The 72,089-nt window shown below is 34.4% G+C and overlaps 3 protein-coding genes across 3 annotated transcripts; 1 reads left to right on the forward strand and 2 right to left on the reverse strand.

Annotated features, from left to right (window-relative positions):
• The first annotated feature begins 23,405 nt into the window (after nt 1-23,405).
• Nucleotides 23,406-24,017, forward strand: LOC139885949 (protein translation factor SUI1 homolog 2-like). Its single transcript, XM_071869695.1, has 2 exons — nt 23,406-23,540; nt 23,647-24,017. Exon 2 carries the CDS (start codon nt 23,673-23,675, stop codon nt 24,015-24,017), a length of 345 nt encoding a protein of 114 aa, XP_071725796.1. The 5' UTR covers nt 23,406-23,540; nt 23,647-23,672.
• A 2,047-nt stretch (nt 24,018-26,064) lies between these two features.
• Nucleotides 26,065-30,054, reverse strand: LOC139891658 (calcium-dependent protein kinase 9-like). The gene is made up of 8 exons (XM_071874661.1): nt 29,178-30,054; nt 28,344-28,487; nt 28,099-28,251; nt 27,900-28,015; nt 26,901-27,068; nt 26,685-26,812; nt 26,505-26,604; nt 26,065-26,394 (listed from the first exon to the last, which is right to left on the reverse strand). Exons 1-8 carry the CDS (start codon nt 29,845-29,847, stop codon nt 26,323-26,325), a joined length of 1,551 nt encoding a protein of 516 aa, XP_071730762.1. The 5' UTR covers nt 29,848-30,054; the 3' UTR covers nt 26,065-26,322.
• Nucleotides 30,055-32,436: 2,382 nt separating this feature from the next.
• LOC139851355 (uncharacterized) lies at nt 32,437-33,153 on the reverse strand. The gene is made up of 2 exons (XM_071840382.1): nt 32,827-33,153; nt 32,437-32,739 (listed from the first exon to the last, which is right to left on the reverse strand). Exons 1-2 carry the CDS (start codon nt 33,151-33,153, stop codon nt 32,437-32,439), a joined length of 630 nt encoding a protein of 209 aa, XP_071696483.1.
• Nucleotides 33,154-72,089: the final 38,936 nt, after the last annotated feature.

A 72,089-nucleotide genomic window follows, 5' to 3' on the forward strand; every position in this document is an offset into this window, starting at 1 on the left:
ACCAACAACTTCATTGATCTTTGACCTTCCGAAAAATCCTTATACTCATTGAAACCGTATCATGTACTCATCCACATCTTGTAACGGCAATTACCATACCAACTATTAGGAATTAGCAATCAGTATTTTAAAATCTTGTAGCACGTCTACGCCAACAGTTATATGTGTACATATAACGTCTACCTCTTGGACTTACATACTTCGAATGTGAAGTTTCCGAAAAATACCCCAAACTACTAAACTAGTTCTCCGAATTTTGGAAAAATGTTGATGAAGCAGCAAAAACTGTAAACGACCTTAACAGTCAAAAGTTTGATGATAAAGAATAGTATGGTGGTAAAGCTGAGAAAAAGAGAAAGTTTGGAACTGGAAAACGGATTGAGCAAAGTATGAAAGAGGCCGTGGATAAATCACAAGGACGAAACCTGTCTTCAAAGAATCCAAATGATTCAGTATCGGTTGAAGCCATTAACGAATACCTTGCTTCCGAATCTAAACCCTTGCGGACAATATTCTTCATCATCCTCTGATATTAGAAATTCTAAGATATCATCGTATCTTTCATTATAAATATCCTCCATATTTTTGGAGATAATTTCATAATCATTCTTATCGAAAATCAATTTTCTCTTTACGATATATGTGTTACACCATAAAAGAAACTATTTTAGTTTCTAAATTCTGAAACTTTCAAGTTTAAAATATAAATGTTTTGAAGTAATGTTGGGAATTGAAGTATGAGTTAATATAATATAATGACACTTGATCAACGTGATTATATTACAGTAAGTCATGTTGAGTTGCTAATGGAACGTGATAAAGGTTCACATATCATACCCTCATCATGAACCATGTTATATAACTCTTTCATTCTATATAATCTCTAAAAATATCAAGAAAATATTTTCTTAATGATTCGGTCTTTTTTGAGGTATTCTGGTAATTTGATAAGTCAGATTGTGCTATTACCATTTCTTTCTTAGAACATTAGTTATGTTCATCTGAAACTTCATACCTACGAATTCTGGACCATTATCCACTTGACTTAAGGTCGGGAAGAGAAAACGAAAGCATGAAGCTCCGAAATATAATGGAGAATATAAAGCCCAATAACAACCCCGAAATTACAAACCGTGTATATCAATGCGTATAGCAATATAAAGACACGAGAGAATGAAAAACACTATAACCCCAAGGTAATAGTAGAAGAAAATAACTTCCTTTGGTGGTAGATGAAAAAGAAGAATGACAGATATGAAAGTTAAAAGTATATCAAGAATCAGAACTGGATGAAGCATTTCACAATCTTTTGAAGTATGAAATGAGGAAGAAGATGTAGGAGTGGTGAAAATAATGAAACGGAAGTAGTTAATTTATAGCGAAATATCAGACATAACAATCGAGGCAGATTACGCATTTAATCAAAGGAAATCATAATTTCCTTAAATTTCGAAGAATCAAATCTTATTATGAAGATTTTCTATTCCTTAAATTTCGGAAACCAATCGTTACTACGTCAAAAGATAAGACGAATCTCTATTTCACTCTATTATGATAACTTCTCTCATACGCTTCGAGTAATTGGATTGTTTTATCCATATTATTCAAACAGTGATAAAACTCTATTTATCGACTCATATACGGCATGAAAACATTTTTATTGTTAGTCATGACGACCTCACTCAAATTTCGGGACGAAATTTCTTTAACGGGTAGGTACTGTGATGACCCGGAAATTTCTGACCAAATTTAAACTTAATCTTTGTATGATTAACATCTCTGACACGATAAGCAAAGTCTGTAAACTGAATCTCAAAATTTTTGAACTACTTTCATATATTCAAATACCTTTCGGTTGTTCTTGACAATTCGCGAACAATTATATGTATATAGATACATATATATATATATATATATATATATATATATATATATATATATATATATATATATATATATATATATATACTATAACTCGAAAACGTAACAATGTATTAATTGTTTAATACCGTACATTAAACTTATTGGTTTAAATATTTATTTGAATATATATGATAAGTTGGAATATTAATTGTATGAATAACTTGCGACGTATATTTTAAAACGTGTTTAAAAATATTGAGAATAGATATTAACTTGGTTATGAAACGTTTGATAAATACTATTATATTAATAAATAACGAGACAATGATTTATAGAAGTAAATGACCAAAACACTCGAAAGATTAAGATATACTTTGAGTGATATAGTTTATGGATAATTTAAGGCTATATTTTGACAAAGGTACGTGTCACGAAACGTAAAATGCAAGTTTTCTAAGTGTACGAAAATGCATTTGAGAAACCGAAACTGGGACATAAGTTGAGTAACAACGTACGAGTCATCGGAACGAAAATTACAGGTCAACTATGCACATGAATTTAATATAATATATAATTAATTATATAAATTAAATATATTATATATATTTAAATAATATGTCGACAAACAAGAAAATAAAAGTTTGTGAGCTGGATCAGAGGGTCATGCGATCGCATGGCCTTGAAGCACAAATCCCATGCGATCGCATGGGGTGCTTTTTCAGAAAAAGTTCTATAAATTGCACGATTCTGGTTCAGTTTTCTCACAATTTATATTACTCCGTATTACTTATGTTATTTATTTAATTTATTATTTATAATTATTATAATTATAATAATTATTATTATTATTATTATTATTATTATTATTATTAATATTAAGATTATTATTATTAATCTTATTATTAATAGTATTAGTATTATTATTTTTACGATACAAAAATAATAATATATATATAATATCACGACGGAGGGATGTCCAAATGATTTTGAAACGGGTTTTCGAGCAAGCTAGAGCTAAGGAAATTATGGGTTATTCTCAAAGAGGTTATGGGTAATATTCAGGGGTATATTTGTGAATCAAACCTAGTGTTTATCATCTCTGTTGCGTCTACGTAATTTCCTACAATATTAAATCTCAATATTGGTACGTAAGCACTCATATTTTATCTTTTATATATTAATTGTGTATCCATATCTAGTGCTCGAGTATATATATTTATACATGCTTGTATGCTAAATTTCATCGCTAAACAGTTTATAATGATTCATGAATTAAATACATATATTACTGGTAAAAGGTATATGATATACATGTTTTTGGAAAGCTGACGAAAAATCAATAACTTTTCATTTAGATATCGAATAGTTTCGATGAACGGATTAAAAGATACGATCAACTGAATTATGATTGACGTCAATTGGAATTGCTTTTAAATCTGCAATTAATATTTAAAACAACTTGTTTGCAAGATTGATAAATTGTATTTTTGAATATTACCAACCGAGTAAATGAATCCTTATATAAGGTATGTCTCGTTTTGTTGAACTATTGTCAAAATTGACTTTTTGAAACGACTTTGGATAACTTTTGTATGTCGATCTCGAGCATTAGGATTGTGATACACTATGACCTGACCTAGCTTGATAGACATTTATTGATCAACATATGTTCTTTAGGTTGAGATCTACGATTATTTGGTAATCCGAGTTTCGGTCACATTATGATGAACAACTTTATGTGCTGCTAAGGTGAGTTTCATTTGCTCCCTTTTTAAATGCTTTTGCAATATATATTTTTGGGCTGAGAATACATGCACTTTATTTTAAACACAATGGATACAAGTACATACTAAATTCTACACTGAGTTTGAACCGAAAATCCCTTAGCTTTGGTAACTAGTAACTGCCGGTTATAAGAACTGGTGGGCGCGAGTAGTGGTATATGGATCCATAGGGCTTGACATCCCCGTCTGTTCCAGGTTTAGAAACCCTAGCCTGAACTATTAAACAGACGTATGCTATTTGAGTTTAGTACACGTTGGTTTGCGTGTATTGTACATGTTGGTTGCATGTATGTTAAAACAGGGGTACTTATTATATATACGTTAAAGTTTAGTTACCAGGGTGCTCAATCTTGTAGAATATTTTGATAAACGTTTCTGGATGGAACAACTGAAATCTTGTGATCCACTTTTATATACAGATTATGCGAAACACTAAAACTATGAACTCACCAACCTTTGTGTTGACACTTGTTAGCATGTTTATTCTCAGGTTCCTAGAAGTCTTCCGCTGTTTTCTTATATGTTATACAAGCTATGTGCATGGAGTCTTACATGGCATATTTTTTGAGGAAACGTTGCATTCACCAAATCATCACCATGTATCTTATTTTGACCGCATTGTCAACGGAAGTACTATTGTAAACTATTATTACGGTGATTGTCTATATGTAGAAATCATCAGATGTCGAAAACATTTGATTTAAATATACATTTATGGTGTGCCTTTTCAAAAGAATGCAATGTTTACAAAACGTATCATATAGAGGTCAAATACCTCGCAATGAAATCGATGAATGACGTATTCGTCCATATGGATTTGGAGTGATCGTCACAGGTTAAAACCCCAAATCTGGCTCAAATATGAAAAGACTAAAATGTCCTTGCTTCTCATGTAATATTACAAAAATCCGGCACCAGTTTGCCCAGAATGCCGCGCCGCGGCCTAATTCATCACGCCGCGACCTATAACTAGGTCTGGGATCATTCTTTGTCCTACTTTTGATCTCAATTTTAGCCCATTGCCGCGTCGCGGCCTCCTTTGTCGCGCCGCGACACAAAGCACGATCTGAGTAATTTCCTCCTCACACAAGACTTAACACTAGAAAATGTCCCGAACCCTTCATACGCCTATCGTACATTATAACAACCCGGAAAATTTTGACTAAATTCAAACCTAACTTTGACCAGTTCTGACGATTCACGAACAAACGATTATAAAAAGATATGTAAATATATATGTGTGTATATACATTATTTACAATCATTATCATTATCATTATTATAATTATTATTATTAATAATTATCATTATCATTAATATAATACTAATATATTATTAATATTATTAGTATTGTCATTTTACTACAATTATTAAGATTAATATAAATATCATTATTTTAATACAACTTATTATTATTAATAGTATTATCAACATTTTATAATGATTATTATCATTATTATTAATTATAATTATCATTTTTATTGTCATAATAATATTATTACCATTTTATATTTTTATCATCATTATTAATTGTTATTAAACTTATTTATCATTATTTTTAAGTTTATTATTACTAGTATCTTATCAATATTATTATTAAGATTATCAACATAATTATTATTAATCAGTATTATTTTGACATTATTATTATTAATTATTAATTATAGTATTATTATTAGTATTTAAAAAAAAAAACAATACAGATATATAAAAAAATTGATGAACACGACAGATACCTAACATGACCTAAACTTATTATCTGTTTTTATTACTCGTGATCTGCATTCACAATTTTTTTTCTGTTTTTAATTTGATCATGATTCTCTACTGGTTACAGTTTTGTATTTAGTCACCTAATATCATTAAACAACAATAAAATCCAACTTTACATTATCAATTATCAATTATAAGTAGTACCAGTTGTTTGAACAAATTGATACAAAGATTTTTTTCTTTCTTTTTCTGTTCGATACCTCTGTTGTTGTTCAATTCATCAAAAGCTCGAATTAAAATGAAACTTCAAAATGTGTTAAAGCCATGTTGTTAGGAATCATTTAAGTAAACTTCCTGCAAAAATTCATATTCCAATTCCTCAAAACGAGTTGTAATTATCGAGTCAAAGTTTAAAGTCAAAAAGTCAAAGAAGTTGTTCATAGCAAAAATTCGAATTGATTTCGATGTTTTCTGTTAAATTGATTATTTGGAAAGTTTCAAGGGAAGATTTAGAGCATATTTCGTTTAGGATTCTAGATCTAAAATAGCCTTAAATTCAAAACCCAACCTTGAGTTCATAATTTTTTTTTTTCGTATTCAGTACCTGCTGACATTTTTTTATTTTTTTTATTTTTACTTCGTTTTCTGAATAGATAAGTCAATGTTGTTGCTGTCTGTTTCATTACGGTTTAAAAACCAAAACAAAAATCAAATGGTTGTTATTTGTTGTCCCTGGTCGATTGTTTTGTGAAGTTTGGAGAAGAAAGGAATTTTAACAGAAATATAATCGGATTAAATATAAATGGGTGTGGGATAAATCAGAAAAAATAGATACAGCAGAACGGTTGGGGTGTTTGTGGGTGAGCGTGAGGTCACGGGTTCGAACCCGGGCGAGGTCCTTTATTTTGTTTGAGCTTGTTTTAAAGGTAGTATACTTTTATTATTATTATTATTATTATTATTATTATTATTATTATTATTATTATTATTATTATTATTATTATTATTATTATTATTATTATTATTATTATCATTATTATTATATTACAAGTATCATCATTCAAAGTTTATTAGTATTATCATTATTAATATTATTATTTTTAGTATTATTAATTATCGATATTATTATTATTACTAATATTAAAGTTATTATTAGCATTAATATTAAAAATATGGTTATAATTAAAAGTATCATTTTAACTTATCATTTTTATCAAAATTACTATCTTTATTGAAATTATTATTTATTACTATCATTATTATAATTCTTATTATTAAAGGTATTAAAATTGTCATTGTATTAAATTTTCATTTTTTTTAAAGATTTCCATTACTATTAAAAACTATCATTTTAATTATCATCAATAGAATCGTTAATATTATTATCATTTTTATTGATATTAATATCATTATTATTATTATTATTATTATTATTATTATTATTATTATTATTATTATTATTATTATTATTATTATTATTATCATTACTAATACTATTTTAGTATTATTAAAATTACTATTTTAACAAACAAATGATATATATATATATATATATATAAATATATTTACACATAACATAATAAAATTTATATTTAGAATATATAAAATAAATAACTTACATGTTATTAATATAAAAATAACATACCTAAATACATTTATATATATATATAAACTTATTCAAATTACGAGTATATGTGTTAATATATATACTTGATATAGGTTCGTGAATTCGAGGACAACTCTGTACTTGTTCAGTGCAATCATACGCATATCATACAAACTATCGTATTGTATTGTGAGTTTCATATGATCCCTTTTACTCTTTACATTTTTGGGCTGAGAATACATGCGCAACTTTTATAACTGTTTTACACGTATCAACTATTAAACTGTGATATGTTGGGCTATGACCAGCAAGTCCCCAACTGACAAGTATAAACGATAACTTCTTACGGGGCAAACTTGAAAGTCTAGTCTAAATACAAGTACCAACTCTTAAACTGTGATATGTTGGGCTATGACCAGCAAGTCCCCAACCGACAAATATAAACGATAACTTGTACGGGGCAAACTTGAAAGTCTAGTCTAAATATCAGTACCAACTATAAAACTATGCTATACCCGGCTATGTCCGACTAAGTCCCTACAGTGATATTTTTAATTGCAGCGGCATTCTTAATTATTGGGGATAGGCCTATCGGGAGTAACATCCCCGATACATTTGACTAAGTCTTTGTATTACTTGATAATGAAATTAAACGACAAGGACAGAACAACTTGTCACGGGGCAAACAACGTTTAGTATAAATATCACGCACTGGCATAACTTTTGATCCTGCGGGAGATCAACTTTACAAACTAAATCTTGTGGTCTATATCTATTACTGAAATCATTATTTATGACAAACCTATGAACTCACTCAAACTAGTGTTGACTTTTTAAGCATGTTTATTCTCAGGTACTTAAATATTGATTCCGCTGTATATCTACTGCTTTGATGATGATTGCTTGCTATGCTTGGAGTCTTCATTACATATCATATCAATTAAAGACATATTTATCTTTCGCTGCAAAACTCAACAAAATGTCTCATGTAGAGTCGTTCTCATTTATACAACTGTGATTTGATATAATTAGTCACAAATACCCCAGGCCCTATTTGGGGGTGTGACAGATTGGTATCAGAGCAGGTTGTTGTAGAGAACCAGGATTGCATTTTATGTGTGCCTTATACAATTAGGTACCTTAGCAATGTAGGACTACAACTTTCCTTGATCGTAGTGCCTTTAATTGTTGCATTTAACTGTTAAATGCTACTCTATACTTTAGAAACTTTATTTATCTTAGAATGCCAAGCCAATCTAAGAACTCTGCTAATTTCCCTAAGTATTATCTAAATTGCGCCACCGCATCTAAATGCGACACTATGATTTCTAAAATTCTTGACATTCCTAAGTCATCTATCATGGTTTTGTGTATTCCATATGTATTACATGAAATATTATTCATGATTTTTGAAACTCCTATAATTGTTACTATTCATACTCAAACGTATATAACTCTCTGTTATATCACGTACCTATATGCCTTATACCTTTATGCATCGGTTTGCGAACCAAAAAATGTCATTGGGTTATCACAGTATACGAATTGAAAGTATTTAATCGAAAGATTATTAGATTACATACTTATCATTTTATAATCTCGACACGTCATACTGCCATTATTGGAGTATAGACAAATCATATCTTATCATATCTATCCCAATAAACTTTGTCTAACACTTTTCCTAAATTTCCTCCGTAAATTACGGAAATCTTTTTGCTATATATACGTATTCAAGGAGACAAATATATCATTCAGTATTCATTTCATATCAAACCCTATTCCAAACACATAATATGGATTTCTCACCCGATTCTTCAAATTCCTCTAGTTCCGAAGACAGCATGACGGGGACCCACCAACCGATCAACTACCGTGATTTCTTCAGAAGATGGGGATGGGTTCTTGAAATACTCACCCTATGGAGAAACGAAGAAGGTACTCCTTATCATGAGCCAAACTTACCACCAAACATCGGAGTACTCGATCCACTTACCGACGAACCTGTTCGTAATACCGTTTACACTCTTTTCGCAAGGATTTTCCGCCTCGAAGGTCGACTCGATGTAGCCCAAGACAGTATTCGTCCTCTACTCCCAAATTCTAGTCAGATAGGATTACTAGAAGAAGTTAGAAGACTTCGAACTAAATATCAAGAATTGACAAACCTTACGGAGGAATGGGTAGAACAAATCCATAGACTCGAGCTTAAAGTAGAAACCCTGGAGGAAACGATGCACGATTTGGAAGCTAGGCTCACACCTACTACCCAAGTACCACAAGCAACACCAGCAACACCACTAGTACCATCAGTACCACCAACATTACCAACACCACAAGAATTGTAAGCACCATCAGCATCACCACCAACAGCATCAGCTTCATCAACAACAACATCCGCATCCCATGCCTCAACATCACACTCAGTACCTCAAACATCAACATGATACGCCCTATAGATACCAAGGAATATTAGTAATAATGAGTTAAGATGTATTGACTCATTCTTCGTGAAGAATTATATGTATACCTTATATACATATATGATTTGGAACAATAATAAATCTTGTCGTACTAAGCAATTACGGGTGAATTTCAACTAGTATGTACTACTTGGTTAATTCATATCACTAATATGCTATGATGTACACCCTTCGTTAATGACTTAATAATTGTTAATCACTGCTTCAACACAATAAACTCTATTTCATAATAAATCAAATGTAACGATGAATGTATTGATTCATAACTTCATTAGCGAAATATTTTGTGACAATTATGAAATCTCTAAGGTTTTGGAGATTATTTACTCTCGTTCCAAACCGCAAATCAGATGAGTTTAATATATATTAACTCATTAAATCCATGATTACATCTAAAGAATACATATATGAACGTATATCTTCATAAAGATTGTAAAATTCTGTTGTACAAACTGTTAATTGTGAAAATATTTTAACGGGTAGGTAATACCCGAGAAATATTTACATCTCACATTAATACACTGTACATTCTTCAGTTTCGATTTATAAATCATTAATTATATGCACTACCTTCACAGTGATACACAATCGTTTTCATACAAATTTAATTACACATTCTGAAATTAACATATCAAAATCCAAGTAAAGCTTTAGCAGGTGTTATCTTCCTAAAGATCACTACATTCACGAATTATATTCATTTGTATTCTGCGATGAATTATCACATCAAACCACCGAAATTATCATTCACTTTTAAAATCAATAACGCCTTTTCGTTAACCATTAGATCCGTTAACGATTATAATCAGCGTTTAATCATCTAAAAATAAAATTTCTTGAAACCATCTCGGATTGATAACCAATGATTCAAATATGGTAGCATTAAATGCAGAGGAAACAAAAGAATTTTCCTCGTCATTGGATCTTAGAAATTCTAAGATATCACCGTATCTTTCGTTATAAATATCCTCTATATTTCTGAAGATATCTTCATAACGATTCTTGACTTCAATTAACTGTCTCCTTGCGATATCTTTATCACATCATAAAGGAAACTGTTTTAGTTTTTATATTCTATAAAATTCAAGTTTAAATTATGAATGATTTGAAGTAGTGTTGGGAATTGAAGCATGAGTTAGTATAATATAATGACGTCAGGCCAACGTGATTATATTACAGTAAGTCATGCTAAATTTTTAATGGAAGATGATGATTCATAAACTTTATAATCATCATTTGCTATGTTACACGGCTCTTACATTTAAACTCTAAAACATATCAAGAAAATATTTTTCTTGATGATTCGGTCTTTTCCGGATATTCTGGTAATTTGACAAATCAAATCGTGCTATTTCCTTTCCTTTCTACTTTGTATATTATGATTATTCGAAACTTCATACCTATGAATTCTGGACCATTACTCGCTTTACTTAGAGTCGAGAGGAGAACAAAAAGGCAAAGAGCTTCGACATATAAGGGAAAATATAAAGCCCGATAACGACACCGAAATTACAAACCGTGTATATCAATGCGTATAGCAATATAAAGACACGGGAGAACTAAAAACACAATAAATCCTAGAGCACAATAGAAGTAAACAGACTCCTCTGGTGGAAGTTGGAAAAGAAGGATGATTGTGGCGATAACCAATATAAGGTCAAGAACAAGAACTGGATTGAGTATATTAACAAAACTTTTGAAAGTATGAATTGAGAAAGAAAGTATAGAAGTGGTAAAGATAATGAAAAGGAAGAAGCTAATTTATAGCAAAAATTCCAGAAACAACAATCGAGGAAATTCACCGCATTTAATTAAAGAAAATCCTAATTTCCGTAATTACCGGAAAATCAAATCTTATAAAGATTTCGAAGATTTCTTTAATTCCTTGAAATCCGGAAATCAATCGTGACTGCGAACATTTAATTTTCTCATTTACTCTTTTGCGATAGCTTCGTTTATACTTTTTCTATAATCGAATCGTTTTATCCATATTATTTCATGTCGATAAAACTCTATTTCCCAACTCATATTCATCATTACAATATTCATGTTGTAAACAATGACGATCTCTATCAAATTTCATGATTATGATTTTCATGAACTCCTCTCTATTTTGTCTACTCTAATATTGTGGCATAAACGCTCAAGGCTTAAATGAGCTCAATATTATTCATAACACATTTCATGTATTCAATTTACTGAAATGACTTGCATAACATCATCATTTTGAATGATCTCTGCATTAATGATAAAATGCACTTCATAAAAGAACCTATAGAGATTATGGTTTGTATGACTTAAACGCTTGAAACAAAACAATATTCTATCCGTTGGAAAACACCCAAGGCCCCGAACATATCTGGGAACGTGAAGACCAAACAAAACGTAAATATTCTCGTCTATGTACGAACAATGCCGACAGATGGCAACAACTAAATTTCGGGACGAAATTTCTTTTAACGGGTAGGTACTATAACAACCCGGAAAATTTTGACTAAATTCAAACCTAACTTTGACCAGTTCCGACGATTCACGAACAAACGATTATAAAAAGATATGTAAATATATATGTGTGTATATACATTATTTACAATCATTATCATTATTATAATTATCATTATTAATAATTATCATTATCATTAATATAATACTAATATATTATTAATATTATTAGTATTGTCGTTTTACTACAATTATTAAGATTAATATAAATATCATTATTTTAATACAACTTATTATTATTAATAGTATTATCAATATTTTATAATGATTATTATCATTATTATTAATTATAATTATCATTTTTATTATCATAATAATATTATTACCATTTTATATTTTTATCATCATTATTAATTGTTATTAAACTTATTTATCATTATTTTTAAGTTTATTATTACTAGTATCTTATCAATATTATTATTAAGATTATCAACATAATTATTATTAATCAGTATTATTTTGACATTATTATTATTAATTATTAATTATAGTATTATTATTAGTATTTAAAAAAAAAAACAATACAGATACCTAACATGACCTAAACTTATTATCTGTTATTATTACTCGTGATCTGCATTCACAATTTTTTTTCTGTTTTTAATTTGATCATGATTCTCTACTGGTTACAGTTTTGTATTTAGTCACCTAATATCATTAAACAACAATAAAATCCAACTTTACATTATCAATTATCAATTATAAGTAGTACCAGTTGTTTGAACAAATTGATACAGAGGTTTTTTTTCTTTCTTTTTCTGTTCGATACCTCTGTTGTTGTTTAATTCATCAAAAGCTCGAATTAAAATGAAACTTCAAAATGTGTTAAAGCCATGTTGTTAGGAATCATTTAAGTAAACTTCCTGCAAAAATTCATATTCCAATTCCTCAAAACGAGTTGTAATTATCGAGTCAAAATTTAAAGTCAAAAAGTCAAAGAAGTTGTTCATAGCAAAAATTCGAATTGATTTCGATGTTTTCTGTTAAATTGATTATTTGGAAAGTTTCAAGGGAAGATTTAGAGCATATTTCGTTTAGGATTCTAGATCTAAAATAGCCTTAAATTCAAAACCCAACCTTGAGTTCATAATATTTTTTTTCGTATTCAGTACCTGCTGACATTTTTTTATTTTTTATTTATTTTTACTTCGTTTTCTGAATTGATAAGTCAATGTTGTTGTTGTCTGTTTCATTACGGTTTAAAAACCAAAACAAAAATCAAATGGTTGTTATTTGTTGTCCCTGGTCGATTGTTTTGTGAAGTTTGGAGAAGAAAGGAATTTTAACAGAAATATAATCGGATTAAATATAAATGGGTGTGGGATAAATCAGAAAAAATAGATACAGCAGAACGGTTGAGGTGTTTGCGGGTGAGCGTGAGGTCACGGGTTCGAGCCCGGGCGAGGTCCTTTATTTTGTTTGAGCTTGTTTTAAAGGTAGTATACTTTTATTATTATTATTATTATTATTATTATTATTATTATTATTATTATTATTATTATTATTATTATTATTATTATTATTATTATTATTATTATTATTATTATTATTATCATTATTATTACAAGTATCATCATTCAAAGTTTATTAGTATTATCATTATTAATATTATTATTTTTAGTATTATTAATTATCGATATTATTATTATTACTAATATTAAAGTTATTATTAGCATTAATATTAAAAATATGGTTATAATTAAAAGTATCATTTTAACCTATCATTTTTATCAAAATTACTATCTTTATTGAAATTATTATTTATTACTATCATTATTATAATTCTTATTATTAAAGGTATTAAAATTGTCATTGTATTAAATTTTCAATTTTTCTAAAGATTTCCATTACTATTAAAAACTATCATTTTAATTATCATCAATAGAATCGTTAATATTATTATCATTTTTATTGATATTAATATCATCATCATTATTATTATTATTATTATTATTATTATTATTATTATTATTATTATTATTATTATTATTATTATTATTATTATTATTATTATTATTATTATTATTATTATTATCATTACTAATACTATTTTAGTATTATTAAAATTACTATTTTAACAAACAAATGATATATATATAAATATATTTACACATAACATAATAAAATTTATATTTAGAATATATAAAATAAATAACTTACATGTTATTAATATAAAAATAACATACCTAAATACATTTATATATATATAAACTTATTCAAATTACGAGTATATGTGTTAATATATACTTGATATAGGTTCGTGAATCCGAGGACAACTCTGTACTTGTTCAGTGCTATCATACGCATATCATACAAACTATCGTATCGTATTGTGAGTTTCATATGATCCCTTTTACTCTTTACATTTTTGGGCTGAGAATACATGCGCAACTTTTATAACTGTTTTACACGTATCAACTATTAAACTGTGATATGTTGGGCTATGACCAGCAAGTCCCCAACCGACAAGTATAAACGATAACTTCTTACGGGGCAAACTTGAAAGTCTAGTCTAAATACAAGTACCAACTCTTAAACTGTGATATGTTGGGCTATGACCAGCAAGTCCCCAACCGACAAGTATAAACGATAACTTGTACGGGGCAAACTTGAAAGTCTAGTCTAAATATCAGTACCAACTATAAAACTATGCTATACTCGGCTATGTCCGACTAAGTCCCTACAGTGATATTTTTAATTGCTGCGGCATTCTTAATTATTGGGGATAGACCTATCGGGAGTAACGTCCCCGATACATTTGACTAAGTCTTTGTATTACTTGATAATGAAATTAAACGACAAGGACAGAACAACTTGTCACGGGGCAAACAACGTTTAGTCTAAATATCACGCACTGGCATAACTTTTGATCCTGCGGGAGATCAACTTTACAAACTAAATCTTGTGGTCTATATCTATTACTGAAATCATTATTTATGACAAACCTTTGAACTCACTCAACCTAGTGTTGACTTTTTAAGCATGTTTATTTTCAGGTACTTAAATATTGATTCCGCTGTATATCTACTGCTTTGATGATGATTGCTTGCTATGCTTGGAGTCTTCATTACATATCATATCAATTAAAGACATATTTATCTTCCGCTGCAAAACTCAACAAAACGTCTCATGTAGAGTCGTTCTCATTTATACAACTGTGATTTGATATAATTAGTCACAAATACCCCAGGCCCTATTTGGGGGTGTGACATACATACCCAATACACCTATAAATCATATACGGGGAAAACGGGGTGTTACAACTCTCCCCCACTTAGATTCGATCACGTCCTCGTGATCCTCGTCACTTAACCAAACGGACCACACCTCACGGTCCTCAAACATAAGTCCCAACCGACTTTCCTAAGCAATTCTTCCCACTGAATTGCCTTTGCCAACTAAATCGTCACCCGCGATTTATCAAATCCACAATCCGAGCACTAAAACCATGCTCATTCCCTAACATCGGGAAAACTCAACCAATCTCGTACCGAGATATCAACCCCTTAGCATACCCTTACCGAGTACAACGCTAAAAGCAACCAAGTCTCAACCTAAGGTCAACAATCCGAGACGATGAAGACCGAACCAAACGAATCCTGACGGATAACACCAATCACTATACATCCCTTGTAGTGCGTAATACGACCAATACGCAACTACCGTAACATCATAATAAATGGTTAAGACCGATAACGCCCAAAACGACTATGGTAACGTTAATCCCAAGGTGTACAAAATCGACTATCGTCATACCCGTAGCAACATGTGAGCGAAACACGGCTATCGCATCACTAATCATACAACATGGTCCTTACAACCCCACCATTGGTGTATAAAATAACCAATAGATCAAACATCATGGTCCTTACGACCCCACCATCGGTGTATAAAACAACCGACAGATCACACAACCCGAAGGCTGGCAGAAAACTCACGCGCCTTAGTGAATCCGAACTACACGCGACTCACTACCTTCACCACAACAACACTCGGGATTGGCCGAACTACACGTGCCTTAGTGAATCCGAACTACACGCGAGTCACTATCCTGGAGGAATGACCGAACTACACGAGTCATTTGTGAATCCGAACTACACAAGACTCACTCCTCAATACAATGACCGAAACCACACGAGTCATTTGTGAATCCGAACTACACGCGACTCACTTCCACTATAAGATGACCGAAACCACACGCGTCATCGTGAATCCGAAACCACACGCGATCCACTACCATGATGAAGTCAGCGGACCCGAAGATCATGCTTCACCAATCTCAACACCGGATGAAGTCAGCGGACCCCGTCAACGGTCATGCTTCACCGATATAACACCTCGCTCATGATGAAGTCAGCGGACCCCGAAGGTCATGCTCCACCAATCGCATACTCCCATGATGAAGTCAGCGGACTCGAAAGTCATGCTCCACCAATCAATAACCATGATGAAGTCAGCGGACCCCGAAGGTCATGCTTCACCAATCAACGCCCTTTTGGCCTCGAACAACGAGTAGCGTAACATCGCGCTCTGCTACACTATAGTGAACCCTAACGGATACCACTAACCATCCACACAATCGAGCAAGAACCACCTATATCAAACATAGGCACAAAACAAAAGTTCTCTAGAAGAGAATCCGATATTCACATCCCTTAACCGAGGGATTTCACCTTGCTCGTCAAACACGTCCATTATCTATCAACGAGATTTACCACATTACCACATCGGTGATAATTCAAATCCAAAATCATAAGTACAATTTAACTGAAATTGTACTCTACCACAAACCGACCAAAACTAGGTCCCAACACAATTTTCGGACCTACTAAAACGTCATCCGAAATCTTACACTAAAACTTCCTCGTGCGGGAGTGTAACTCGCCCACTTGGAACTACGTCCCATATCCACAACTCGTACAACCGTACAATGCTACCAAAGGTAGACTTTACAAATGATTGGGCTCACACGACCCATCACCATATCTTGCTCCAGCCTTGAGCACACGAAGGATTTCAATCAATCCTTAAACACTTCAAACAAAAAGTGTACCACGATTACACAAACCACACCCTCGCAATCATCCAATTGCTTTAGTGTGTCAATTTCCACCTAGTCACTCATGTACCTAAGGGTTTCACTCCGGTACCCTAAGTACAATGTAACCACAACACAATCGGAGTCGAACACTACGCTAGTAGGTATAAAAGAGGCACCTAATGTCGCGTCACGTAGACTCCTTTACCAACATACATCGAGATCCAAAACACTCGATTTCAAGGGTTTCATCCCACCCGTCGAACCTCATGGTTCATCAAATCCAACATACAAGCGAACACGCGCTTAACAATCGAACACCAAAACCCATTTCCATGGCTTGGTAGAAACATTTCCCAAATACTAAGGAATGCTTGGTTGCACCAAGTCTTACGCCCTTTGCCCGTTAATCAAACGTCACCATAGGGTACTTCCATTAGGAACGTCACCCATAACAACAATATGCACAACACAAGGCATTTTACAACTCAAACACAAATGGCACTTAATAAATAATCAAAGGACATATTTATTAAAACGAAACGTACCTTAACGTCTCCTTTCCGCACCCGTCCCCGCTAACTCGGGACATTCCGACTTACGATGTCCTTCTTCTTGGCAATTGAAACACACCATACCATCACCCTTTGGTACCGAACATTCCCAAGACTTGTGACCCCTCATGCCACAATTGTAACATCTAGATGCACTAGAATCCGGTATACCCGTCCGCGTACTACCCGTGCTCACACTCGGACCCTTAGTCCTCTTACTCGGAGCACCATACGAAACAACCCTTCTCTCACTTGAAGGTTCACCAATCTTTGATCGCGTATACTACTCGAAACCTCTAGCCACCGCGAATAATTCCGCAAACGACTTCGCGTAACCCCGGCTAATCTTATTCTTCAAGTCATCATTCAAGGTTCGATAGAAATCTTGCATCAACAAATTATCATTCCCCAAATACTCCGGGAAAAAACGAGCCTTCGCCATAAAGGTCGTCTTGAGAGTATTCAAATCCATAGAACCCTGTTGAAAATTTCGCAACTCATTACGCATTTTCGACAAATCGGCTGAAGTTCGGAACTCCTCGAAGAATTCCTTCTTAAACTCTTCCCACAATAACGCCATAAACGGTTCACCACCGACAAGATCAATCTTACCATCCAACCAATCCTTTGCCCTACCCCGCAATAAACTAGTAGCGAGTCTTGTCCTCTTCTCAGGAGGGCATTCAATAGTACGAAAACACCCTTCGACATCCTAGATCCAAGTTGTGCTTACCAAAGGATCCGATTTTTCGTCGTACATCGGGGGTTTAGTCCTCATGAAGCTCTTAAGACAATGCTCCATTTCACCATTACTCCGAGATTCGGAATACTTCCTATCCATTTCTTCTCGAAACGTACTCATTTGCTCCGCAACGGCAGCTGCAACTCTAGCGTTAAACTCCTCGTCATTCGTCTCGATCTCGTTTCGCGTCGTCATTCTAAAGAATGCAAAACGATTAGTCCACGAACGTATAAAACAACACGCACAACACCGCCCCATCTTGCTAAACACTCGTCGTACATCACTTGTTAGACACGATTTGCACCCGTAATAAGGTTTGCAAGTCCTTATTACGCACACACGTCGTCTCAACTCGTTAGTACAACGACCGCCTCGCTCGATGATATAACCAACATAAACACAAACATAACACAATCGTATATTAATAATATCCACGTATTAATATACACGTTAGTCCACCTATCAATTAAGGCACTAACCAAATTCCCATTCCAACCCGTAATCCTACAAGTCCCGCAACAAATAAGTACACACAAAAGTCTAAGTCTAGGCACCTATCTCAAGTCACCTAAATCCCTTAGACCATGCTCTGATACCACTTGAAACAGCCCAACCCGTATTAAAACTGGCCCATAAAATTTTTTCCTTTTAATACGCGTTAAATAATACTTTAGGTCCCAATTGTGTTCCCATAAACATCTTTAATACAATAGAAGGTTTAATAAACCTTAAAACATTTAATACATTAATTAATTGTCTAAACGGACATACACGACCCGACTAGTTTAGTTTCCAACCAAAACCGAGCATGGTGATTTGGGACTACGCTACCCAAATCCTAATCGAATACAAAAGCAAGATCTTCTAAGCAACCTAGCCAAGATCTCTAATCCCCAAGCTTACCCGAGCCGCCAAGCATGCGAACCTATAAAAATATCAACAACGAGAGGGTAAGCTAACGCTTAGTGAATGATAATATACTACATACATATATATGTATAAAATGGACACGCCGCACAAATATCAAATACCGCATACCGAAGCATCCATGTATAAGGCAACTACACTAAGCATACCGTACGATCTCTAAGCAATAAGCTAAAGATATCAACAAAGTATAAGTTCACCAACGACGATGTGAACAACGCCAATAAGCTACACCCGGAGGGTTAGCTACAACACAACATTACATTAATATATATAACAATATAAAACGAAGATTGGCCGAACTACACGAGCCTTAGTAATCCGAAACCACACGAGATTACTATCTTCACAACATCGAGGTTGGCCGAACTACACGAGCCTTAGTAATCTGAAACCACACGAGATTACTAACTCAATAAGATGACCGAACTACATGAGTCACCATGAATCCGAACTACACGAGACTCATTTTAGATAAGATGACCGAACTACACGCGTCATCGTGAATCCGAACTATACGCGATTCACTTCTCCAACTCAACCCACAGTCACGGGATTATAAAATCCACCACATCGGGGTTATCCACATCACGACAATATCAACCCTTCGCCATTGGGGTTATAACATCCACATCACAACCACGTGTGATAACGTACACACCAAACGTGTACCTCGCCAAAGGTGGTCAACCAAAACGCACAACCGTGCCCATTGGACTCATACAAAAGTCCATCAAATCCACATATATGTAAAGTGAGATCTATAGCCGAGAATCACTTCACCCGACCCGCACCCATCCTACACATACATATGCATATAGGATATTAACACTCACCTTGTCGCCTTGAAGAAATGCTTCCAAGTAATCCGCAACTCGTCAATGGAAAGTACCTATTCCATTATCACAAATTCAACAACACACTTAGATTGGATTTACAAACCAATCCAATTTGACACTTAGTGCAATTTCGACCCAAATGCACTTCCTAGGACAAACCGCGCCCAAACTAACCAATAATCACTAACACAAGTGATAATGGTCCTAATATGCCAATTAAACCCGAACATAAGTGTTAAACACGTGTCTCACCCATTTTGACACCAAAACCCTAATTTTGACCCATTAAGTCACAATCTCACCATTTACAAGTGTTGACACCAAAACACGTTTAACTCAGGTTTATACATCAACTTAATCCATTTTAAGTTTATAAACCTTATTAAATCAACAATCGGGTCAAAATCATCATCAAACCCTAATTGCTTCCAACATCTCAATAATCACTAAATGCTAGTGATTTCACCCAAATTGCAAGTCTCACAAGCATGAACTTGTACACCAAACCCAAAACCCGCCAATAACAACAACAACCCGAATATTGATGTTAATCTCCAATTAACAACTAAATGGGTTCCATCTATGAACATACAAGCCAAAAGTCTCAAATTTGAATGATGAACACGAAAATGAAATTCGGAGTTAGAGCTTACCACTAGTATCACCGTGTAGCTAAGAACGAGGAGAACAAACTTATCAACTACGTCAAAGATCAAAACCCGCTTCTTCCTTTCCAAAATCCCACTTGAATCACTTGGGTGTTTGAGTTTTCTTGAGAGAAAATGAAAAGAAAAGATAAAATAAAATAAGAAAAAGAATGAGTGGATGAGGTTAAAACCCCAAATCTGGCTCAAACGCGAAAAGACTAAAATGCCCTTGCTTCTCATGTAATATTACAAAAATCCGGCACCAGTTTGCCCAGAATGCCGCGCCGCGGCCTAATTCGTCGCGCCGTGACCTATAACTAGGTCTGGGATCATTCTTTGTCCTACTTCTGATCTCAATTTCAGCCCATTACCGCGCCGCGGCCTCCTTTGTCGCGCCGCGACACAAAGCACGATCTGAGTAATTTCCTCCTCACACAAGACTTAACACTAGAAAATGTCCCGAACCCTTCATACGCCTATCGTACATACCCAATACACCTATAAATCATATACGGGGAAATGGGGTGTTACAAGTATGTACTAGAAGTTCTAAATATTTATTCTATCGTTATACGTTGATGATATTTTTGTGACTTGAATAAATAAGAAGAATGTTATTGTGAGAAAATTTTCATGTATTTCTGAAATTAGAATTTCAAGAGATTGTTTAAGAAAGTTAATATCTCTTTCACAAGAGCTTATATTAACAAGATCCTTGAACGTGTTAAATAATCTCACTGAGAATCTTATGGTGAATATTGAGCATATATTTTTGTCCTTAGACTCCAATATGAAGTGAGCAAATGAAGTTTGTTGTTTATGTGAATAATGTTGGAAATCCTTTGTACGTTATGCGATGTACAAAGTTGATTAATTTCCATTTAGAATGGAAAGCAACTGAAAAGCCATGAAAATGATACTAAGGTATCTAAGTAGTAATGTTATCTTATTGTGCTTTAATGAAAATGATTTGAAATCAAAAGGCTGTACACATATTGACTAGGTTGTTATCTCATGGAGTAATAAGAATTAGTCATATGAAGCCTTGTTTACAATGGAGGCTGATTTTTAATGTCAACTAAGGTTCAATAAGCTGTGTACCTTAACCAATCTTTTGAGAAACTTGGAGTTTATAACAAAGTTATCGATTGAGTAATAGTTTACTCAAATAATTAGTACTTTGTAGTTCATTCCAAGGTCCATTGTAAGTCAAGCACATAGTTGTAAAATGCATCATTACTTAGAGACATGGTTGCAAGAGTTTTAGTAAATATGTAGTACATATCTACGAATGAAATGGTTGTAAATCATTTAAGAAATCCATGCCTAGAGAGATATGTTTATGTGACATGTCACGTCTCAGGGGTTGCGTAGATTTTGAGATTATATTGAGTTTTGTTTTTCCCAACATATTTAGTGTTTGATATCCATGACAATGTGTTAGTCAATTCTTATATACAAAGTATTATTGTGAGAAAAGTATGTCGGGCAGATTAGAGATCAGCCCACTCACATGGGTGATCAGTTCTGTCACTTTAGTAGTGACTGGTGAAGTAGCGCATTTTAAGTACATTATCTGAGTGACAACTGAGCACAAACTTAAAATATTTGATGCTACAGTTGTAAGGTCTACAACAATATGTGAATTATTTAAGTTTCACATCATCTGTCTTATATATCCAGATGTGAGTTCTTGTGAGAAAGATATGTTTTTATGAGTAGATAGTGAACTCGAGTTTGAACATTGAGTATGTTTAAGCTATCATCTGTGCAACATTGATTTAAAGACATACCTCCATAGGGAAAGGAGAAATGTTGCAGCATGTGATTCATACCACATGTGATCAAAATGACCAATAAGGGAAATAGAAGAAAAGATCTCTACTTCTATGTAATGTGAGTCCCTTGAGGTATTAGTAACCTCAATTAATATCCTTATGACTTTTTCTTGTCTCTTGAGACTTAGTTTGATGTTTGCTATCTTAAGGCATTGCTTAAGGGTTATGAGCGATTCGACCTAGAGGGACGTTCTTAGAAAAGCAAGTCGAGTTAAGGCTAAAGGATTCTAAGAAGAAGGAAGATCATTTGAAGTTCGCATTGATTTGTATTCACCGGCCGGCCAATTATCATGTCTTAGTGACAAGTCTTAGTGATAAATGATAATTGGGAATACAATATAGTTTTATAAGCAAAAATGAGATCATGTGAGTTATTAATGTGATTAATGATCTAGGATATTGCATACTAAATCTACTTTTGTCATTTGTTTTGAGACGCTATATATTCCTAACAGATGTATAGCACTTGTGCTCTCAAAGTATGCCGGTCGCACAGCCTAGTTCCCAGTATGAATGGTTTGCATACTACACGATATGTTTTTCAAGATATATGAGTATATCAAAATTGTTTGTGTGCGAGTGAGAGATGTTGGAAATTAGTTGTTACTTACACCCACAAACCTTTTGAGTGGCACTCATCAACTAAACTACTACTAAACTTTGCAACCAAACTTTCTGAAGAGTTTTGCACTGTCTAATCAACAACCAACCCATAAAAGTTACACTAATTATATAGAGTGGTTGAGAGTGGTTGGGAGTGGTTGAGAGTAGTTGACTTCTATTCTATAAGTACCTCCATCTCAGTTTTACTCAACACACAATTGATTCAGAGAAAAACATACATAATTAAATTAAGAGTTTGTGAGTATATTTGTTCAAGTGGAACATTGCAAACCGTTAAAGGAACTTAGGCCGTGAAACCTCGAAAGCTTTCCGTTTGTGATTGTTTTCTCCGACCGGTGATCTAAACCCCAATCCTTTCCGCTTCCGCTACTAGCTTTCGGGTATGTCTCGAATTTTTGCTTCAGCCGTATAATTTCTGGTATGTCTAGAAACTATCTAAATACAACAATTTTGGTATCAATTTATTTTTTATGTTCTTCTTTGTAGTCCTCCAATATTATTCAAACAAGTTCATGGTTGAGACAGAAGTTCAGATTCCATATGCTTTTGATCCATTTAACGACATCAAGCGAGATTTGATTGGGGGTGTTGGAGGGACAGAATACGTGCATATACGTGTACAACAAAGGAACGGGAGAAAAAGTTTGACGACGATTCAAGGGTTGAGGAAAGAACTCAGTTATGAAAAAATTCTTAAAGATTTGAGGAAAGATTTTTGTTGCAATGGGACCATTGTAGAAGATAAGGAATTGGGTAAGGTCATTCAACTTCAAGGCGATCAGCGCAAGAACGTATCCACATTCCTTGTTCGTGTTGGGGTGGTGAAAAAGGACCAAATCAAGATTCATGGTTTTTAAACCTATGAAATGTTTTGTTTGAAATTGGAATTGAAGTTGCAATAGTTTGGTTCTTGTGTCTTGCTTTCTTGTGTCTTGCTTTCTTGTTAATTACTATTGCTATTAGAATTTTGTTCATGTGCTTTGCTTTTCGTGTATCCGCATTTTCTTGAAAGACATATAATCACGCACCTAGCTACACGAATTTTGTATCCCACTATATTTCATGATAATGGAATTGATGTTATCTTTACTCTTTAAACTTTGTGGTCATTGATTGATTAGTTCAAATATATTACATATATTACATTACAATTATATCATTAGAGAATATTGTTTTACTGTTCACCATCATATTTTAGTGCTAAAAGGTATTCATGTTTAGTTTTATATATTTTGTATATATATAGGAAGAGTCTCGCATTTAATTTTGTTTTTTATATATTGTACCAAAAATCATCCAATTTTTCACTGTTCACCATCATGTTCTATTGCTAAAGGGTATTCAGGTTTAGTTTTATTCTAGTTGAAATCAATGTGTACTTAATTTTAATTTCAAAAATAAAACGCAAGTATAAATATAAGGGGGTGCATAGTTGTAATCGTGTAGAGTAGAAGGACCATTTCTGTGGTTTTGAAGTACAAATGCAGATCAATGATTTCATCAACATTCGTCGTTTCGTACTCTCTATATCTGGTCTCCAAATCTGCTATATGTAAAGGTGAACGTTGAATGTCTGTTCATTTAATTGGTTACATTACGTACAATATATAGATACATACATTTATATTTTGTTTCTATACTTTTCCTTGATCGTGAATTAGAACCGTAAAATTTCACAGTTTCTGATCAATTTTGTATATTTATATAATTAATCAGTGATTGAATGTTTGATTGTTCATATTGTACCTATAATAAAGAATTTTGAGTATTTTACAATTAAGGTGTGAAATTGAATTTATTTTCCCCCAATTTCCGGTTCAGGTGATTCTGGAAGCAATTTTGGTGCTGAAAGAAACAAGCTTTAAGCTCAATGGCACCAGTGATAAACAGGTTTCCATTTGTAGCTACTCATTTGAAAAGAGTGATATCTAAACTTGATGCGAATAACGAGAAACACGCGATAAAAACGTGGTCTCGTGCATCTATGATTGTTCCTGAAATGGTTGGTCATCGTATTGCTATCCATAACGGAAAGAAACATCGTCCTATTAATATTAAAGATGCTATGGTTGGACACAAATTAGGAGAATTTGCACTTACACGAGCACGTAAGCCACAAAAGGTACAAAATGTGAAGAAACCTGCGAAGAAGAAGTGATCACGCTTCGAGATGTTAATGCAAGAACAAGTTTGTGGTTTCAACATTGAGATTCATAGTTTTAAAGCTTCTCTTTATTTGTATGCTGGTTGTATTTTTGTCAGGTGATCCTACTTCAACACTTGTTAGTTTCTACTTTGCACTTAATTAAGTATTTTTTTTCTGGATCATAATGTGTTAGGATTCTAAGATTATTCCCCAGCATCACAGTTTATTTCGAAATAACACATTTGTAGTTCTTCTTCTATTATGTGTGTTGTGTTTCATGTTGTTTCTCGTTTTGCTTGATCCTGCTTACACAGTGGTGTTGTTTGTTTTTCAGTCTCTAGATCTTATTATGTCTTATGTCTGCGCGCGCCAGCAGACATTTTTACTGCAAACTGTCTGTTTTTCTGTAAACATAATATAAATAATGTCTTATTCTGTCGGCAATCTCGCGGCCTTAGGAATATGCTTCTAAGTGCTGCAGACAGGGTTAAGTTATTTTGCAAACATAAAAACAAACAATCTTCACTATTCAGCATACAAACCTTTAGGCGACATCTTCTTTGCAGACATAGTCCACAAAACTTCAGGCCAAAACATCTTAAAAAACAAACAACACCTTCATGTGTTTTGCCTGTCTTAATGCGTAGATATATACTTATAAAATGGCTTTTTAACATGTTATATGACCTATCATAATATCAGGATCTCGGTTGTCACATAACTAAGAATACTCAAACAATGTAGGATCAGAGGTAAACTTTGCAGAAACAAACTATATATGCATTTATTGAAGATTGAATATCTATATAAGCCATGTAAGAATGACTGTTATGCCACCCAGGACACAGGCCATATCAACAGGCTATAATGTTGCAGAAACGAAGAAATTTCAAACTGAGACCAATTTAATGTAATTTAATTTAATATTATACAAAGATTTTTATGATACTAGTACTCGAAAAATGCTGGAAAGCTCGAAATTTCTTGTTTTCGGATCGCTTTGCTTCTATAAAGTCCTAGAACAGCTTGCCCGGTTGGGTTCCACTTCTCATCATTGTGCTGAACTCTTCATAATTTATTTTCCCATCCTGTAAAAAACGAGCTACCGTCAGCTTATGCAGGCTATAATGACAACAAATAACTTACATTATTGAAAACTTTCACACTATAAAGATGAAAATGACAACGGAAAACTTACATTATCGGTATCCACTTCTGCTATAATGTCTCTAATGGTGTCTTCATCACCCATATTATAGTCCTTCATTGCTGTTTGTAGTTCATCTCTTGTAATGAACCTGATTCCAAATGTCACAACCATAATTAGCCTGGAGTACATCATCAAATGATACAATTAAATGTGTCTATTTGTACATACCCACTATTATCAGTATCAAAATGTTGAAATGCTTTGTACAAGTGTTCTTCCCTTTCTAATTTGTGTCTATGCATTGTTGCTGTGATGAACTCGATGTAATCAATTGACCCATTTCCATCAACATCAGCCTGAAACATAAAACAAGTGTATAAGTGAGTATGCAATGAAACCAGAATCTAAAAGCATTTTAAGTTTTAAGTCTATGAAACATCTTACGGCTTCCATGAGTTGCTTCACTTCGCTCTCTGTCAGCTTTGACCCGAGTCGAGCCAATCCAGTTTTAAGTTCTTCATATGTGATCGTCCCACTATTATCCGTGTCTATGTTTTTAAACATTGATTTCAGTCCTTGAATTTCCTCAGTCGACAGATTTTCCGCAATTACCTAGAATTTATAGGTGCGATATGTGAGTAATTAAGTAATCGTTCCCTCATCACAGTTAAAATTGGAGGTGTCACGTAGAGCTCATTTTCTTTTGGCCGAGATGATTTAGTTTATGTGCTATTTCTAATGGTTCAAGTGGATAACAAACAATTTATAAGTTATAACATAAGTTTATAGGTTAAAAGTCGTCCAAGTGCTTATTTAATTTTTTTTTTTTTTTTCTGAAAGGCAAGTTGTCGGCATCACTAGAGGGGTATTAACCACATTCACGATCATTTGTCACTCACGCACGCGCTTTCAGGAGGTAACCGAATCGCATTGCAGGAACCCGATCCTTAAACCATCCCGAGGGGCAGGCTGATCGGGTTTGAATCCTGGATAAATACGGGAGAAAACCCTCCTCGAGGTCAATCCGGAGCTCCATATTTCAGGTAGATTAATTAAGAGGGTGAGCTGAGCGAGACTTGAACACACGACCTCAACCTCAGCCCCAAACACAAAGAATGGAGATACCCCTCGGATAGAAGCGCGGTGGTTTTTATATCAATGCAAGAGACCTATTAAGTCACTTTATTCACTATTCACTAATATATCATTTTGAAACACTATAGTTTCTATAATCAAGCGTGTCGAACTCTAAATTACTCAGCGAGTACTCGGTTTTTGGCGAGCTTCGAGCCGAGTAATCAAAATCGGGCAAAATTGGTCAAACTTGTCCAATGCCCAAAACAACTGCTCGTTGTGTGATTCCCAAGTCCCCAACCTGCCAGACCCGTTCATTTCACCCTCTTTAATTGAATTTGAAGGCAACACGTCAACTGTTTTGAGTACCTTGAGAGCAAGTTTCTTGAGCTTGTTCATAGCTCGAAATTGTTTCATCCTAGAAAGAACAGCACTGTCAATTGGCTTGTCTGATGCTTCACCACCTTCTCTTATCCATGGATGTCCTGTACCCATTCAAAACATACTTAATATGACTTATAAGCATATTTTATTAATTAATAATATTATGTATATGAACCGAACATACCTAGAACTTGAGCGGAAGTTATACGCCTCTTTGGGTCTTGTGTCAGCATCTTTCGAACAAGATCTTTGGCACTTCTTGAGATTGATGGCCAAGGATCGCTTTCGAAATCGATATATCCTTCTAATACAGCATCAAATATTCCTTTCTCTGTCTCTGCAATTTAGTAGCAAAATAACCTTTAATTCAACTGATGATATTGGATACATAAGCATCAAAGTTTAATGACTAGAGACCATTAAACTTACCTGCCCAAAAGGGAGGAACTCCACTAAGCAAGATGTACAGAATTACCCCTGCGCTCCATATGTCTATTTCCTTCCCATATTTTCGCTTCAATACTTCTGGTGCAACGTAATACGCACTACCAACAACATCACGGTATGATTTTCCTGCAAGATTTTGTTGCTATTGTCAGAATATGATCATATAATCTTTTATACTAGATATAGTAGTTCATCAGAACAATGGTAACAAAAGGTAGAAGGATTTCCCTGTTCGGGCTACCCGGGAGGGTGAGTAATCTGACCTCAAACTCTGATGTACGCAACACAACAGGATTACTCTCTGGCTGTTTCCAACCCATTCCTGGCCACCACTAAATATTCGTCCTAGACAGGATTCGAACCTGAGACTTATTGCAAGGAACAATGCCGTATGCATATCTAACAAATTCTCTTTAGTAGATTATATTTCTAATGATGACTACGAGATAAGATTGACATTGGAGTCCCTAGATGATCTCATTCATACAAGCTTCCTAAAATTAAGGGGGTGCTTCTATATCTATCTTCTATATATAAGATATAAGATAATCATATAATGTGATGAAACAGGTCGTATTATTTTTCGTGTTTGACCGTTAAAAACTAACAATCAATTAGAAATAAACAATCATTTTGCCTAGAATTTGCACTAATATAACAATCAATTTCAAACGATTCATTCATCGATACTTTTGGTGGTCTTATTTAGGGTACTAAAACTATATTATCATTCCTAGTAAGTATAAGTATTAGCAACAGATAATTAACAGTGTCATGCCTCTAAATACTAACTGAAGTTTTTCATTAGCAACATACCTTCTTGAATATAGACCGATAACCCAAAATCTGTAGCTTTCAGAAGTGCATTCTCGCTTTTATCCGAAAGCAAGAAATTTTCCGGCTTCAAATCACGATGCATCACACCCATAAAGTGACAAACATGAACCACATTAACAATCGACCTGCAAATTGATGCTGCAGCGCGTTCACTATAATGACCCTTTGCAATGATCCGATCAAAAAGCTCTCCTCCTTCACAAACCTCCATAACCATATGAACAGATTGCTTATCTTCATAAGCACCTTTAAACTCAACAATATTGGCCTGCCCACTCAAATCTTGCATAATTTGAATTTCTTTCCTCATATCATCCTTATCACTCTTGGTAACAAGTTTCTTTTTTGATATTGACTTACAAGCATACTTTTGACCAGTTGACTTTTGTGTACAAAGATATGTAACACCAAATTGACCCCTACCCAATTCTTTCCCCATTGTGTAGTATTGTTTAACATCCTCAAATGATTTTCCAAGAATTGTGTTGTTGACAATTTTGGGACTGGCCGGTGGTGGCTGCTTTCTCGCTGGAATTTGGGTGGCCGGAGGTGGGGGTTTTCCGTTAACTATATTGGGTTCACCCGATCTTGATCTATGTGCATTAGGATATGTACCTCCACTCTTGCTTGTACTACTACACATACCCATTTTCAAGATTTTGTTTTTCTTGATCAAAATGACATAAAATCGAATAAGAAGATCAAGAAACCAATACCCAGATGGAAAGTTTCAATCTTTCACCAGGTTATTGGATCAAAAAGGGGATTGATGAAGATGGTCAAAGGTCAAAGGTCAAAGAGGAAAGTCAAACCCTTAAGACTACCGAAAATTGTGAAGAAAGGGACAATGGAAAAGAACGTGGTCAGCTCAGGAATACTTGAATGTTCGTCAATATTTAAACAAAAAAATAGAAGGTGCGAAGAAACGCGGGTTTAGGTTGGTCAAGAAGAAAGGGGAGGTCAGATATTTCGAATTTTTAAAAGTAGTCAAGTTGTCGACCCTAAATAGGGATGAATAATTGTACTTTGTTTTGTGACCATCGGAGAATCTGCCAAATATTAGGAGCTTCATTTCTTTGTCTTGAACAAAATGCCTAACTTATATGGGAAATTGTTCAAAATACATTTTTTTTTTAGGCTTCAAATAAAATACATTTTTTTTAAATTGTTTTTTTTACACCATTCGGTAGACAGGATTCCGTCTACCACCTTTATCTGTCGTCTACTACCATTTTTACAAAGTAGTCGACGGTGAGATAAAGGTGGTAGACAGAATTCCCGTCTACTGGCAGGGTTAGTAGACAGCGAGAACAAAGCAGTAGACAGACATTTACAAAGTAGTCGACCGTCTACTGTCTTGTTGTTGCTGTCTACTGCCTTGTTGTTGCTGTCTACTGCCTTGTTAGTGTCTACAAGGCAGTAGACAGCAACAACAAGGCAGTAGACAGCAACAACAAGGCAGTAGACGGTCGACTACTTTGTAAATTCTGTCTACCACCTTTATCTCACCGTCGACTACTTTGTAAAAATGGTAGTAGACGATAGATAAAGGTGGTACTGCCTTGTTGTTGCTGTCTACTGCCTTGTTGTTGCTGTCTACTGCCTTGTAGACACTAACAAGGCAGTAGACAGCAACAACAAGGCAGTAAACGGTCGACTACTTTGTAAATGTCTGTCTACTGCTTTGTTCTCGCTGTCTACTAACCCTGCCAGTAGACGGGAATTCTGTCTACCACCTTTATCTCACCGTCGACTACTTTGTAAAAATGGTAGTAGACGACAGATAAAGGTGGTAGACGGAATCTCGTCTACCGAATGGTGTAAAAAGACAATTTTTTTAAAAAAGTGTATTTTGTTTGAAGTCTAAAAAAAAAGTGTATTTTGAACAATTTCCCAACTTATATACTCCATTACTCCACATTATATTTCATACTAGTTTTATGAGCCCGTGCGTTACACGGTAATTGTATAAATTAGTATTCGATAACGTTTGTATTGATATTTTATTAAATGTATTATACAATTACAACGAAAAATCATTTATTACTAATAATTTATTTATCGAAAGCGTTGTTATTGAATACTAACGTGAGCCCGTGGACAATGGCGGAACTACTCAAAGGCAAAGGAGGGCTATGACCCTTCCAATTCTTGGATTTGATAGTGCAATAGATGTAGTATTTAAGACTAAAAAATTAATTTATATATTGGTGGCCCTCCTAATAAAACAACCATACAGTTCTGATTAGTTTTTTCCTATATTATATTGTTCATATCGTAGTATGTAATAGGTATACATCACCTATTTTGTTTCCCTGCACAACAATTGCCAATGATAAATTCATATGCATTTGATAATTTATGTCTATACATACAAATTATTGCACCCGATATTTACCATTAAAATTCATATTATTTGTTTAACTTAAGTTTTTCGTGATTAAGATGCTTCATATATAAAATACTACTTGTTTTATCAAAACACTGTTCGGTTAGATTTGATTTATATATGAACCGGTATTCATAATATTTTTCGCCCTCCCAATAAAAAGTTTCAAGTTCCGCCACTGCCCGTGGATTGCACATCAATTGTATAAATTAGTATTCGATAATGTTAGTATTGATATTTATCAAATGTATAATACAATAAAAATTAAGAAACCGTTTATTGCCAATAACATTTGTATCGCAAACATTAGTGTTGAATACTAACGCATAGATTATGAAACTATTTATGTGGCAAATTATTTATTTAGAAATATAAATATATAGTAATCTTGAATTATGAAAATATTAAATTTAATGAATAATAATTAAAATTAAAATTTAAAATCGTATGATATTAATTAATATTAATTGATAAACTATGAGTCTTTTAATCAAATGTAAAATCACCTTTTCTTTAAAAAGTTTCCATGTAATCAATCTACATATTACGAGTACTAGATAAAAGTAAACTAAATAAAATATAGGATAATTACATACCTTTGATATATGGAGTTATTTTAGGGAGTTATTATTATTTAATTAAGTTTACCTAAAAAAGCATGACATGTTGGACTTTTTTTTCGAAAAGCAAGGATATTATAAACTCGAAGCAAAGTCGGGCAAAGAGCCCAAACAAAACACGAAGCTATAGCTCAGTTACATACTCGAATCTGAGGCTATAGGAAGACAACACAACACACAAAAATGGTTGCTAAGGAAGCAACATAAGACAATTATACATATAAGATCACTAAATACAATACTTAATCGGATTAGACAACCATTCTAGCCACTCGATCTTCTCCTTTTTGTAACGCGAAGCAATCCATTCAAACGATTTCAATTGAATTTCCATAAGTGTCGTGGATCCGTTCCAACATTTGCTTGAAAAGACTTTATGGTTCTGGTTACGCCAAATAAGATACCTGCAAGTCCACTCCAACGCTTGCCAAATAAGAGAACCCGACAAGGAAAGAGCGTGATTACATTTACCTTGGAATGCCTCATTTAAACTTAGGTTAGAAACACCACCAAGATTCCACCACTTGTAAACCTGTTCCCATATATCCATAGATAAACCTCAAAAGAACATTGAGTGATCGATAGATTCGATGTCGTCATCACATAGAGGGCATCTAACGGAGTCGAGGTCTATACCTCTTTTATCAAGTTCGGTACGGGCCGGGATCCGCCTATTTAACACCCTCCACATGAAGACTTCAACTTTCAAAGGAACAAGATTATTTCTCAATGTTTGGTGTCGAGTTTTACCGTCTTGAAGAATAGCATCATCGATAAGTCTCGTTAGATTTTTTGTAGTAAACAACCCGTTTGAGCTGAGCTTCCAATGCCACGAATCTGCCCGAATATCCTGCTTCGAATACCCATTTAAACGCGAAATAAGATCCTGTAGTTCACCATTAACACGTCTCGAGGGGGTCTGGTCCAGTTCCAGCGTGCCTGCCATCTACCTGCTGCTGTCCACGTGATTTTGTCACTAATCACAGCTCCGTGGTCCGCATCTATCCTGTACAGTCATCTGAAAAAACACTTCAAAGGTTGGTCCATGAGCCAAGGGTCGTCCCAAAATTTTTTTCCCATCACCAGTCACTTTAATGAAAGAGTTGCTGAAGTTGATTCCCACTTTCTCAATGTCAACACCTGCACGAAGTATGTTAGCCCACACGCCACTTTTCCCTTGAGACCGGTTAAGGCTCGAGAGAGAAAGAAGCTCGTGGTCACCGTGAATACTTTTTAGAACTTTTACCCAAAGTGAGTTTGGCTCGTTTTTGGCTCGCCAAATCCACTTTCCCAAAAGCGCAAGATTTTTTGCCCGAAGGGATCCAATGTTTAGACCTCCTTCACCGTACGGTAAAAGAGAGTCCTCCCATTTGATCCAAGATAATTTGTTACACTCACCCGACCCGCCCCAAAAGAATTTTCTACGAATACTCTCAAGAGTTTTAATGACACTCACGGGAGCTCGAAAAAGCGAGAAATAGTATAGCGGTAAACTACTTAGGACCAATTTAACTAACGTTAACCTTCCACCAAATGAAACCGTTTTAGATTTCCAATTCCCTAACTTTGCATTGAATTTTTCAATCACAGGGGACCAATTTTCTATACGGTTCATATTTCGCCCAATAGGAATACCAAGATATGTGAAAGGTAGATCACCAACTTTGCAACCAACGCGACTAGCCATAGTTTCAATTTCCATTGAATGAACTCCAAGGCCATGAATCACACTCTTATGAAAATTAATCTTCAAACCCGACGTATTCCCAAAGCAATTTAATAGTTTCATGAGGTTACAAATATTTTGCCGGCTCCAATCACCTAAGAAGATTGTGTCGTCCGCGTATTGTAGATGCGACAACAACATTTTATCCGCCCCGACTTAAGAAAATTGGATTTTTTTTAAATTCAATTTACTTAAGAAAATGACACGTAGGACTATCTAATTAAGATTAATTGGGAAATTGACACGTAAGATTACTGGCACGTGTTTTATAATAATGTATAGATAGAGAGATAGATTTTACTATTATTATTATTATTATTATTATTATTATTATTATTATTATTATTATTATTATTATTATTATTATTATTATTATTATTATTATTATTATTATTATTATAAGTAGAGTATAAGTATATATATTATATAAAGTTAAACTTACAAATAGATCATATACTTTCACTATTATTCTATTCTAGGTTATATATCCTAAACAATTTTACTATAGGTTATAAACTTTCAAAAAGTATATGAAATGCCCCGTTCATATTAATTATAAACGTTTCATATTAATTAATTTCTTTGCGAGGTTTTGACCTCTATATGAGACGTTTTCAAAGCTTGCATTCATTTTAAAATAACCCTAACCTTTATTATTGAATAAAGGTTTAAAAGCATAAGTTTTGATTGTCGATCAAAGACAATCTCCTCAAAATACATGTATTTTACACACACCATTACATACTTGTCAACAATATATTACAAATACAATTCCCGAATGCAAGTTTATTTATTTAGAAAAGCATGATGACTCCAAATCTTGACGTTGAGTAAACATGCAACAGCGGAAGCTTTCTAATAATCACCTGAGAATAAACATGCTTAAAAAGTCAACAAAATTGTTGGTGAGTCATAGGTTTAGTTTCTATATAATAATCATAACATTTAATAAGCCACAAAATTTCATTTAATTAAATGCACAAGATTATTACAACTGCAAAAATTATTCATACGATGAGTCGTCTGGTAACCGACCTTAATATAGAGCGCTTAAGACATCTGGCATCATACATTCCACTATTCAAATGTATGACAAGAACCCTTCGAAGTACTAAAGCATTTCCACTATTCGAAAATAGGGGTGGTTGGTGCCCGTAGATCTACCTTTAGGATTCGCGTCAATTAGTGTTTTTCACTAATTCTTAGGTTACCAAGCATAATAATAATAATAAGTACAGATATCCGGTATAACAAAACAATCGTAGAATGTTGTTTCATGAAGTTGTGCTTATTTTGTAAAACATTTATAAATTTGCATGTATTCTCATCTCAAAATAATTTAGATAGTAAAAATGGGACTATAACTCACTTGTGATGATTTCCGAATAGATGGTAATAAGACTTGGCCTTTGACAAATTCACGAACCTAATAATAATATTCTTGTGTCAAGATATATATATATATAATTAATATTCCATACTTATGATACTTGTGATAATTTTAATTGTCCATTGTTAGTAGTCCAATGTTCATAGTCCAATAGTCCGATAGTCCAACAGTATAAATATATATATAAATATAAATGCGTATATTGTGTTAGAATTTACTAACACTATAATATATTGTCTTAATATAATAAGACACATAATATGTATATTGTCTGAAGCAATCCGCGACCCATTGTATACATGTCTCAGGCTCGATCACAACTCAAAGTATATATATTATGTTGGAATCCACTTCGACCCACAGCTAACTCGAGATTACTGCCAATGGTGTCTTATAGTTCGTTCCAATAATATATATAGAAGAAGTCAAAATGATATGTCAAAACTTTGTATACGAATCCACGGTGATCAAGTCATATATATATATATATATATATATATATATATATATATATATATATATATATATATATATATATATATATATATATATATATATATATATATATATATATATATATATATATATATATATATATGGTGCCTTACGATCTTTATTAAGACTATAATATATTATCGTAGAACTTAATCACGACTATTATAAATTGTATTTTCATAAGTTCGGGAACAAGACATGTATAAATACATGTAGGATATAAGGTAAGTTAGCTAAGATAAGGTTAGCATCCATTTTTATTAATCAAAACCGTAGCTAAAAACAAACAAAAATATCCAATTTTGTTTTACCCATAATTTCTTCGTTACATATCCGTTTTGAGTGATTCGACTTGCCACAGTTTTGTATCGAACCGTTATTTATTAATCTAAACAGAAAAAGTAAATGTTTATAGTCGAAAATATAGCTTAGGTGTCAAATACAAGAAGATAGTCATATCCGTCGTAAGAACGACATCTTGATGACTCTTTTGAAAAACATACTTCCAATTAGAGTTTAACTATGGATTTTGGATATATTTCATATCCATATAAAATAAGATTTTTCACCAAAGGAAATCTTTTAATTCAAAGTTTAAGATAGGTTTTTTAAAATCAAACCCAAAACAGCCCCCGATGATCTATGACGGCGTATGTTCAGTTTTAAGGTGTTCTTCGTGTTTACAAGTTTTATATCCTTATGTTAGCTTGACATACTGTCATAATACATGTGTTGAAGTATTTTAAAAGTCAAGTTAGAAGGATTAAGTTTGTTTGTGAACAAGTTTAGAATTAATCTAAACTATGTTTTTGTTGTTGTAAGTTATAAACTCATAATAAGATAGCTATATGGATATGAATCGAAAAAGATTATGAATAAGGTAACTACCTCAAATTAAATGAACAAAGTTGCTGATAAAATAAGATGATAATCTTGTGATCAAAGATATCCTTGATGGCTTGTAATCCTTGGAGTAGAATCATAGAATGAACAAAAGTTCGAATAAGATTTCTATCTTGAATTAAGATAGTTATAAGTATATGAATTGAAACAAAGCTTATATATGATTCTTACCTTGATAAAGAGGAGTAGATGAGTTAACAAAGTGTTCTTGAAGCTAGTTTATGATCAAAGTGAATGAAGATTTTCTAGTACTTGAAGTATGTGTGTTTAAAGAGTGTTTAAAGAGTAAGAAATGGAGAGAATACCTGGAGTTCTTGTGTGTGAGTATTATGAGAGTGAAGGTAAGTTAAATAGCTGATATAAATGAGTAAAAAGAGTGTTAAAAGTCATGGTTCATGTATATGTAACATCCCAAACCAATACGCGACAAAAACCATTGTAAATTTGTGACACAAAAATTTTTTTTTGCTGGCTGACCATCTGCGCGCCGCGCGGACACCCTTGCGCGCCGCGCAAATACGGGCTGTCCCCGGTGCACTTTAATGCGAAAAAGATTAGGTGCTTCCCGACACATTTAGCCAAAACGCTTTTAACCGAACATTTATATATGTAAAACTAACACATAACTAAGGTTTAAACGAGTTTTACAAAGTGGGGCCCACACGTGCCCAAAACGCCGCTAAGTGTAAAAATACAAATTTAATACAAATTAGAGTTTCGACCACAAAAAGTTTAATTGCCAAACGACACAACGAGCATGGTGTTTGGGGTTAAACTACCCAAGTCTCGGTCAAACTCCAAGCCAAAGCCAAAAGCGCTTCCTAATCATCAAAGCGGGAAACTTAATCCAAGGTAATGCCCTTACCCTTATCCACACACGAACCTATAAAAAGGTAAACAACGAGAGGGTAAGCAAAGCTTAGTGAGCAAAATAATTATACATATACATATATAATCTACCTACTTGCATCACTTACACAACATCATACTCGGTTTAACATTTCGACAATCATACAACAATATTATGCATATACCATAAACCGCAAATCCACGAGTAGCTAATAATACAATAGCATACGATTCATAATTAAATACATTCAATACATAATTCACGCAACCTTGGTTAACCAATTCGAACAAGGGAAATGGTACTTACAAGACCGTTGGAGTTCATAACATCCACTAGTGTTACTTACACACCGCGTAATCACTAATCCCCCGGGTGATGTCTTGAACACCGCGACTAACTCACCCTTACGACAATGTGGCGTCTTAAACACCGCGACGAATCCACACTTCATTCAATACAATGAGTGGTGTCTTAAACACCGCGACAATTCCACTCCCATGACAATGTGGTGTCTTAAACACCGCGACAATACCACATGTCAATTAAACAATGAGTAGTGTCTTAAACACCGCGACAATACCACTCGTCAAACATACTATGAGTAGTGTCTTAAACACCGCGACAATACTACTGATTACCTAGAATGTGGTGTCTTAAACACCGCGACAATTCCACATTCGTACACACAAATAAATACATTATATACGTACACGCATAATTATTCCACTCACCGTAGCACCAAGATGATGATTATGCACTTCCGAACTTCAAAGCAACGTACCTAATACATAGGTACACATTCAATTACGCAACTAGTGGAATTAACCACAATACTTACACTTAAGCATTTAAGGACCCAATATGCATTAAATAGCTCGACTATACCGAAACCGCCCATAAATGGCCAAGACTCAACTTTAATCACTAAAACTAGCGAATTATAGTCTACTAACTTCAACTAGAATAAACTTAGGGTATTTCATACCCGTTTCATCCCTTTCGGTCAACCTTGACTCATTTGACCCATTTTCAAGTCTTTCATCATTCATAAGAGTGCTAATGACTAGCAACTCAATTCAACACTTACAAAACCTCAAACACATGAATGAACTCTAGGTTAACACCCTTTGGGTCATCTTTCACCAATTTAACCCAACTAGGTCAACATTAATCATCTTGACCCATTTTAACACTTAACCCTAAAATCGGGTCATCTTTCGCCAAAAACCCTAACATTAACCAAGTTAGGTCCTAAAACAACTTTTAACGCTAGGTTAGTGCATTAATCACAAGCATTACTATCCTAGGTCCATTTTGACCCATTTGACCAATTTAAAGTCAATACACCCATTTGGGTCATCCACACCCAATTAACACCCATTTACTTATATAAATGTGTGCTAGTAATTAACTAACCTATTAGGGTTCATAAACATCAATTAGTACTATGAAACCCTAGGTTAGTTACCATTTAGTCTTCATGACACAATTTACCCAAGAACACCCCAAAATCACTAATAAATGGGTTTGATGTTCATCCTTTACTCCAAACCCTAACCCTTAAACAATTTACAACAAGGAATTAGGTTTAGAACTTACCGCCACAATCACCACGTAGCTAGTGACTAGATGAACAACTTTAGAACTCGCAATTCGACCCGAAATCGCCTCCTTCTTCCTTGATTCAAGCTTTCTCTCACTAAGTATCTCTCTCTCTCTCTAAAGTTTAGGTGGAAGGAGATAAGGTTGGTGGTAATGAAGCTATAACACTCCACAAACTGATCTTATGGCCTTTAGTTCGGATTCCATGTGATTTTACCAAAATGCCCATGCCATAAATTAAATAAAAAGAGGTGAGCTGTCAGCTCGATTTCGCGCGGCGCGCGAGTGGGTCGCGCGGCGCGCACCCGCCCAGATCAGCTTCTTTCCTCGTTTTAAATTATGTAACGAAACCCCACCATCCGAATCACTTATAATTACATGTTCACAATAAAATACACGGGTCTTACAACTCTCCCCCACTTAGAATCGATCACGTCCTCGTGATCCACGTCACTTAACCACCCGGAACCACACTCTATGGTATTCAACAACGTTACGATCCGATTTCCATCACAATACGTATTAACCCACCGATTGAACCAAAAACTAAATACTCATTTGCATGCGTTTCGAAACGTGCAATACACACAACCTCCGAAGTCTATAACGATAATTCAGAATATGCGAGAACGCCACGTACCCTTAGCGTACCCTTACCTGGTACAATGCTAAAACAACCAAAATTTCAACCCAAGGTCAACAACCCAAACGATGAAGACCGGACAAAAGAGAATCCTTACGGATAACACCTATTACTTAACATTCTTAGTAGCGCGCAACCACGACTAGTTCACAACTATCGTAAAATCGTAAGCAAGCGACCAAAAACCGCTGATGTCGAAAACAACTATTACTCACCACCATGTGCACAAAACGGCTAAGTGCACAATTTACACGGGCAATTAACATCATAAACCTACGAGTAACGGTTCTTTCCGAAAACCGCTCACCACCAACCACAACCAAGAGTGGTTAACGAAGAGCTAATCCTCCCGGATATCACTCATCACCTATTACTAGTCAAACGCGGTCAACCTAGAGATAACCCCAAATAAATACTTACATGTAACCATCTCGTAATACACAATAATGGCTATTGTGTAACTATCACTCAAACTATACGATAATGAGGCATCGTGCCCGTTCTCAAAGTCCCATTATGCCATTTCCAAGGTAACCAAACGGCTAACACAATCGAGCCAAAAACAACCCATATTGCGCATAGGCGCAACAATAATCCCCTAGAAGAGAATCCGGTACGCACATCCCTTAACCGAGGGACCTTACCTTACTTGTCGAATACGTCAATTATCTCCCAATGAGATTTACCACATTACCACCTTGGTGATAATTTAAACCCAAAACTATATGCACAACTTATTCCAAATTGTACTTTTACCACCGTCGACCAATGTAGGTCTCAACACTAGCTTCGTATCCATACGAGCATCATCCAAAGTAACAATACAATAGAGCACCTTCGTGCGAGGGTACAACTCCCCCACTTAAGACTCCGTTCCGTAACCACATAGTTGAATAATAGCATCCCGTGGGAGGTCCACTTATCCACATACACAATCGATGTCCTCATTGGTCATAGTCCTTGAATTCTCGCGAATTGGTCCTCAACAATAAATCCCGACGATAAACACATACCCACTTTCACAGAAAGAGTGACCACTAACCTAACAACTAATTCGCCAGAACGCATTATCGAAATTCCTATAAGAGAGACAAGGTTCACCCGTCTTACATCTCTTAATACGCACGTCACCAAAACCTTGCTCCAACCCTGAGCATACGGAGGAATCTAACCTAAACTTAAACACTTTAAACGAAGAGTTTACCACGATTTACACAACCTTGCACTTGCAAAAATCCCATTGCTATAGCTCATCAAATTTCCACCTGGTCACTCATGTACTTAAGGGTTTCTCCCCGGTACCCTAAGTACAATGTGACCGCACACCATTGGAGTCGGACACCACGCTAGTACGTATGGAAGAGGCACCTAATGTCGCGTCCCGAAGACTCCATTACCAACGTTTATCTAGATCAAACACTTGGTCTTAATGGTTCAATCCACCCGACGAACCTCATGGCTCATCAATTTCCACACGAAAACGAGCACGCTCTAACATCCAAAACCAAAGCCCGTCCCCATGGTTTGGTAGAAAACATTTCCCAAACAGTAAGGAATGCTTGGTTGCACCAAGTCTTACACCCTGCAGTCGACAACCCCAACTCCAACGTAGGGTAATTCCATTAGGAACGCTACCCGTAACAATACCATGTATTTACACTAATGCATTCGCCCCTAGGTTGCACCCTTGTGAGTCGACGACTCGGGCGCCGACCTAGTGTACCATCATAGAAATTCCTAACCCCGCACCCATAAGGATACAAATGGGATATATGCTCACTCGAGACAAATTTAGGCCTCGAAACGAAATTTAAATCTCTAAATTCACAATCGGATCCATCGGCGCACCACAAGTAATAATAAAGCACATTTGTATCGAGAATGAGTACCTGAAGTAGCATTATTGGACTTCTGTGCTTCACCATCCATCGAGTACTCGCGCTCCAACCTCTTAACCCGCTCGGCAAACGATTCAGAGCATTCCGACCTTCGGTGTCCCTCCTTTTGGCAAATAAAACACTTGATCGTGCTCGAAGCCATATTTGCACAATCGCGTGTCATATAACCTCGTTGTAGATGATCATAACTCGTAGGCGCGAAATTCCCCAACTTACAATCCCTTTTTGCAATCAATTTAGGACATTTTGACTTTTGGTGCCCTTCCTTCCAACAGTAAAAACATACCTTCTTGCCCAACGGGCACTCGCGAGCCTTATGTCCCCATTGCCCACATTTGTAACACTTTAGCCCACCGGGGCCTGACGCTCCCTTCTTCATGCTACTAGCCGCCTCAATTACACTTCTACTTTGATTAATAAACAACTCGGGACACTCCGACCTTCGGTGTCCCTTCCTTCGACACTTGAAACATATGTCGTTTTTAGGAGGTGCATTCGTGCAATCACGCGACAAGTGACCCTTTTCAGCACAATTATAACATGTAGGTACATGGCCTCCCTTACACCTCTTCTTCACATTTCCGACGCCTTCAGGCGCACTTCTTGTCCTCTTACCAGGAGCACATGACTCCAACCTTGCAAGTACATTCTCATCACCACCACCTCGAGGTTTAGAAAACCTCTTCTCAAACTCTTCCCTTACAACCTTAGTCACTTGGTCTCGGACCATTTCGGTTACTCGTCCTTCGATTGACTCCTTGACTACTTGACCAACTCCGTTGGCAAAACCCGAGACGCATTGTTCAATCGCGGCTTCAACCATTACCGCTAACTCGTCCTTCCTTTCATGAGTAGGCCCTTCCGTTCCGTATTCATCTTCCGTCTTCATTCTTAAGAAATGAAATAGGTTAACCAATGGAACGAAAAGACATAACACGTATGTATATACATATACATATACCACACTACCCCATCTTGCTCGACAATCGTCGTACATTGCTTGTTTGACACGATTTGCACCCGTAGTAATGGTAGCTAGTCATTACTACGCGAGCACGTCGCATTATCTTGCTAGTACAACGTCCATCTCGCTTGATGATTGCTACACAACATGAACAAATAACACATGATTAGTTCACATGAACCTATGTACTAACCAAGTCTCGGTCCGACCCAAAGTCCTACAAGTCCCGCACAATGCACACACAAAAGTCTAAGTCTAGGCGCCTATCTCAAGTCACCTAAATCCCTTAGACCATGCTCTGATACCACTTGTAACATCCCAAACCAATACGCGACAAAAACCATTGTAAATTTGTGACACAAAAAAAAATTTTTGCTGGCTGACCATCTGCGCGCCGCGCGGACACCCTTGCGCGCCGCGCAAATACGGGCTGTCCCCGGTGCACTTTAATGCGAAAAAGATTAGGTGCTTCCCGACACATTTAGCCAAAACGCTTTTAACCAAACATTTATATATGTAAAACTAACACATAACTAAGGTTTAAACGAGTTTTACAAAGTGGGGCCCACACGTGCCCAAAACGCCGCTAAGTGTAAAAATACAAATTTAATACAAATTAGAGTTTCGACCACAAAAAGTTTAATTGTCAAACGACACAACGAGCATGGTGTTTGGGGTTAAACTACCCAAGTCTCGGTCAAACTCCAAGCCAAAGCCAAAAGCGCTTCCTAATCATCAAAGTGGGAAACTTAATCCAAGGTAATGCCCTTACCCTTATCCACACACGAACCTATAAAAAGGTAAACAACGAGAGGGTAAGCAAAGCTTAGTGAGCAAAATAATTATACATATACATATATAATCTACCTACTTGCATCACTTACACAACATCATACTCGGTTTAACATTTCGACAATCATACAACAATATTATGCATATACCATAAACCGCAAATCCACGAGTAGCTAATAATACAATAGCATACGATTCATAATTAAATACATTCAATACATAATTCACGCAACCTTGGTTAACCAATTCGAACAAGGGAAACGGTACTTACAAGACCGTTGGAGTTCATATCATCCACTAGTGTTACTTACACACTGCGTAATCACTAATCCCCCGGGTGATGTCTTGAACACCGCGACTAACTCACCCTTACGACAATGTGGCGTCTTAAACACCGCGACGAATCCACACTTCATTCAATACAATGAGTGGTGTCTTAAACACCGCGACAATTCCACTCCCATGACAATGTGGTGTCTTAAACACCGCGACAATACCACATGTCAATTAAACAATGAGTAGTGTCTTAAACACCGCGACAATACCACTCGTCAAACATACTATGAGTAGTGTCTTAAACACCGCGACAATACTACTGATTACCTAGAATGTGGTGTCTTAAACACCGCGACAATTCCACATTCGTACACACAAATAAATACATTATATACGTACACGCATAATTATTCCACTCACCGTAGCACCAAGATGATGATTATGCACTTCCGAACTTCAAAGCAACGTACCTAATACATAGGTACACATTCAATTACGCAACTAGTGGAATTAACCACAATACTTACACTTAAGCATTTAAGGACCCAATATGCATTAAATAGCTCGACTATACCGAAACCGCCCATAAATGGCCAAGACTCAACTTTAATCACTAAAACTAGCGAATTATAGTCTACTAACTTCAACTAGAATAAACTTAGGGTATTTCATACCCGTTTCATCCCTTTCGGTCAACCTTGACTCATTTGACCCATTTTCAAGTCTTTCATCATTCATAAGAGTGCTAATGACTAGCAACTCAATTCAACACTTACAAAACCTCAAACACATGAATGAACTCTAGGTTAACACCCTTTGGGTCATCTTTCACCAATTTAACCCAACTAGGTCAACATTAATCATCTTGACCCATTTTAACACTTAACCCTAAAATCGGGTCATCTTTCGCCAAAAACCTTAACATTAACCAAGTTAGGTCCTAAAACAACTTTTAACGCTAGGTTTGTGCATTAATCACAAGCATTACTATCCTAGGTCCATTTTGACCCATTTGACCAATTTAAAGTCAATACACCCATTTGGGTCATCCACACCCAATTAACACCCATTTACTTATATAAATGTGTGCTAGTAATTAACTAACCTATTAGGGTTCATAAACATCAATTAGTACTATGAAACCCTAGGTTAGTTACCATTTAGTCTTCATGACACAATTTACCCAAGAACACCCCAAAATCACTAATAAATGGGTTTGATGTTCATCCTTTACTCCAAACCCTAACCCTTAAACAATTTACAACAAGGAATTAGGTTTAGAACTTACCGCCACAATCACCACGTAGCTAGTGACTAGATGAACAACTTTAGAACTCGCAATTCGACCCGAAATCGCCTCCTTCTTCCTTGATTCAAGCTTTCTCTCACTAAGTATCTCTCTCTCTCTCTAAAGTTTAGGTGGAAGGAGATAAGGTTGGTGGTAATGAAGCTATAACACTCCACAAACTGATCTTATGGCCTTTAGTTCGGATTCCATGTGATTTTACCAAAATGCCCATGCCATAAATTAAATAAAAAGAGGTGAGCTGTCAGCTCGATTTCGCGCGGCGCGCACCCGCCCAGATCAGCTTCTTTCCTCGTTTTAAATTACGTAACGAAACCCCACCATCCGAATCACTTATAATTACATGTTCACAATAAAATACACGGGTCTTACAGTATATTGTTAAGAGACTTTATCAAAATTTGGAATATAGCATAATAATGCAAACTAGAAGTTAAATGTTGGTTCCCACAAGTCTCCATCATGTTTATCCTTGTCTTGTGACTCATAGGGCTGCTAAGGAGGCTATAATTGGTATTTCATATTGGTATATACTCATAGTATTTAAGTATGGAAGCTGGGTATGATACGGGTGTAAATACCGAATGAATACGAATAGAATTCTTGATGGAATTGAATGAGATTATGAGTATAGCTATCTTTGTTGAGTATAAGTATGTTAGTATATATGTTTAAGTCTTTCAAAAGTGTATTAATACATATTAATACAATACATATACATATATTTTAATTTAGAAGTTATTACAACGTTAATCGTTATATATATGTATATAGTCTTGAAGTCTTTAAGTTAGTAATCTCATTTTATGTATATAACCAATTATTAATATATGTAATTAGATACTTAAATATCATTTAACAATCATGAGTATATATTTATATTCATATATATGTCATTAAATAATTATTACGAATTATGACGTTCGTGAATCGTAAGACAGACGGGGTGGCCAAATGTTTGTATAAAATTCATTTCAAATAACCAAGTCTTAATGAGTTTAATTGCTTAACATGTTGAAAACATTAATTATGTAAATATTAATCTTCTATATATTAACGGAAAAATCCGGGTCGTTACAGTATATTAATATAAATAACTAATAATTTTTACCTGGAACAAAAAAAATATGTGATGACGTTTTTCGTTCTTGAATGGCCCAATGTATCTTGGCCTCAATTTCCCTCGCTTTCCAAAATGAATAACACCTTTCCAAGGTGATACCTTAAGCATAACCATATCACCCTCCTCAAACTCTAAAGGTTTCCTTCTAACATCCGCGTAGCTCTTTTGCCGACTCCGGGCTGTTTTCAATCGTTGCTGAATCTGAATGACCTTGTCGGTAGTTTCCTGAATAATTTTCGAACCTATAATCTGTTTTCCCCCCACATCACTGCAACAAATCGGCGACCTGCACTTTCTCCCATAAAGTGCCTCGAATGGTGCCGCCTCAATACTAGAATGATAGCTGTTGTTGTAGAAAAACTCAGCTAACGGTAGATGTCGATCCCAATTGCTTCCAAAATCAATAACACATGCTCGTATCATGTCTTCGAGTGTCTGAATTGTCCTTTCACTCTGCCCATCAGTTTGTGGATGATAGGCAGTACTTAAATCTAGACGAGTTCCCAACGCTTCATGTAATGCCTGCCAGAATCTAGAAGTAAATCTGCTATCACGATCAGAGATAATAGAGATTGGTATACCATGTCTAGAAACAACTTCTTTCAGATATAATCATGCTAATTTCTCTATACCATCCTCTTCTTTTATTAGTAGAAAGTGTGCTAACTTAGTAAGACGATCGACTATTACCCAAATCATATCATAACCACTTGCGGTTCTCGGTAACTTAGCAATGAAATCCATGGTAATGTTTTTCCATTTCCATTCTGGGATTTCAGGTTGTTGGAGTAGACCCGATGGTTTTTGATGCTCAGCTTTGACTTTAGAACAAGTCAAACATGCTCCTACATATATGGCTATATCAGCCTTCATTCCTGGCCACCAAAAGTTTCTCTTGAGGTCTTGGTACATTTCCCCCGCTGCGAGATGTATTGAATATCTGGTTTTATGTGCTTCATCTAGTACCACTTTCCTCAAATCCCCATTCCTTGGTACCCAGATTCTTTCAGCTAAATACCTGGTTCCGTCTTCTCGAATATTAAGCTGTTTTTCTATTCCTTTGGGTATTTCCCTTCCAAAAATTCCTTCCTTCAAAACCTCCTGTTGTGCCTCTTTTATTCGAGTAGTAAGATTAGTATGAATAATCATGTTCATAGCTTTTACTTGAATATGTTCTCTTTCCTTTCAACTCAAGGCATTGGCTACCACATTTGCTTTCCCTGGATGGTAACGGATTTCACAATCATAATCATTTAGCAGCTCAACCCACCTACGCTGCCTCATATTTAGTTGCTTTTGATTTAAAATATGTTGGAGACTTTTGTGGTCAGTGTATATGATGAACTTGACCCCATATTGATAATGTATCCACATCTTTAATGCAAAAACAACGGCGCCCAATTCCAGATTGTGTGTGGTGTAGTTTTGTTCATGAATTTTGAGTTGTCGAGAAGCATATGCAATCACCTTCTTCCGTTGCATAAGAACACACCCAAAACCCATTCTTGATGCGTCGCAGTAGATAAAAAAATCTTCCATTCCGTCAGGTAACGATAAAATAGGTGCCGTAGTCAACTTATTTTTCAACAATTGGAAGGCACTCTCTTGTTCGAAAGTCCATTCATACTTCTTCCCCTTATGTGTCAATGCGGTTAAAGGTTTGGCTACTCGGGAGAAATCTTGAATAAACCTCCTATAGTAATCGGCTAAACCCAAAAATTGACGTATTTACGTTGGAGTTTTCGGGGTCTCCCAATTTTTGATGGCTTCAATCTTGGCGGGATCAACTTTGATTCCATTACTACTGACTACGTAGCCAAGAAATTGTACTTCATTTAACCAAAAAGCACATTTAGAGAACTTAGCATAAAGTTGTTCTTTTCTTAACAACTCTAACACAAGTCTCAAGTGTTGTTCGTGTTCTTGGTTATTCTTCGAATATATAAGGATGTCATCAATAAAGACAATAACAAACTTATCTAAATATGGACTACATACTCGGTGCATGAGGTCCATGAAAACTGCAGGTGCATTGGTTAAACCAAATGGCATAACCATGAATTCGTAGTGGCCATAACGAGTTCTGAAGGCTGTTTTTGGTATATCAGCTTCTTTAACCCTTAGTTGATGATAACTCGACCTTAGGTCGATTTTGGAGTATACGCTCGAACCTTGGAGTTGATCGAATAGGTCATCGATTTGGGGTAAAGGGTATCGGTTTTTAATGGTGATTTTGTTCAGCTCACGGTAATCGATACACATGCGAAAAGACCCATCTTGCTTTTTAACGAACAAAATTGGAGCTCCCCATGGTGACGTACTCGGTCGAATGAAACCACGTTCTAATAATTCTTGTAGCTGACTTTGTAATTCTTTCATTTCGGTGGGCGCAAGTCTATATGGAGCACGACCTATTGGTGCGACTCCCGGTACAAGATCTATTTGGAATTCAATGGATCGGTGTAGAGGTAGACCCGGTAATTCGTTCGGAAACACCTCAGGAAATTCTCTTGCAACGGAAACGTCATCGATTTTCTTTTCTTCTTTTTCAACCTTCTCGACGTGTGCTAGAACAGCATAACAACCTTTTCTTATTAGTTTGCGTGCCTTCAAACTACTGATAAGATTTAATTTGGCATTACCCTTTTCTCCGTACACCATTAAGGGTAACCCGTCTTCCCTCGGAATGCGAATCGCCTTCTCATGACAAACAACTTTAGCTTTCACCCTGGACATCCAGTCCATTCCAATAATTACGTCGAAGCTTCCCAATTCCACCGGTATTAAATCAATTGCAAACGTTTTGCTAACTAAACTAATTTTTCGATTTCGGCAAATTTTATCAACCTTAATTAGTTTACCGTTTGCTACTTCAACTATACACTTTTTATCCAAAGGCGTTAACGGGCAATTTAATTTGGCACAAAAATTCTCTACTCATATAACTTCTATCGGCACCCGAATCAAATAAAACATAAGCAGGTGTATTGTTGATAAGAAACGTACCTGTAACAAGCTCCGGGTCTTCCTGTGCTTTCTCCCCATTAATGTTGAAGGCTCTCCCACGACATTGCCTATTTTCATTCCGGCACTGGTTTATGGTATGGCCCGATTTTCCACATCCATAGCAAACAACGCCGTTATTATTTGTTCCGGCATTATTTTCTCCTTTGTTTCTATTTGGTCCGTAGACTTCACACTTTGTCGCAATATGTCCATTCCTGTTGCACCTGGTACATAACTCTCTACAAAACCACTCCGGATGAAACGTATCACACCTTGGGCATATAGTTCTTTGCTTTTTGTTGTCGTCGTTGTTGTTGTTGTTGTTGTTGTTGTTGTTAGGGTTATTGTTGTTGAGACGGTTGTTATTGTTATTGTTAGGATTGGGGTTGTTGTTGTTGTAGTTTTGGTTGCGGTTGTTGTTGTTGTAATTGTTATTGGAATGGTTGTTGCGGTTATTGTTGCGGTTGTTATTGCGATTATTGTTATTGTTGGGGTGGTTGCGATTGTTGTTGTAGTTGTTGTTTTGATTGTTGTTGTTGGACTGGTGACCCTGATTACTGCTTTCCTCCCACTTTCTCTTTTCCTGTTTCATTATGGCCTCCTCGGCCGCCTCTTTTTTTTATCCTTCCTGTAATTTGGCCTATCAATTTATGGGCTATACGACCCGCTTTCTGCATTGTTGCAGGGTCGTTAGCACCTACATGCTCTTGGATTCATTCCGGCAACCCTTTTATGAATGCTTCAATTTTTGCCTCTTCATCCTCAAATACTCCAGGACACATTAAAACTAGTTCGTTGAAACGTCGCTTGTAGGTAATGAAGTCTAACCCTTGGGTTGTCAGTGCTTTAAGCTCTTCCTTGAGCTTGTTGATTTCAGTTCTGGGACGGTACTCTTCCTTCATCATGTGCTTGAAAGCGGACCATGGAAGTGCGTAGGCGGTATTCTGTCCTACGTAATCCATATAGGTATTCCACCATGTCAAAGCAGTACCCCTGAAAGAATGTGTGGCATACTTAACTTTATCCTCTTCTGCGCAGTTGCTGATTGCAAACACGGCTTCAACCTTCTCTGTCCACCGCTTTAGTCCAACGGGTCCTTCGGTTCCTTCAAACTCATTGGGTTTGCAGGCCATAAAAGCTTTGTAGGAACATCCTACCCAGTTGCCATTGTTTCCTCCACTGCTGGAACCCGATTAGTTATTGTTGTTCATTGCATTCACTACTGCAGCCATATTTGCAGCGAAAGCTTGAAGTTCTTCTGTGTTCAATTGTTGTTGTCTAGTAGCTGGAGGAGCCATTTCCTTCAAAAATAGCCGACTGAGTTAATCATATAGAATTTTAGAAGTAGCCAAAAAGTATTTTGTAGCTTAATATGAACTTATTATTATAAAAGCTTTTTCTTCATATTAGCGTTTTATAACTATAATAATGTTCATACTTAGCAAATAACACACAAATTAACTACTAAAATTCTAATATGAAAAACTATGGTAAGTTATTACGTTACTACGTAATAATAAGTTGTAATGATAATAATAATAAACATTTCATGCTTATTCTTATTATTATACAATCATAAGGAAAATTACATTGCGGATTTTCTTACAAACTTAAACACACAATATAATACATATTATACAATGCATGGAATATAGGGTAGTCATCGATAGTTTAAGAATGACGAGGTTTCTTAGATGTTGACGTTGTTCCTTTCTCAGTCAAACGTTTGGATCTTCGTTTGGATAGTTCTTTTTCCAATTCCTCCCAATTGGTTCTTTCGGCTAATTGCTTAGGAACAAAACCACCAGTCGTTATACGAGCGGTCATTTTGTAAACTGCTTTCTTAGATGGTTCATGTGGATGGTCACAAATATTTTGGGTCATAATAGGTTCATCGGGTTTGGGATTGGGTATAACAGCCAAAGATTTTCCCAAATCACGTTGTGGTTCGGTAATTTCCACAACTTCTTCAGGATCCTCTTCTTCGGGTTCCTCCTCTGGATCTTCTTCCGGATCCTCTTCTGGCAATTGTGAATCTTCCCAATTTTCCCAACAATTTTCCTCTTTAATGGTAGTACCAAAAGTTAACTTTTCCGTTGGTTCATAAGTCGTATGCTTTGACTCAACATCCGAATCACTTGATAAGTAAATGAAATCTGAATCACTAGAGATGCTTATATGATTGGACGAAGTCATCTATCACATAATAGCAGGCACGTTAAGAGAATGATGTATCTTATAATATTTATATGTTAATAATCTTATGTTTCCAACAATTATATTAAGCAATCATTTTTAAAACAATTACGGTCGAAGTCCAGGCTCACTAATGCATCAAAAATCAGTTAGGCACACTAATGAAAATTTTTTTGATTCTCTAAGACTAAAGCTCGGATACCAACTGAAATGCCCCGTTCATATTAATTATAAACGTTTCATATTAATTGATTTCTTTGCGAGGTTTTGACCTCTATATGAGATGTTTTCGAAGCTTGCATTCATTTTAAAATAACCCTAACCTTTATTATTGAATAAAGGTTTAAAAGCATAAGTTTTGATTGTCGATCAAAGACAATCTCCTCAAAATACATGTATTTTACACACACCATTACATACTTGTCAACAATATATTACAAATACAATTCCCGAATGCAAGTTTATTTATTTAGAAAAGCATGATGACTCCAAATCTTGACGTTGAGTAAACATGCAACAGCGGAAGCTTTCTAATAATCACCTGAGAATAAACATGCTTAAAAAGTCAACAAAATTGTTGGTGAGTCATAGGTTTAGTTTCTATATAATAATCATAACATTTAATAAGCCACAAAATTTCATTTAATTAAATGCGCAGGATCATTACAACTGCAAAAATCATTCATACGATGAGTCTCCTGGTAACCGACCTTAACATAGAGCGCTTAAGATATCTGGCATCATACATTCCACTATTCAAATGTATGACAAGAACCCTTCGAAGTACTAAAGCATTTCCACTATTCGAAAATGGGGGTGGTTGGTGCCCGTAGATCTACCTTTAGGATTCGCGTCAATTAGTGTTTTTCACTAATTCTTAGGTTACCAAGCATAATAATAATAATAAGTACAGATATCCGGTATAACAAAACAATCGTAGAATGTAGTTTCATAAAGTTGTGCTTATTTTGTAAAATATTTATAAATTTGCATGTATTCTCATCCCAAAATAATTTAGATAGTAAAAATGGGACTATAACTCACTTGTGATGATTTCCGAATAGATGGTAATAAGACTTGGCCTTTGACAAATTCACAAAACTAATAATAATATTCTTGTGTCAAGATATATATATATAATTAATATTCCATACTTATGATACTTGTGATAATTTTAATTGTCCATTGTTAGTAGTCCAATGTTCGTAGTCCAATAGTTCGATAGTCCAACAGTATAAATATATATATATAAATATAAATGCAAATATTGTGTTAGAATTTACTAACACTATAATATATTGCCTTAATATAATAAGACACATAATATGTATATTGTCTGAAGCAATCCGTGACCCATTGTATACATGTCTCAGGCTCGATCACAACTCAAAGTATATATATTATGTTGGAATCCACTTCGACCCACAACTAACTCGAGATTACTACCAATGGTGTCTTATAGTTCATTCCAATAATATATATAGAAGAAGTCAAAATGATATGTCAAAAATTTGTATACGAATCCACGGTGATCAAGTCATATATATATATATATATATATATATATATATATATATATATATATATATATATATATATATATATATATATATATATGGTGCCTTACGATCTTTATTAAGACTATAATATATTGTCGTAGAACTTAATCACGACTATTGTAAATTGTATTTCTATAAGTTTGGGAACAAGACATGTATAAATACATGTAGGATACAAGGTAAGTTAGCTAGAATAAGGTTAGCATCCATTTTTATTAATCAAAACCGTAGCTAAAAACAAACAAAAATATCCAATTTTGTTTTACCCATAATTTCTTCGTTACAAATCCGTTTTGAGTGATTCGAATTGCCATAGTTTTGTATCGAACCGTTATTTATTAATATAAATAGAAAAAGTATATGTTTATAGTCGAAAATATAGCTTAGGTGTCAAATACAAGAAGATAGTCATATCCGTCGTAAGAACGACATCTTGATGACTCTTTTGAAAAGCATACTTCCAATTAGAGTTTAACTATGGATTTTGGATATATTTCATATCCATATAAAATAAGATTTTTCACCAAAGGAAATCTTTTAATTCAAAGTTTAAGATAGGTTTTTAAAATCAAACCCAAAACAGCCCCCGATGATCTATGACGGCGTATGTTCAGTTTTAAGGTGTTCTTCGTGTTTACAAATTTTATATCCTTATGTTAGCTTGACATACTGTCATAATACATGTGTTGAAGTATTTTAAAAGTCAAGTTAGAAGGATTAAGTTTGTTTGTGAACAAGTTTAGAATTAATCTAAACTATGTTCTTGTTGTTGTAAGTTATAAACTCATAATAAGATAGCTATATGGATATGAATTGAAAAAGATTATGAATAAGGTGACTACCTCAAATTAAATGAACAAAGTTGCTAATAAAATAAGATGATAATCTTGTGATCAAAGATATCCTTGATGGCTTGTAATCCTTGGAGTAGAATCATAGAATGAACAAAAGTTCGAATAAGATTTCTATCTTGAATTAAGATAGTTATAAGTATATGAATTGAATCAAAGCTTATATATGATTCTTACCTTGATAAAGAGGAGTAGATGAGTTAACAAAGTGTTCTTGAAGTTAGTTTATGATCAAAGTGAATAAAGATTTTCTAGTACTTGAAGTATGTGTGTTTAAAGAGTGTTTAACGAGTAAGAAATGGAGAGAATACTTGGAGTTCTTGTGTATGAGTATTATGAGAGTGAAGGTAAGTTAAATAGCTGATATGAATGAGTAAAAAGAGTGTTAAAAGTCGTGGTTCATGTATATGGTTAAGAGACTTTATCAAAATTTGGAATATAGCATAATAATGCAAACTAGAAGTTAAATGTTGGTTCCCACAAGTCTTCATCATGTTTATCCTTGTCTGGTGACTCATAGGGCTGCTAAGGAGGCTATAATTGGTATTTCATATTGGTATATACTCATAGTATTTAAGTATGGAAGCTGGGTATGATACGGGTGTAAATACCGAATGAATACGAATAGAATTCTTGATGGAATTGAATGAGATTATGAGTATAGCTATCTTTGTTGAGTATAAGTATGTTAGTATATATGTTTAAGTCCTTCAAAAGTGTATTAATACATATTAATACAATACATATACATACATTTTAATTTAGAAGTAATTACAACGTTAATCGTTATATATATGTATATAGTCTTGAAGTCTTTAAGTTAGTAATATCATTTTATGTATATAACCAATTGTTAATATATGTAATGAGATACTTAAATATCATTTAACAATCATGAGTATATATTTATATTCATATATATGTCATTAAATAATTATTATGAATTATGACGTTCGTGAATCGTCAGACAGACAGGGTGGCCAAATGTTTGTATAAAATTCATTTCAAATAACTAAGTCTTAATGAGTTTGATTGCTTAACATGTTGAAACATTAATTATGTAAATATTAATCTTCTATATATTAACGGAAAAATCCAGGTCGTTACAGTATATTAATATAAACAACTAATAATTTTTACCTGGAACAAAAAAAACATGTGATGAAGTGTCATCCAACTTGGCACTAAGTTGTCATTTTACGTGCGCTTCAATAATTTTTTTTTTTTTGTATATAGGCTACATTGGAGCAAAAGAAAAATTATATAGCATATTTATAACTTTAACATTTAATTATATTCATTTTTTATAACTTTAATAATATTTTTTAATATATAATCACGTAGGATCTTTAAAATCTTGTTTTATATAATTTATAGATAGATAAATAGATTTTAAAGGTCATATGTTTCATAGAAGTGTAAAACAAACGATAATTAATGGAGTTTCATAAGTTGTTATCAAATTTGAGATTGAAAGCGGTGGCCTCGATTTGTATTACTTGATTTGTATACTTGTTGCATAATAATGATAACTAGAAAAAAAATTCGATCGCGCATTGCTGCAGTTGTATTCAACGCGGTTGAATTTGGATATACGTTGTTTGGTACCTAATATATCTAATAGGTTGTCTTGTTTGTTGTACGTGTATGTATATGTATGAAATATACCCTGAAATATTTAGTGTTTTTTTAACGATGTGCATTTCGCGTATAGCTAGTCGCGTTGTGTTCGTAAAATTATTTCGAGTTGAACGGTGGTCTCGAAAAAATTTAACTCGCACCGAGCGAGAAGATAGCGCCTGTTAAAAATTCGGGTGAAATTACTTTCTTTTATTTTAATAAGATTATATATTTACGATTTTTATCCCTGAAAAAAGTGTAAACTGAGGGGCCGTTGTGTAAATTGAGCTAATGTCGGGGGACCGGTTATAGTGTGAACACAAACTCGAAACGACAATCCGAAACAACTGAAACGACGAAATTCGGCGTGCATTTTAGTATGTAGAATAAAATATATAAATAAATAAATAATATAAAATAATAATAATAATAAAATAATAATAATATCCAATAAATAGAATTACTAAAAATCTATTTACAACACTTGTAATCAACTTTTAACATTTTAATTTTATTATAGTTGTGAGCTGCGAAACTGAAGTAGCAACAGAAGCATACAACAGAAAAAGGGTTGTATGTGTTGGTCCTCAAAACAGAAAGTAGTAGCCTTCGTACCAGCTGTAATAGTTTGTGTTGGTGTGGTATTCGACCCAGAAAACAAACATGAAGAATAGTAGTATTAGTAATTGTCAACAAGGATTATGGTTGTGGTGTGGTTGTTTCACACAATTAAAGACAGCAACACAGGTTTACGGTTGCCTTTGTTCCTCACAACCGGCCAACACCGAAACATAATTTCAAGTAACAGTAACATAACGGTGGACTATGGTGGTTGTGTTGATGGTTTGTAGATTGGTGATTGAGCCGATGGTGTTCTTGAGGAATGAACCGAAAATAGTGAAAGATGATTGTAATGGAAGTGGGTGGAGTTATTAAAGGTGATTATTTATGCAGTGTGTAAATATGTATCTATATGCATCTGTATATTTCATGTATATAAAAAAAAATAATGATTGATTATAACATGTGTAAATATTGTCTATATATGATAGTGGGTAAGAAAATCAAACTAACAAAAGTAATCTTAATACTTTTAGAATTGATTTAGCCGTCTTTCAACTGTTTGTTAAGTGATGTCAAATTTTAAATTAATGGATATTATATCACGGTCTGTTGTTAACCAGTGGCGGATAAAAATACTAAAAAAAAATCCCAAATTTTTATATTAAGTTTCTTTAATTATTTCAGTCATTATGGTATAAAATTCGGTCATACATTATTAAATAAAAATTACATTAATTATTTACTCCCAACCCCTAAGTAAAATATAAAAATTTTAAAATTAAACAAATAGTTCCTAATTATACTTTTAATAAGCCTATAGTTTATATAACTCATTTTCGGATCACCGTTTATTTTAAAATTACATAAGTTTGAATTTAACTTGCTTAATATCAATCGGAACATCAAACGAGTATTACAGTCATTTAATATTTATTTTTAATATACTTTATTTATATATATATAGAGATATATTTTAAATAATAATTATTATAATATCCTGTTTTCATTTTATTAATTTTTAATAACAACAACATATAATACTTCAAATTATATTTCGAATTATTATTTATATATACATACACACATATCTATTTACAATTAATTGTTCGTGAATCGTCGAGAGCATTCGAAGGTCAATTGAATATATGAAACAATTCAAACTTTCCGAGACTCAACATTACAGACTTTGCTTAACATGTCGAAACCATATAAAGATTAAGTTTAAATTTGGTCGGAAATTTTCGGGTCATCACAGTACCTACCCGTTAAAGAAATTTCGTCCCGAAATTTGATTAGGATGGTCATGGCGGGCAATAAGTATATTTTCATGACGCGTACAAGCTAAGAATTAGAGTTTTATCATCATCGAGTAATATAGATAAAACAATTCGATTATGCGAAGAGTATAACTGAAGCTATCACAAAAGAGTGAAATTAGTAAATATTGTTGCGTCAAATCTTTTGACGTAGATATGGTTGATTTCCAGAGTTCAAGGAATTTAGAGAAAATCTTTGTAATAAGATTTGATTCTTCGGAAAGTAGGATTCTCTTCGGTTAACTGCGATAATCTGTCTCGATTGCTCTGTCGGATATTTCACTATAAATGAACTTCTTTCGTTCCATTATTTTCACAACTCTCATCTTTTATACTTCAATTCATATTTCCAAAACATTTGCCAAATTATCAGAAGTCACTGGAAAAGTTAGAATTATCAAGAAAATATGTTCTTGATTTGTTTAGAGATTTAGTAGAATGTAAGAGTCATGTAACATGGCACCTGATGACGGTATGGTCTGTGAATCATCAAGTTCTATTAGAAACTCAGCATGACTTACTGTAATATAATCACGTTGATCAAGTGTCATTATATTATACTAACTCATGCATCAGTTCCCAACACTACTTCAAAAACATTCATATTTTAAGTTTGAAATTTTTAGAATTTAGAAACTAAAATAGTTTCCTTTCTGATGTAACACTGATATCGAGAAAAGATAAATAATTTTAGATAAGAATAGTTATGAAAATATCTTCAGAAATATCGAAGATATTTATAATGAACGATTCGATGATATCTTAGAATTTCTAATATCGATGAATGATGATGAAGATTGTCCGTAAAAGTGTAGAGTCGGGAGTAAGGTATTCATTAATGACTTCAGCAGATACTGAATCATTTAGATTCTTTGAAGGTAGATTTGGTATTTGTGATTTGTCTACAGCCTCCTTCATAGTTTCGCATAATTCGCTTTTCGGTACTAAATTTTCTATTGAGTGTTTCCAACACTCCATTCTTTATCATCATACTTTTAACTGTTAAGGTCATTTACAGTTTTTGCTGCTTCATCAGCATTTTCAACATTCAGAGTATTGATTTGCAGACTGGTTGCTTTTCAGAATTTCAGAATGGAAGATCATAATTCTAAGAGATAAATGTTATATGTATACATATAACTGTTGATGTAGACATGCTGCGAGATTTCAAAATACTGATTGCTGATTCTCGGTAATTGGTATGGAAATTCTCGTTATAAGATGTGGATGAGTATATGAATAGGTTTTAACGAATAAATATAATGGTTCTTCGGAGAGAATTAAGCCAATGAGTAATGAAGTTGCTGGTAAGTTTAACACTAATGTGGTGGAATATAAACGGTTCATTGGAAATGATAACGAAAGGTAAACTTATATATCAAAGTTATAATAAGTTTATTCGAATGAAAGTCGAAGTTGATTTGTTGGAGCTGTGACAGAATTGGCTACTTTGAAAAGGGATTGCATAGTTATTTTCGGTAATAACAACGCCAAAAGGGCTAGCACAGATACGTGTTAAACGTTTACTCAGGTTTCGAGTGTTTTTAGGTGCATAACTACATGCATCAATCTTTTCTTCCGTAGACGAAGTGCGGTTGGTTCATCCTCTTGATTGAGGTGTTTTCAAGAATCATGAAAGGTTTGAACACAGATTGTAATCGTCAAGTTACAAATGAGGTTTAAGATGAACTCAAGTGGCAAACTTGAAGAAATGTTTAGTTTCATATGTTATCATCATATTTTAATCCATTTTAATTGTCCAATGTTGGTAGTCCACAGTTAATAGTCCACATTTAGTAGTTCCATAATTCATATGTAGTTTTTAATATATAATATTCGAATAATTAATACGTATCGTGACCCATTATATACATGTCTCAGGCTCGATCACAACTCAAAGTATATATATTATTTTAGAATCAACCTCAACCATGTATAGCTAACTCAAGCATTACTGCATATAGAGTGTCTATGGTTATTCCAAATAATATATATAGATGCGTCGATATGATATGTCAAAACCTTGTATACGTGTCCCGATATTTAAAGTGCGTAATTAACAGTATTTAAATGACGATAAATAAAGTGTGTAAAATAAATATCATAAATTAAATGACAATAAATAAAATTGCGAGAATTAAATTGCGATAAAATAAATTGCGATAATTAAAATGTAATAAGGAATTAGCAGTTAGCTAGGAACAGTTAGCTAGGATTTTGTTAGCGTGGATCCTTAACAAAATTTCTCATAGTTAATTTGTTTGTTTCTAACAAATTTTATTTTGTTCAATGTTTTCTTCATTATGCCACTTGTTGAATTCTGATAGATCAAAATTCAAATATGAAATTGAATGAAAAGGGTTATTCTGCGGTGAACGAATACGTATATCGGTGGTTGTAAATAGGATAGTAAATGACTGTTGAATTAGATTTGAAAGAATGTACAGTGTACTTATTAATGTGAAATCTAAATATTCCTCGAGTATTTGAAGGTATTTCATATGCCCGAGAGACATATTAAACTAATGTGGCTAACATGTTATGATCCAAGTCAGGTCATACCCAATAACAAGCTTACCGACACCTTATACGTATTTAATTTTAACGATTGGTTCATTAAATAGATACGTGACACTTGAATTTTAGAAAATTGGTTTTCTAAAATACTATCACTAGAGATAAATTATTTGGATAATTTATATGATAAAGGATTTAATTATTTATGGGTTAAATAATTATGTTGAGTTATATTTTATAAAATTGGTTTTATAAAATGCAAGTAACTTTAAATATACATGTTTTATATAACTAGTTTTATATAAAAAATTAATTATTCCCTTTTGAAAGGCCAAGGGTGGCGTTTTTTTTGGGAGGGAAAAATGGGGTTTTCCCATGTATATTTATTGGTTGCTTTATTAACACAACACCCTAAGTTGCATGCTTGAATCCTTGAACCACATACACACTCCACATTCAAAAATACTTGAAAAAACTCCTCCCTTTTGTGGTGCTGCTGGCCGAACCAAAAAGAGGAAAAGAAGAGGGTGTTTTGCTTGGTAATTTGGTGATTAAAGTGTCTAAAATCCTAACTAAAAAAAAGTGGTGTTGGTGTTAAAAGGCTTGGGGTATTTCTCCTTGAGGTTTCATCCTTTTGAAGCTCCATTCATTCTCATCTTCATCATCTTCATCTTCTTGCTTCAACCTCCTTTTGGAGAAGGTATAAACCCTAACTAGCTTCTATTTACATTTTAGTATATTTACAAGACTAGATCTATGAAATGGAATTCATGTTTAAAAGGTTAAACATATATATAAGTTTTTCTTGCAAATATATGCTTCCGCTTTAAATCTAATAACATGCATGTTTATGAAACTTGTTTATATGTTGAATTCCATCAATGGTATCTAGAGCCAAAGTCTTGTTAATATGCTTCTTGTTTTTGGCTAGTAAACTCATTTATTTTACAATCTACCAACATGCATGAAAGTAGAATGTAAAAATCATGAGTTCTTGGTGGGGTTTGGTTTTGGCCGAATTTTTGGACCCCAAAAATGGGTTTTGGGACTTCAAGTTTGGCCAAGATTTGATGTTATGTTATTGTTCACAATCGAGCCTAGACCGTGTGTTTGTTTGGTTGATTGATTTGGTTATCTCTCATGTTGTAATTTATTCATTTTGGTATGTAATAAGTTGTAATTAATCTTGTAATTTTTTCATGTAATTTATTCTATTTGTTTGTAAAAATAGAATAGGTTGTTATTTCATTTTCTAGAAAAATTGTATTAGAATATAATTTTGTAAAGAGAAAATGAAGATTCAAGATGAAGATTACAAGATGGAGCTTTTGAAGTTACAAGATTAAGTGGGAGATTTTGTATAAAATCTCTTACTTTGGTTAACCCTCTTAGGTGACATTTGTTTTTTGGCTAAACAAATGTCCACCATAATGGCTCCCGATTGTGAACATATTTTGTTATGCATGTTTGTGTATGTTTGGTTGCTACAAGATTATCACATGTTAACACTTGCATAATACATTATAAATGGTTATAATAAAACATAACAAAAGGCACTAATAATTGGTTATTAGACCTAAATAAAATGGTTTATTTAAAAGGTAACAAATTGGCTTATAACTAGTAATTGGTTTTACTAAAAGGACATGAAAATAGGTTTTCATAATACACTACACACCAAATGCATGTTGGTGTATAGCATTTTGTTTTCTAAAACTAGAATGTAGAAAACATAAAATCCCTTTAACTAAAACAAGGTAAACAAGTTAAACGCCATCCTTTTGTGGAAACACTTAGACATATTAGGAATCTCTTGATGGGATAAAGGTCACCTAACCGTCATGAGTGAACTAATATGAATAAGGTACACTTCGCATACATGTGGGATAAAGGTCACCTAATCACTTGTATGTTAAGTCTACATGTTTACACAAGTAGGACGACTTGATTTGGGAATCATGAACTTAGGGTCATCGAAGCATGAGGAACAAATAGGCGTTGATGGGATTAATATGCCATGCAAAAGGATTGCATGATCCCATAACTTAGAAGTTGCAAAAGGATTGCAATTGTCATTATGACTACCTAGCTAAATCAAATCACGGGATAAAGGTCACCTAACCGAAATTTGATTTACCGTTGGATTCTAATATTTAATAAAACAAATTAAGAGGGTATTGTTTATTAAATCTAAAATCGATACTTAAAATGAACTTTGTTGAATTTTGTAGATGGCCGCTAATAACAACAACAACATGCAAAACACACCACTTAACATGAACAACCTATCGTTACGGTCTCTCCTCGAGAAAGACAAACTCAACCATACCAACTTTATGGATTGGTTCCGCAATCTTCGGATTGTCCTCAAACAAGAGGATAAAGCGTATGTACTTGAGGACCCCATTCCCGATCAACCGGATGAGAATGATGTGGAGGCAATGGCCTCTTACGATAAGTATTGCCACGACTCCCTTCAAGTCTCATGCTTAATGCTTGGGACTATGATACCCGAACTCCAAAAGGATTTCGAACATCATAGTGCATACGACATGATAACGCAATTGAAGGAGATGTTCCTCCAACAAGCGCGTGTCGAGCGCTTCGAAACGGTTCGGGCGCTACATGCTTGTCATATGGACGATACCCAATCGGTTTCATCTTATGTACTTAAGATGAAAAGCCTCATCGATCGTGCTAACCGTCTCAACCTAAACATTTCTAATGAGTTAGCCACCGATCTTATCCTTAACTCCCTATCAAAAAGGTTTGATCAATTTGTAATTAATTACAATATGAATGGGATGGATAAGAGCATAGGTGAGCTTCATGGTATGCTTAGAACGGCGGAAACTAGCATGGGTAAAAGGGCTTTACCCGTGTTAGCAATCGATCAAGGTGGATCCAAAGGTAACACCTCTAAGCCTAAGGTGGCTAAGAGAAAAGGACCCGCCCATCAAGGCAAAGGGAAGGGGAAGATGGTTACCCCAACCATCAACAAGGCTAAGAAGCAAAAGGTAGCCGAGAAGGCAAACCCCAAAGAAGACCCGTGTTTCGGTTGCGGTGAAATGGGTCACTGGAAGCGAAATTGCCCGGTCTATCTTAAGGAGTTGAAGGACAAGAGGGATGCGGGGCAAACCTCAGGTAATATATATATATGGTATGTATTGAGCTTAGTATTACTTCTTCTAATACATGGGTATTAGACACTGGATGTGGAACTCATATTTGCAATTCTTTGCAGGGGTTCAAAAGAAGTGATCATAAGGCGGGAACATCAAGTCTCTATATGGGCAATGGTGCAAAGGTGCATGTTAAAGCTCAAGGAGATTTTGTTTTGAAGCTTCCAAGTGGATTGGAACTTATTTTAGAAAATGTTTTGTATGCACCGGATTTATGTCGAAACATTATTTCTATTTCCCGCTTAAAACAATGTGGTTACGTTGTTAATTTTATTGATGATGATATTCATGTTTCTAAAGATAATGTATTCTATTTCAAGGCTTCGCCTTCAAATGGAATTTATGAATTGGTTCATGATGACGCATCATCGAACTCTATATACCATACTAGCACCAAGAAACTCAAAAGGGATTTGAGTGATTCCTATTTATGGCATTGTCGCCTTGGTCACATAAACAAGAACCGAATGCATACACTTCAAAAGAATGGACTTTTGAAATCAAATGTAATGGATTCGTTTGATGTATGTGAATCTTGTTTACAAGGCAAGATGACTAAAGCACCTTTCAAAGGGACTTATGAAAGGGCTAAATATTTATTGGGATTAATACATTCGGATGTATGTGGACCCTTTAAACCCATGACTAGGAATGGTGAAAGATACTTTGTTACTTTCATTGATGACTTTAGTCGTTTCGGATATGTCTACTTATTAAGACACAAGGACGAAACGTTCAAAGCATTCAAAGAATATCAAAACGAAGTACAAAATCAACTCAATAAAACAATTAAGGTACTTCGTACCGATAGAGGAGGTGAATACCTAAGCGATGCCTTCCAAGATCATCTTAGGAGTTGTGGGATTATCTCACAACTTACTCCACCCGGAACACCCCAACTTAATGGAGTTTCCGAAAGGAGGAACCGAACCCTAATGGATATGGTTCGATCTATGATGGCAAGAAGCTCGTTACCTCTATCATTTTGGGGTTATTGTCTAAGCTCCGCGGCTCGTATTTTAAATATGGCCCCAACCAAGAAAGTGGAACGAACTCCTCATGAGATGTGGTTTGGAAAACCACCTTCTCTTTCATACTTAAAAGTATGGGGATGTGAAGCTTATCCTAAGCGTTATGTAGCTAATAAGCTACATGCTCGATCCACAAAGTGTATCTTCATAGGATATCCCAAGGATGACATGGGATATTACTTCTATGATCCATCCGAGCAAACGGTATTTGTTGCTCGGAAAGCGGAATTCCTTGAAACCAAGTTCCTTATGGAAGGTGATGGTGAAAGGAAGATAGATCTTGTAGAGGTACAAGATCAAGCCGATGATACACAATTGGTTGGCACTAGTACTCAACATGAGGATGTTGAAAATGATCAAGTGGATGATCAAGGTACACAAGACGTTCGAAGATCTAGTAGGATTAGTAATCCTCCCGAGAGATATGGGTTTCTCGTGGAAGGTTGCTATACGGTTGATTTGGATGAACCGACAAACTACAAAGATGCTTTATCAAGAATTGATAAAGATAAATGGCAGGAAGCCATGAACGCCGAGATGCAATCCATGTATGAAAACCAAGTTTGGGAACTTGTTGTGCAACCTCCTAGCTCCAAGCTAGTTGATTGCAAATGGCTTTTCAAGAAGAAAACTGACATACATGGAAACTTGGAAACATACAAAGCTAGACTTGTAGCAAAAGGTTTCACTCAAACTCAAGGGGTTGATTATGATGAAACTTTCTTGCCTGTGGCAATGCTAAAGTCTATTAGGATATTATTTGCCATTGCTGCTCACTATGACTATGAAATATGGCAAATGGATGTCAAAACCGCTTTCCTAAATGGATATCTTGAGGAAGATGTCTATATGGTACAGCCCGAAGGTTTTATTAATCCGAAAAATCCTAAAAAGGTATGCAAGTTAAAGAAATCAATCTACGGATTGAAACAAGCATCTAGAATGTGGAATCATCGTTTTAATGAAGAGGCAAAGAAATTTGGCTTCATTAAAAATGGTGATGAAGCTTGTGTATACAAGAAGGCTAGTGGGAGCTCTATAATGTTCCTTGTGCTATATGTGGATGACATATTATTGTTTGGGAATGATATCACCACAATGCAAGAAGTCAAAACTTGGCTAAAGAGTTGCTTCTCCATTAAGGATCTTGGAGAAGCACAATACATATTGGGGATTGGGATCTATAGGAATAGATCCAAGAGATTGATAGGTTTAAGTCAAAGTGCATACATTGATAAAATCTTGAAAAGGTTCAAGATGGAAAACTCTAAGAAGGGTTTGGTACCTATTTAAAAGGGAACCGTTCTCAGTTCATCTCAGTGTCCTACCACGAAAGATGAACAAGAGAGAATGAAGAAAGTCCCATACGCATCTGCTATTGGGTATATCATGTATGCAATGATATGTACTAGACCGGATGTGTCATGCGCTCTAAGCTTGACAAGTAGATACCAGAATAACCCAGGAAATAGTCATTAGACTGCGGTTAAATGTATATTGAAATACCTTAGAAGGACTAAGGATATGTTTCTAATATATGGGTCTGGTGAGGAGGAACTCGCTATAAAAGGTTACGTGGACGCGAGTTTCCAAACTGATCGAGATGACTCTCGATCACAATCCGGTTATGTCTTCATGTTGAATGGTGGTGCGGTCTCTTGGAAGAGCTCAAAACAGGAAGTTGTTGCGTTATCCACTACAGAGTCGGAGTACATTGCCGCCTCATTGGCAGCTCAGGAAGCTGCATGGATGAAGAAATTCATCGACGACTTAGGAGTGGTCCCTTCCATTCAGGACCCTCTTGAGATCTTTTGTGACAACGAGGGTGCGATTGCTCAAATCAAGGAACCTCGTGCTCATCAAAAGACTCGTCACATTGAGCGGAGATTCAACTACATCAGGGATGAGGTTGAAAAGGGAAAGATATGTATTCACAAGGTTCACACAGATCAAAATGTTGCGGATCCACTCACGAAGCTTTTACATTGGCCAAAACATGAGGGACATGTTTGTGCATTAGGGCTTCGATATTCTAGTGATTGGAAATGATCTATTTTATGTATTGTAACGGAACGAATTAGTTCAAACTCATCAATATAATTATGGTATTAATTTAATTATGAGTCATGTTCCAATTTTGCATATTTTATCCATGAATAAACTATTATTCTAAATTCCTTAGTTGATCACGTTTGTGGGAACAAATGTGAGGTCTAGACTATTATGAACTTGGATTGGTTAACATTCAAATGGTGAATGTGGGACAAGGTTGCAACCAAGGTTCATAGATATTTGTGGGACACAAATATTGGAAGACCCGCTCTCAAGATTTACCGTATGGAGCCTTTGTGGTTGATCACATGTAATCTTGAGTAAAGGAGAATATCATTGTATCCTCTGACCTGAGATACATATTGGGTTTAGATATTCACTGAATATCGTACCTTGATTCTTTCCTTCGCTATTCTGAGAAGGTAGCTCATAAGGGAGGCTTCAGGTATGGTACAAGGTGTAGTGTCTGGAACGTATGTAGTCAAGATGGAATTTGTCCCTCTTATTCGTTGAGAGTCAGATGTCTAAGGCCTGATAAAGTTAAATCTATAAGAGAGTGGTCACTCTGTATCTCTTGGATTTAACATGACATCTAGGACGAAAGGATATATTGAAAGATTCACCTAATCATATTCGAGATGGGAACTCGAAAGGGATGATGTTATTGAATGGCACTAAGTCATAACATATTAGGGGTGATGGACGGTCGTTAGGTGGTATCCATCACTTGCATTAATTTCTTATGTTTCTCGTGCAAGTGGGAGATTGAAGGTATTTCATATGCCCGAGAGACATATTAAACTAATGTGGCTAACATGTTATGATCCAAGTCGGGTCATACCCAATAACAAGCTTACCGACACCTTATACGTATTTAATTTTAACGATTGGTTCATTAAATAGATACGTGACACTTGAATTTTAGAAAATTGGTTTCCTAAAATACTATCACTAGAGATAAATTATTTGGATAATTTATATGATAAAGGATTTAATTATTTATGGGTTAAATAATTATGTTGAGTTATATTTTATAAAATTGGTTTTATAAAATGCAAGTAACTTTAAATATACATGTTTTATATAACTAGTTTTATATAAAAAATTAATTATTCCCTTTTGAAAGGCCAAGGGTGGCGTTTTTTTGGGGAGGGAAAAATGGGGGTTTCCCATGTATATTTATTGGTTGCTTTATTAACACAACACCCTAAGTTGCATGCTTGAATCCTTGAACCACATACACACTCCACATTCAAAAATACTTGAAAAAACTCCTCCCTTTTGTGGTGCTGCTGGCCGAACCAAAAAGAGGAAAAGAAGAGGGTGTTTTGCTTGGTAATTTGGTGATTAAAGTGTCTAAAATCCTAACTAAAAAAAAGGTGGTGTTGGTGTTAAAAGGCTTGGGGTATTTCTCCTTGAGGTTTCATCCTTTTGAAGCTCCATTCATTCTCATCTTCATCATCTTCATCTTCTTGCTTCAACCTCCTTTTGGAGAAGGTATAAACCCTAACTAGCTTCTATTTACATTTTAGTATATTTATAAGACTAGATCTATGAAATGGAATTCATGTTTAAAAGGTTAAACATATATATAAGTTTTTCTTGCAAATATATGCTTCCGCTTTAAATCTAATAACATGCATGTTTATGAAACTTGTTTATATGTTGAATTCCATCAGTATTACCTACCCATTAAAATATTTTCACCATTAACAGTGTGTATGAAAGAATTTTTAATTACAATCTTTATGAAAATATATATACATATATATTTTCTTCAGATGTAATCATGGATTTAATGAGTCAATATGATATTAAACTCATTTGATTTATCGTTAGAACAAGAATATATAATCTCTAAAACATTAGAGATTACATAATCGCCATGTCGAACGAAGATAAATGATGTAGAACGATTCGCAGATTGATGATTATGCTCGAGGTACATAATGAGATGTTGAGGTGTGTGATGTTGAACTTGGGTTGTTGGTGGTATTGGTATTGATGTTGGTGCTGGTGATGTTGCTGAAGCTGGTACGTTTTGCACCATATTTTCCAAGACTACAACTCGGGCGCGAAGCTCGTTGACTTCTTCTATTATTTCGGGATGATTGTCGGTCGGAACGAGTGGATGAATAAGGTTTAGAATTGTGGATAGAATATAATCGTGTCGAGATACTCTGGAAATGAGAGAGAAAATGGTGTTTCAAGCAGGTTTGCCGGTAAGTGCTTCAGGTTCTTCACTAAGAGGTGAATTTGGTTGGTGGAAGAGATCGCCTTCTTGTCTCCAATGATTAAGTCGACTACGAACTCATCCCCAATTCATCCAGAACTGAAGATGACTAATTAGTTGATCCATTCCGGTTATACTGCGGCCGGAGCTCGTGTGGAAAATCCATATCGGAATAGCTGTGGGAATCCGAGGAACTGGAACTAGTTGAAGGATCCATTTCGTACGATCAGGGAATTGATTTTCGATATGAGCTAGATTATAGGACTTAGAAACACATAATTTTCATATGTATATAGAATACCAAGATCCTATAAGTTATGGAGGAATCTTCAGAAGCTGTCAGACAAAGTTTACAGTAACAGATACGCTAAGATACGAATTTATCTATACACTATCTATGCAATAGAGGTAGTAAGACGTGTTTAGACTTGAAGGATGATAAGCAAGTAATTTTCGACACGAAATGATAAGCAAAAATTTTGACGTGCAGACTCTGTCGAAGTCCAGACCCACTAATGCATCTAAACAACTATCAGTTAGACACACTAATGCAAGACCTGGTTCGCTAAGACCACCGCTCTGATACCACATGAGATGACCCATCCTAATCCATAAGGACAAATACAATAACATATGATTACATTGCGAGGTATTTGACCTCTTTATGATACATTTTACAAACATTGCATCCGTTTTTAAAAAACAAACTTTCATTACATCGAAGGTTGACGACATGCATACCATTTCATAATATATCCGACTATAATTGACTTAATAATAATCTTGATGAACTCTATGACTCGGATGCAACGTCTTTTGAAATGTGTCATGAATGACTCCAAGTAATATCTCTAAAATGAGCGAATGCACAGCGAAAGATTTCTTTCATACCTGAGAATAAACATGCTTTAAAGTGTCAACTAAAAGGTTGGTGAGTTCATTAGTTTATCATAATCGATCATTTCCATAATTTTAATAGACCACAAGATTTTCATTTCCATTTCTCATAAATATACGTTCCATGCATAGAGACAAAAATAATCATTCATATGGATTGAACACCTGATAATCGACATTAACAAGATGCATATAGAATATCCCCATCATTCCGGGACACCCATCGGACATGATAAATTTCAAAGTACTAAAGCATTCCAAATTCCAGAATGGGGGTTGTTAGTTCCCGTAGATCTACCTTTAGGATTCGTGTCAATTAGGGGCCAGTTCCCTAATTCTTAGATTACCAGGCTAAAAGAGGCATATTCGGCTTTGATCCATTCGACCATATAATGTAGTTTCGATTACTTGTGTCTATTTCGTAAAATTTTTATAAAAGCGCATGTATTCTCAGTCCCAAAAATATATATTGCAAAAACATTTAAAAGGGGAGCAAATGAAACTCACAATACTGTATTTTGTAGTAAAAATACATATGATGGCATTGAACAAATGCAAGGTTGGCCTCAGATTCATGAACCTATATTCAATTATGTATATTAACACATGTAATTGTAATCGAACAAGTTTATATATTATTCTTAGTGACATAATTATTATTTTTAATAATTTATAGATTTTATTAATAATTTAGTTAGATATATTTACTTTATTTACTTTAGTTAAATAATTAGAATTTATTATAAAAATATTAATATAGTTATGTTATATGTAGTAAATATGGTTTTATATAACTAATAGTCATTCGATAAAATAATTTTGATAATAATAAATAAAAGTTGTTTCATCCTCCTATAATAATAATAATAATAATAATAATAATAATAATAATAATAATAATAATAATAATAATAATAATAATAATAATAATAATAATAATAATAATAATAATAGTTATAATAATAAAAATGGTAATTTTTATAAAAATGATACTTTTAATAATAATGAATACTAGTAATAATAACTATAAAGATAATGGTTTTACTAATAATAATAATACTAATATTTATATTAATAACTATAATGATAATAATACTACTAATAATAATAATACTAATACGTATGATAATAATAATAATAAAAATAATATTGGTAATAATAATAATCCTAATGATAATTCTAATAAAAAAATGTTAATTTTTAAGGAAAATGATAATAAAATATTACTTTCAATAAAAATGATAATCTTTATAATCTTAACTATAATGATAATTTTTGGAATAACATTAATAATTATAATAATAAATAATAATAACAATACCTTAAGAGAAAAAAAAAACTTCAAAAAGAACATAAACTGCCTTAGCCCAGATTCGAACTCACGACCTCTCGTTCACACAACAAACACCAATACCATTCATCCAGTATAGTTTTTCTGAGATTAACTCATATCATTTTATTTTATCCCCAATCTCGGCCCGATTATACAAACACGGCCCAACAGAATCAGTACGGCCCAACAGGAACAACAAATACACATGGGCCAACTTAGAATTAGTGAAATGGTGGCCCAAATAGATCTGTTGTTAATTAAAAACAATTTGCCATGGCTGGGGATTGAACCCGCGACCTTTTGTTTAAACCCAACTCTCCTAACCATTGCACTGCTACTAGTTTTCTGTTTTAATTCAAATACTAAATCCTTTTAACTCGAATGTGCCTAATTCCTTTTCCTTAAAACAAAACCCATTTAGCCTTAGCAATTTATCATCATCATCTAATTATGCTCGATCATAAACGCTTCCATTATTATCATCTTTATCTTGTGAGCATCATTATAATACATCATATATCATCATCATCTTTTCGTTATCATCTAATCATCATCTACTTATTATCTAATCATATTATCATCATCGTAATCATCATAATAATTATATTCATCTTAAATCCTTACCTTAACATCATCAAATCACTATCGTGATTTCATAATAGACATCATCGTTAAAAAATTTCCACGGTCCTCTTCTTCATCATGCATCACCGTCATCATTTCCTTTCATCATCGCTAGTTACCATTATCTCGTCATCGATTTAGTTGTGACGTCAGGGGTTAAACAGAAGCACTATAGTAGCGGTTGTAATGATGGTTGATGTGTTGGGTGGTGGCGGTTTAGAAACAGAAAACAATAGCGAGTATTAGTACTTAGCTAGTCGTTGGGTCTTGATAGATGGTGGGTTCACGAAAGGATACTAGAAACAGAAAAACGTAACAGTGAATAATAAGAAAGAGGTCAATTGTTGTGAGCTGTGAAACTGAAGTAGCAATAGAAGCATACAACAGAAAAAGGGTTGGTTGTGTTGGTCCTCAAAACAGAAAGTAGTAGCCTTCGTAATAGCTGCAATAGTTTATGTTGGTGTGGTATTCGACCCAGAAAACAAACATGAAGAATAGTAGTAGTAGTAGTAGTAATTGTCAACAAGGATTATGGTTGCGGTGTGGTTGTTTCACACAATTAAAGACATCAACACAGGTTTACGGTTGCCTTTGTTCCTCACAATCGGCCAACACCGAAACATAATTTCAAGTAACAGTAACATAACAGTAGACTATGGTGGTTGTGTTGATGGTTTGTAGATTGGTGATTGAGCCGATGGTGTTCTTGAGGAATGAACCAAAAATAGTGAAAGATGATTGTAATGGAAGTGGGTGGAGTTATTAAAGGTGATTATTTATGCAGTGTGTAAATATGTATCCATATGCATCTGTATATTTCATGTATATATAAAAATAATAATGATTGATTATAACATGTGTAAATATTGTCTATATATGATAGTGGGTAAGAAAATCAAACTAACAACAGTAATCTTAATACTTTTAGAATTG

The sequence above is a fragment of the Rutidosis leptorrhynchoides genome, chromosome 1, assembly GCF_046630445.1.
Source record: "Rutidosis leptorrhynchoides isolate AG116_Rl617_1_P2 chromosome 1, CSIRO_AGI_Rlap_v1, whole genome shotgun sequence".
In the NCBI taxonomy this organism is placed as follows: domain Eukaryota; kingdom Viridiplantae; phylum Streptophyta; class Magnoliopsida; order Asterales; family Asteraceae; genus Rutidosis; species Rutidosis leptorrhynchoides.

Coding starts and splice junctions, on each gene's coding strand:
- LOC139885949 (XM_071869695.1), top strand. CDS start 23,673: ATGGTTGAGACAGAAGTTCAGATTCCATATGCTTTTGATCCATTTAAC.
- LOC139891658 (XM_071874661.1), bottom strand. CDS start 29,847: ATGGGTATGTGTAGTAGTACAAGCAAGAGTGGAGGTACATATCCTAAT. Junction 26,813..26,900: donor TGAAGCAACTCATGGAAGCC/GTAAGATGTTTC, acceptor TTTATGTTTCAG/GCTGATGTTGATGGAAATGG. Junction 26,605..26,684: donor TTTGATACTGATAATAGTGG/GTATGTACAAAT, acceptor ATTTGGAATCAG/GTTCATTACAAGAGATGAAC.
- LOC139851355 (XM_071840382.1), bottom strand. CDS start 33,153: ATGGCAGGCACGCTGGAACTGGACCAGACCCCCTCGAGACGTGTTAAT. Junction 32,740..32,826: donor GAGGTATAGACCTCGACTCC/GTTAGATGCCCT, acceptor ATATGGGAACAG/GTTTACAAGTGGTGGAATCT.